Source organism: Lactuca saligna, chromosome 6 (genome assembly GCF_052625555.1).
Source record: "Lactuca saligna cultivar CGN05327 chromosome 6, ASM5262555v1, whole genome shotgun sequence".
Classification (NCBI taxonomy): Eukaryota; Viridiplantae; Streptophyta; class Magnoliopsida; order Asterales; family Asteraceae; genus Lactuca; species Lactuca saligna.
This window is the reverse complement of record NC_136422.1, coordinates 68561218-68633306: the sequence shown is the minus strand read 5'-3', so window position 1 is coordinate 68633306 and position 72089 is coordinate 68561218. Positions and strand designations below refer to the sequence as shown.

General features: G+C 35.7%; 4 protein-coding genes across 4 annotated transcripts; 1 reads left to right on the top strand and 3 right to left on the bottom strand.

Moving 5' to 3' along the window:
* Positions 1 to 35136: 35136 nt before the first annotated feature.
* LOC145003313 (putative receptor-like protein kinase At5g59700) lies at positions 35137 to 37730 on the bottom strand. Its single transcript, XM_078962444.1, has 2 exons — positions 36590 to 37730; positions 35137 to 36408 (listed from the first exon to the last, which is right to left on the bottom strand). The coding sequence occupies exons 1-2, from the start codon at positions 37520 to 37522 to the stop codon at positions 35542 to 35544; spliced, it is 1800 nt and encodes a 599-aa protein (XP_078818570.1). The 5' UTR covers positions 37523 to 37730; the 3' UTR covers positions 35137 to 35541.
* A 5787-nt stretch (positions 37731 to 43517) lies between these two features.
* On the bottom strand, positions 43518 to 44937 carry LOC145001918 (small ribosomal subunit protein eS8y). Its single transcript, XM_078961248.1, has 5 exons — positions 44826 to 44937; positions 44650 to 44722; positions 44083 to 44416; positions 43834 to 44003; positions 43518 to 43730 (listed from the first exon to the last, which is right to left on the bottom strand). The coding sequence occupies exons 1-5, from the start codon at positions 44827 to 44829 to the stop codon at positions 43646 to 43648; spliced, it is 666 nt and encodes a 221-aa protein (XP_078817374.1). The 5' UTR covers positions 44830 to 44937; the 3' UTR covers positions 43518 to 43645.
* A 3113-nt stretch (positions 44938 to 48050) lies between these two features.
* Positions 48051 to 49517, top strand: LOC145002697 (putative inactive poly [ADP-ribose] polymerase SRO2). Its single transcript, XM_078961916.1, has 3 exons — positions 48051 to 48394; positions 49222 to 49301; positions 49501 to 49517. The coding sequence occupies exons 1-3, from the start codon at positions 48051 to 48053 to the stop codon at positions 49515 to 49517; spliced, it is 441 nt and encodes a 146-aa protein (XP_078818042.1).
* A 6828-nt stretch (positions 49518 to 56345) lies between these two features.
* On the bottom strand, positions 56346 to 57380 carry LOC145002696 (uncharacterized). The gene is made up of 2 exons (XM_078961915.1): positions 56795 to 57380; positions 56346 to 56725 (listed from the first exon to the last, which is right to left on the bottom strand). Exons 1-2 carry the CDS (start codon positions 57378 to 57380, stop codon positions 56346 to 56348), a joined length of 966 nt encoding a protein of 321 aa, XP_078818041.1.
* Between the last annotated feature and the right edge of the window lie 14709 nt (positions 57381 to 72089).

The window sequence follows — 72089 nt, the reverse complement described above, 5'->3', positions numbered from 1 at the left end:
TTATACATATAAATATTATTAACTTATAATATTATAAAGTATAAGGGATGAATTTTAACTTTTAAAATTCTAAGGGCTAACTTGGAATTAAAGTATTCATAAGAGAAAACTTTACAAATTCCAAAACTTGAGGGCAAGTTTTGAAACTGTTCAAAACTAATTAATTCCATAACTCATGTATTTAAAGTAGTTTTAATCCAAAAACTCTTCAAGTTCCATAACTTGTGGACAAATTATGGAAGACTTTAAATTAATAAAGAATTAATCTTTTCTTTATTTTATAACTTATGGAATTAATTAAGGTTACATATTTTATTTATTTATTTTTTAATGAAGTGACTCTTGAACCTCCATAACTTAAGGACAAGACTCTTCATCTTTTTGTAACCTTTGCCAACTTTATGAGTTTTATGAGTCTTTAATGTGACTCTTCATGTAACTTAAGGATAAGTTACACAAACACATTTTATACTCAACTCTTAGATTAATTTGGATTGAAAACAACTTTTTCACTCAACTTTTCTATTAATCTAAGCAACTCATAAGAACAAGATAATTCAAATCAAATTTTTTCATGTAATTAGTCTAACCTTTAAACTAATACAAAACATGAATCTATTGACAATTATCTTGAAAATGGATTAGCATGAACATTACCACATTTAAAAACAAGTTTATAAGTTCAAAACACCTTAGGGTAATGTTCCTAGTCCATTTCTAGCCAAAAACCTCGAAGATATGCTGTCTGGGGTCCAACTCGTCGAGTGCATGAACTCAACTCGGTGAGTTGGATGCATTTTGCCTTGGACTCGTCGAGTCCCTTCATGGATTCGGCGAGTCAGCTGGGCTGACAACATCAAAACTCGATTTTTCAGCTTCTATTGCAGGTATAACAAGAAAACAAGCCTAGGCTCTGATACCACTGTTGGGTTATGAGCATTCTAACACTCCTAAGTGTACATGTAACCCTAAATACCTTGGATCTATGTTTTCTCTATTATACATGCAAATATGAACATCCAAGGTATTATCCTAATCTAGCATACAAAACTATCAATATAACAAGATAGAATACATACCTCTTTGATGTAGAATGTCTTCATGAAGCTTGAGTGCCTAGTGTCCCAAGTGTGACACCTCAAATGGTTCACACAACACCAAATACACTTGGAATAACTTGAGAGAAACTAGAACACTTCATGAAATCGGTTAGCCCTCTCTAGAATAATCTAGTGACCGATTTTGGGAAGAATAATATCTTTATATAGTGTTACAATTAGGGTAAACCCTAATTGTCATGACTTTCCATTTACTTGGATCCATGGGTTCAAATACACCATGGAGCATCCATGGAGCATCATATGGGTTTTGGCCCAACTAGATAATCCATGGAGCATTAGCCCACTATATAAGTATGGATGATTTACACAATCAACCCATATATTTAATTAGTCTTCTTTTGATCACTTAATTAATCCTAGATTAATTCTTGATCAATACTAATTAAATAATATTATTATTCTTATTATTAATATACTAGAACTTATAATATATTAATAACCATAAGTGTCTTATTTCTCTCATTATAGTCTATCCAAGTGCATGATGCCATGCAACCCAAATGGACCATGCCGGGTCGGGTCAAGTCTTACCAATTATAGTTATGGACTTAGACATTAATCCAACAATAATCCCTTCGGGATCTGGGTCATGAGGCTTAACGCAACTACTTTCGCACTTTGATCAAGTATTCTTGGCTGCGAAGGTTATCCTATGGTTCTCGGTATTCTAGTGTTCACTTCGGAGAATGTATTTCATCGTCTACAGGGCGACAACGATTTCTTCCATGCGAGAGGGTGGAGGATGATAGGCACTACTTGTCTATAACAGGATGGACGAAGTGCCTGAGTAGTGCGAGCTTCTACTGCCACTACTCTTCCGAAGGTTCTGAGTTTTCTCGGTCTAGGTCAAATCTAGTGAGTATAGGTTCCCATCACTCGGAACTTTAGTCTTTTCATCCACTCTTCTTAGAGTTTACTTTATCGCAACTCTCGGATTTCCGGGATATTCGCCGCGATGCTTAATTCGGGGGATTAAGCGTGAATGGATGGTCGTAGTCCATGTCCTTGTCTCTTATGACTCAGGTTTCTTTATCAACCGAGGGTGTTAGCTACTAGGTTGGCTCAAGCGGAATGACAACAACTTCGGATTTGTGGTCATTATAGTAGCTCAATCCGTAGGGTTCTCTTGACTCTAGCTCCCGTTCCATGGGATAGGATGAAGGGTCTTTCTAGGGAATCTACTAGGTATGCTTCGGGTGGTTATCGTCTTCTGGAATGCATGCAGTGCCTTTCGCTTTGGTTCTTATCTGTCTAAGGAGGGTTGGTTAACAGCGCGTGGTACCCCTCTCCTGGGTACTTCGGAAGGTTTGAGATAAGAGGGGCGACTGATGGATCGTATTAGTCTTTATTGTTTTTATTTTGTTTAGGTTCGGAAGAACCTTTATTTACCGAAAGGGCTACGGAGAAAGTTCTTTTTACACAGCACTAGGGATGAACACATGGTTGAACGAAGTCAAACCATGATCAAAGAGTCGTCGAAGTTGGCACACTCCGACATGATAGAAAGTGAGGGTCGATAGAGTCATGCGCCGAATAGGCACACAAGTTCTAGGCATCTCGGGTTTCGTCCTGTGTATCACTGCCGCGGATACTTGGACCGATAGAGTCGACGCGGAACTATAGAGAGTCCTAAGTGTTCTGAATAGAGTACCTTTTTCATGAATGGATTCTCACGACGCATTTTTATAATCGCCTAACATATCCTAGTCATGTATAATTAAGGTGGGGAGGACTGTTGACTGAGCGACTCCGCCCTAAATCCACAACCAAACGAGGAACAGGAAATGAGGCGGCCTTCACTCACTCTAGGTCTTTCCATCTTAACTATACGTGGTTGTAATGTATACGTTTAGCCATTATAGTTTTACCTAATGATCTTTAAATTTTATAACAGTGCTGCGACTTTCGCCTTAATGGGGAAGTATTTACATTGAATTAGCCTTTTATTGTTTTCAGTTTAGTTATCTAAGATCGAGAGACGTACCAAAATCTACTAGGTTCCTTGATGCTTCTCCCTAAGCATTAGAGTTAGACTCCTCCTGTGTCTTTGTCTTTCCCTTTGGTTGGGCAGTCCTTCTTGAAGTGTCCAATTTTACCACATAGACAACAAATTGGATTGACCGTCACATTGGTGGTTGATGTAATAAACTCAACCGGGGTTCTACAGACGCAAGCAGTACGCCCCAACATGTGGCACCTAGCACAATAAAGTTCCCGGTATATACCATGATGATGGTAGTTGCACTTGCTACAGTGGGGAAGGTTTCCTAGGTATGGTCTTTTGAAGTTAGGAGGGAAGGTTTGATAGGGGTATTGACTGTCTCAGCTCGTTTCCCTTCAGAAGGTCCTTGAGGTACCTCCCTCCTCGATTTTGGTCTTTCTCTTCAGTGGGTTGAGTGAGGTTCTTGGGTGGCTGGGTATGCAGAGGTTGGTTGTTGTTGTCCACTGCTAGAATCGGAAATCCCGATAGGGCCCTTGCTAACATTGGCGTTGTTAGCATTCAGGTGAGCCATGACAGCTGCTACGGCTACCGAGACTGCAACTTGGAACGTAGCTTCATCGAATAGAAGAGTAGGTTTCTTGCTTGTGGACTGGTTACGCTTCTTTGGAGGTGTGGTTTTTCCTACACGCAAAGGAACACAAGATAATGAGAGACGATGGCTAACCCCGGACATATCTATCCTGGCTGTATGAGGCATAAATTTTTCCCATGCCTCGGGTACTGGTTGTCTGAGTGTCGACCTACATCCCCATGATGTAGTCATGGTATGCAAGGTAGGAGTATGAGTATTAGAAAAGGCCATAAGATGCGAGTCGTTCCTACTACGTTACCTTTATACTGGGAAGGTTTCACTCTTCGTCCTGGAAAGATTTGAGAACAGTTTGGAACGAACACCGCGGAAAGAGAGGCTCATGAAGACTTATGGCTAAACAACCTCAACAAAGGTGTGGGGATCCGCTCTAATAGTGTGACTGGCAACGGGAAATGACGATTTACCTAACACATAGCGTGAGTAGTGCAACCACTAACTCACTAAATTGTATTATTTTAAGGGTGTATTAGCGTGATGAACACAAGGGTAAGATTCTTCTCGGGTTCCATGTACTGGCTCCCTCTGTCTGCCTCGTAGCTTTGACTGGAACCATCGTTGGTTTCCTTCGGGTAGTTACCTAGGGTTCTCTTCTCGTATGGACATATTGAATTTCTAATCCGTCTTACTTCCGAATCCGACTCTGGGTGTCATCACTTCATGATGGATGACTGGAAATCTCGGAAGTTTAGGCGAATCTCTCACCGATGTCCCTAAAAGATATAGGCACTCGGTGAATGCAATAGTCTCGACCTAGTTCATTCGTTTCCGAGCTGGAAATCTTCTAAATGAACTTCTTCGGGGTCGGAATCAACTCTTCTGCCGAGTACTGAAGTGGATAGGGTTTTCTACAGGGTTCGTGCGATAATGGAAATGTTTAAAGAATCCTAAGAGATTATTAACATGTCACTGGGTGATCCATATCGAGTCCTGCTATGGTTACATAGGGTATACAAATCATATACAACTTAGATCCGATAGGCCTTCGAATATGTGATACTACTCTAGATCCACATCCTAACGAGGAAAAGGAAATAGGGCGAAACCACACATTCTTAGCCTATGGGATCCTTATTATATATAAACTTGGGAGTATACTCTCTGTAGTTGTAGGTATATCAATAAGGATCTTTTTAATTCTTCACACAGGGTTATCTATGTATCCTAAAATACCCCTATGGTATTTTAATTTCTTGTTTGTTTTCTTATCTTCTGAATATGATTCTGGGATTTATGCGAGTCTTTTAGTGTTCCAAAATACTCCTATAGTATTTTAACTTTATGTTTGGCTCTAGCATTCCTAGTTGGTAAGTTTCAGACCTGTTGCAACAGCACTATCACTCCCAAGCACACGTTCATCTCATCTCGAATAAATGTAGTTGATCAGGTTACGTTTATTCCAGCGTAACGATTAGATAACTGCTCAGGTTTGACTGTAGTGCTCAACATCCGAAGACTTTTATTACTGTTCTTCTTGTGATACTTGTGTTCAAGTGTTTAGATTCTGGATGTTATTATACTTTGGTAAAATATGGTTATATTTTAAAGTAAAATTCTTGGTCGGAGTCTTTTATTCCTTTTGTATTTATAGGCTGCATATCTTTTATGAATTCATATACTTAGCTCACTATAAACAATGCTCTGATACCAATCTGTCACACCCCAAAACCGGAACGACGGAAACGTTCTGGGGTGGATGACGTCATGTCAAGTATCACAACACATACATTATAGTAATCAAAGTACAACAAACCATTGCATTAATAGTAATAGTTTTACATAGTTTACATAACAGGGTATCAAAGTAATACAGACAAATGTAATAAGAACAACATGGTACTAAGCTATCTTCATCAACAGCTCCGAGGATGTACCTTTCTAATGCTAACCTGAGAATACAAGTTATTTGAAAAGCGAGTATCAACATTTTTAAAAATGCTGGTGAGTTCATAAGTAATTAGTGACATTTTATTCAAATAACTTTATAATGTAGTAGTTTAAGAGTTTACAGTGTATTAGAATTCTTTCCAGAAAATCCTATATTTTCTTTAATAAAAGCAGCCTTCTACCAAGACTGGACGGAGTTATGTGGTAAAAAGTAGTTTTCCCTTAATCGCTATCATTATCAAAATACTGAATTTGATTATTAAAGGAAGCAAGAGAAGTCAGGGAAATAACATATGCCTCAGCAGTGAGGACTGCTGACTAAGGCAAAGGAATCATAGACTCCAGGAGAGTATCGAACGAACGACACGCCTGGTTCCGTCTAACAAATGGAGACACAGACCCCAAAAGGTACAAAATGAAAGGTACAGCTGGTAAGGTCTAAAACAGTGAATACAGACCGCAGACAGTATCAAATGAAAGATACATCTTGCAAGGTCAAAACAGAGAATACAGACCGCAGACAGTATCAAATGAAAGATACATCTTGCAAGGTCAAAACAGAGAATACAGACCGCAGACAGTATCAAATAAAAGATACATCTTGCAAGGTCAAAACAGTGTGACTCTTAAAATGAGTTACCAGCATACAGTGTAAATTGTCGGTGAAATACCGTTACCTTAAGGCCATGAATTATAAGGTAACTCGGGATACTCGTAACCATACTAACTAGAGTTCCAGACGCCCTACAAGCGTCTATAAATATGACATTTGTCACCCCTTGGCTTAGTGGACCGTGGACTGTAGCTAGCAGTCAGGGTGGGGGGTGTCAATCCCGTATAGATCTATACAAACAATGTCCGCTCTCCCTACAGGAGACTCTGGTTACCAACTAGACGACGGAGAAGGCCGTGTCCCGAAGATGCATCCCAAATAGTGGGTAGTGGGATTCTAGTGGGTAGTGGGTTTCTAATGTAAGTGTTGAACTAGAGGTAGAGACTCATAACTAAATTGACTAGAGCATACCTGTACGTTTATACTCATATACATAATATATAACTAATGAATCAAACGACCTTCGGACGGCCATCCGATCCCACCAGACCACATCTCAACGAAGAAAAGGAAATAAGGCGGACGAGCCTTCCTAAGTCCTTCAATCATTATTTATATGTACCTATACAAGCACATGCATACATCTAACTACGACTGAGTCTGTATCAAGTGGAAACGTATCATCATGGTGTGAAATCGTACAGTGTGGGATAACCGATTCATGGTGTGAAATCATACAGTGCGGGATAACCGAATCGTGGTGTGAAATCGTACAGTGTGGGATAACCGAATCGTGAAGTATAAGTGTACCAAGTATAAGTGTATCACGAAGTGGAAACGACAACTGATGAAGTAGAAGCGTCTAACAAGTATAAGTGACTACAAGTATAAGCGAAATAGAGGCAATAACAGGTATAAGCGTATCAGGAAGTGAAAGCGTTATCAAGTAGGAGCTTACAATAAGTGAAAGAGAAGCACCGGTAACTAACAAGTATAAGTATACGACGTGAAAGAGAAATTTGATGAAAACCTTGGAAAACCTTTATACTTAGGAAAATCACATTTTTGTATTCTTTGGTAAAATAAGTTTAAAAACCTGTAGAAATCTTTGGAACCTTTATAAACCAGTTTGAAATGATTTTAGATACAACAGTACAAGTAAGAGTTTTAAAACAATTGAAAACCTTTTTGAAAACCATTATAGTATCCTACTCGGTAAAACAATGTACAGTGTGGTAAAATCTCGTGCATGCAGGTTATCAATCACATGTGATTGATATGATAACTGGCATGTTTAACTTGTATTCCCCCCATATAAAACATGTAAAAGCATTTAAAAGGTTCATTCAGGGGTATGAACTCACCTGGTGTAAGTAGGTCCGACGGAGGTGCCGGTTGGGTGTTCGGTGTCACGTAAAGACTTGAACACACTCAATGACCTATTTAACATATGATAACATATGTTCACATACAATTAGTATATTTAATACTAATTAAACACGTATACGCACTCAAAGGAGCGGAAAACACTTTGGTTAAGTGTTTGGGGTGTCCCGGGTAGCGTCTAAAGGTGTGTATGGCTTAGGAATGGAGTTTACTCTCCGAGAGTAAACTCCCAAAGCTTAGTTTACGGCCCAGGGACATCTCACCATGAGTTTACGGCCGTAAACTCATGGTGAGGGGTTCTAGTGTGTTTTAAGGCATCTAACTTGTTCATGGAATTATTCTAGGTCCAAAACTATATAGTATGAATGAGTTTAGGGTCTTTAAGGGCACCATTAGGGAGTTTACGGCCCCTGAACCACCCCTAAGGGAGTTAACGGCCGTGAACTCTTATTCCTTGAGTTTATTGAAGTTTTAAGCCCTTAATACCCTCCTAGTAATTTATCATGGAGTGTGAGGCCCTTTGGGGGAATTAAAACCATTACTTTCGCATGTTTAGGGGTGTTTACGGCCTTGACATATGTCTGGGTTGTAAACTCCTTTTTATCCCTTAAATCCTTGTGTTTGAATGATCTAAACCCGAAATAGCAAGCCCCTAATTCATGTATTAAGCCTAAGGGTGGTTTGGGAGTGTGTTTGGGGCATTTTGACAAGGTTTAGAGGTGTTTACGGCCTAAGCATGTGCTTGGGCCGTAAACTCTCTTTTATGCCTCAAATTGATTGTTTTAAATTAGCAAACACTCCTAGGCTAAATCCTCAATTTATTTCCAAGCTTTTAGGGACAAGTTTGGGTCTTTTTGGCCTCAATTAAGGTGTTTACGGCATAAGGAGGATCTTAGGCCGTGAACTCCTTTTCAACAGCTTAAATGGTCGAATTTTAAGCTATAATCACGAGGTATAATGTTTAGAACAAGCTAGGGTAAGTGGACTTACGATTTGGAAGCGTTTGGTTGCGGATTCGGGTAAAAAACGAGTCTAGAGAAAGAGTATAGAGAGAGAGGGTGGAAAAGGCTCAAATGGAGTTTACTCCCCCTTATATATGGGTGGGAGTTGGAGCTCAGTGATATTCTACCCGATACTGTCGTTTAACGGGGCTTTTGGTTGCACCCGATTTGGTGGTCGTAATAATAAAAACTAACTTTTCCAACTAAATGGAAATGTGTATTATGAGTTTTTATTTCTCTTATCACGACTTAACGATATAAATAAATGAAATATTTATTTAATTGACGACCTCTAATTAACGGAACTTTTATACAGTGGAATATTCCGTTAACGGTAACGGGGTAATGTAACAGAATAACTTTGGGTTGTCACAGATTACTAGTGGGCTAGAAGGTGGTTTCGGCTCAATGGTTGGGTTGTGCATGGTAACTCACAAATTGAATTAGGGTTGCATGAAGGCTAGGGCACAAATTTTAAGGCTTCATAAGTGCTAAAACCGTTACTTTTTACTTCATAAAGCCTCCTAGTCGTTTTTATCAAGATTAGGGTTACACTTTAATGCTTCTGATGGCTCATTAATGCTTCTTATAGCTCCTTAATGAAGCATAAACGTTTTTTTCTTCATCCTCAAGTGTCTTGGACGTTTTTTTTGTGTTATTTCAAGAGTTTCCTTAATTTTCATTTACTGGATTTAATGAATAATTGGTTGGTTGGCTTGTAACCACCAAATTTGTAATAAAGGCTTCATATAAAGCCAAGTTTATGCATGGGAAAGATAATGCATGAATTTCAATCAAAGAACCCTTATTTTCACTTTGAATTATTGTCATAGTTCACAAATTATCATCTTTTGGACGTGATCCTTGAGTTGATCGAATTCAAACTAATATGTCTTAATTTGTCTTCAGATTTACAAGCTATAGGTCTAGTTTGTTTATCAAATCTATCCTTTTCATTCCATATATTTGTGGTTGTTATTCTAGCTTAATTTACCTAAACACTACCCTACTTACTAAATCAAGCCCATACACGCATCATAAGTGGTATCAGAGAGCGCAGAATGGATTTTGATGATCCGGAGTTCCTACAAAATCTTCGAGAAGCATTGAGAAACATCCAAGAAGGTGGAAATCGAAGGCAACCACGCCGTGGTGAACATAGGGTTGTGGAAGAATTCAAGGTGTGTGAATTGCCTGAATTTGTTGGTGGAACCGATCCTGAACGCTACTTGGAATGGGAAAGGAAGATTGAAAGAATGTTTGAGTTCAAGGAAGTGGATGACGAAAAAAGTTGCAAGTATGCCATTCTCACGCTAAGTGGTGGTGCTTCATTATGGTTTGAAGGGCTTAAGGCCAAGAGAACCCGTGAAGGCAAAGAAAAAATTTGTTCTTGGATTTCTCTAAAACGAAAGCTAAGAAAGAGATATGTTCCTTCTACTCATAGAATTGCCACTTACAAGAAGATTGATGATTTGAGGCAAGGAAAAATGAGTGTTGGAGAATACGTTGATGAATTTGAGAAGTTGTCCTTGATGTGGGATATTGAAGAAATTGAAGAACAAAAAATGACTCGTTTTCTAAAAGGGTTGAACTACAACATTGCCAATGTTGTGGAGTTGTATCCTTATGCTGATTTTGGAACTCTTTGTGGTTTGTGTTTGAAGTTGGAGGGGCAAGCCAATGCACGTTATGGTGGGAGTTCAAGTTCAAGTCTCGAAAGTCCCAAGTCAAAGTCATGGTCCAATCCTGAGTCTAGCAATAGACAAAATTATGTTTCTACTCCTTCTGGTTCTAGTAATGTTCCCGTTGCTACTAAACTTACTAGTGGTACCAAAGAAACTAGTTTGGCGAAAATTAGATGTTTCAAGTGTCAAGGTTTTGGTCATTACCAAAATGCTTGTCCAAACAAAAGGGTGGTGACTTTAAGGGAGGCCATTGAATGTCGTGAAGAGTTGGAGGAAGAAGAGAGGTTGGCGGGTATTTTTCATGATATACAGAAAGAAGAGGAAGAAGAGGAGGAGGTAGAGTATGAAGCACCGGTGTATGATACAGTATTGGTGATTAGAACCCTTAAAACTTAAGGGGTTTAAACTGTGGCTGATATGGATCAATGAGACCAATTGCTTCACACCAAATGTTTGGTTAGAGACAAGTGGTGTAGTTTGATTATTGATGGTGGAAGTTTTACTAATGTTGCTTCTAATGAAATGGTGACCAAATTGGGTTTGTCTACTACAAACCATCCAAAACCATATGTTCTTCATTGGTTAGATGATGGAAGCAAAATAAAGGTGACAAAACAGGTTAGAGTTGCTCTAACTATGGGGTCTTATGAAGACGAAGTGTTGTGTGATGTTATTCCTATGGATGCATGTCATATTTTGTTGGGGCATCCTTAGCAATTTGATAGGGACGTGTTACGTAGAGGGAGGAGCAATGAATATGAGTTGAAACACAACAATAAAAAATTGTGTTAAAACCCATGTCCCCAACGACGATAAGGTCCATGAATTCTAAACAAGTAAAAAAAACCTAATCTTTCTGTGTTTGCTAGTGAAAGGGAGGTGGAGCAAGTTCTTGACAAAGGTGATGTGATTTACATGCTTGTGCCCAAAGAGCATGCAAAGGTGGAGAAGATGATGCATGGAGAAAACGTTATTGCTGATTTGCTTTTAGAGTTTCAAGATGTGTTTCCAAGCGAATTACGACCGGGTTTGCCTCCAATCCGTGGTATCGAACACCAAATTGACCTTATTTCGGGTGCCCCTTTGCCTAATAAAGCTGCCTATAGATGTAATCCGGAGGTGACAAAGGAGTTGCAAAAACAAATTGATGAACTCATCAAAATGGGTTATGTTCGTGAAAGCCTAAGTCCTTGTGTTGTTCTAGTTTTGTTGGTTCCAAAAAAAGATGGTTCTTGGAGGATGTGTGTTGATAGTAGAGCTGTTAATAACATCACCATAAAATACCAATTTCCTATTCCTAGAGTTGATGATTTGTTAGACGAGTTGCATGGTTCTATTGTAATCTGAAAAATTGATTTGAGAAGTGGTAACCATCAAATTCGTATGTGTGAAGGGGATGAATGGAAAACAACCTTTAAAACTAAACATGTCTTGTATGAATGGACCGTGATGCCTTTTGGTCTAACTAATGCACCTAGCACTTTCATGCGACTAATGAATGAAGTGCTAAAATCTTTTTTGGGCAGGTTTGTGGTGGTGTACCTTGAGGATATCTTGGTATATAGCAAGACCTTGGAGGATCATTTAGTGCACTTAAAACTGGTTTTCGAGACGCTTAGAGCTCAAAAACTCTATGGGAAGCAAGAAAAATGTTCGTTTTTGGTGGAAAAAGTGAGATTTTTGGGTTTTGTGGTGTCAAGAAATGGCGTGTCCGTAGACCCATCCAAAACTGAAGCAATCAAGTCATGGCCTATTCCTACTAACATTTCTGAAGTTAGATCGTTTCATGGTCATGCTTCTTTCTATAGAAGATTTGTTCGTGATTTTAGTACCATTGCAAGTCCCATAACAGGTTATTTGAAGAAATGAGTCTTTGCATGGGGATAAGAAGCTCAAAAGGCGTTTGAGAAACTCAAGGCATTGTTATGTGATGCTCTTATTTTGGCTCTTCCAATTTTTTCTCAACCATTTGAAGTGGAGTGTGACGCAAGTGGAGTTGGTATTGGGGTTGTTATGATCCAATCCAAATGTCTTATTGCTTATTTTTCTGAAAAGTTGGGTGGTGCTCGTTTGAATTATTGCACTTATGATAAGGAGTTTTATGCTATTGTTCATGCTTTAGATCATTGGAGTCATTATTTGCGTGCAAATTATTTTATTTTGCATTCTGATCATAAATCCTTGAAGTACAGCAATGGGCAACAAAAGTTGAGCACAAGACATGCAAAGTGGGTGGAGTTCTTGCAATCCTTTCATTTTTCATGAAAAATACAAGGATGGCAAAAGCAATGTGGTGGCTGATGCACTCTCGCGGCGTTACTCATTATTGGTGACTTTGGATGTTCGTTTCTTGGGATTTGAAACTCTAAAGGACCATTATCAATATGATATGGACTTTGGAGATATGTTTTTGAAATGTGTAGGTGGTCCTAATGGTGAATTTGTGATTCAAGATGGCTTTCTATTCAAAGGCAATCGCCTTTGTGTCCCAAAACATGTAATACGGGAGTTGCTGATTCGTGAAGCTCATGACGGTGTTTGGCTGGTCATTTTGGCATTACCAAAACTTTGGAGGTGCTTAAAGAACATTTCTTTTGGCCAAAAATGTTAGGGGATGTAACCAACATAGTGGGCAAGTGTGTTACATGTCACATGGCGAAAACAACTTTCAAGCATGGTGTTTACACTCCTTTGCCGGTTCCTATTCGTCCTTGGGAAGATGTGTCCATGGATTTCATTATGGCTTTGCCTAGAACTCAAAGGGGGGAAGGATTCCATTATGGTGGTGGTGGATAGGTTTTCAAAAATGGATCACTTTGTGCCATGTCATAAAACCAATGATGCATCTAATGTGGCTGATTTGTACTTTAAAGAGGTGGTTCGTTTGCATGGTATTCCTAAAACAATTGTTTATGATAGGGATTTCAAGTTTCTAAGTTACTTTTGGAACACTTTATCGAGGAAAGTGAGAACTAAGTTACCTTTTAGTACATCCCATCATCCACAAACGGATGGGCAAACGGAGGTGACTATTAGAACTTTGGGTACTTTGTTGAGAGGGTTGGTTAGCAAAACTCAAAAAGATTGGGACATCAAACTTGCACATGCTGAATTTGCGTATAATCGTTCTCCTACTTATGCAACATGTCATTCTCCTTTTGAAGTAGTGTATGGTGTGAATCCTTACATGCCTTTGGATTTGATTCCATTGCCAAAGGATGAATTGGTTCACAAGGATGCTAATGACAAGTTGAAGGCCATGATGAAACTACACCAACAAGTTCGTGAGAAGATTGAAACTGTGAATGAGTTGTACAAACAGAAGTCAAACAAGCATAGGAAACCATGTGTCTTTCAAGATGGTGACTTGGTGTGGGTGCATATGAGGAAAGAACGTTTTCCTAACAAAAGGAAAAACAAGTTAATGCCAAGAGTCGAAGGTCCTTATAAAGTGGTGTCACGTGTCAATGATAATGCTTATAAGGTAGATTTAGAAGGAGACCATGGAGTGCATGCTACCTTTAATGTAGGAGATATTTCACCTTATCTTGATGATGATGGACTTGATGAATTGAGGTCAATTCCTTTCAAAGGGGGAGGGGATGATCCATGCATGGATCATGAAAGCCAAAAATGTAATGGAGTAGTGATTACTAGTGGGCTAGAAGGTGGTTTGGGCTCAATGGTTGGGTTGTGCATGGTAACTCACAAATTGAATTAGGGTTGCATGAAGGCTAGGACAAAAAATTTTAAGGCTTTATAAGTGCTAAAACCGTTACTTTTTACTTCATCAAGCCTCCTAGGCATTTTTATCACTCTTTGGTGGATTAGGGATACACTTTAATGCTTCTAATGGCTCATTAATGCTTCTTATGGCTCCTTAATGAAGCATAGACGTTTTTTTCTTCATCCTCAAGTGTATTGGACGTTTTTTTGTGTTATTTCAAGAGTTTCCTTAATTTTCATTTACTGGATTTAATGAATAATTGGTTGGTTGGCTTGTAACCACCAAATTTGTAATAAAGGCTTCATATAAAGCCAAGTTTATGCATGGGAAAGATAATGCACGAATTTTAGTCAAAGAACCCTTATTTTCACTTTGAATTATTGTCATAGTTCACAAATTATCATCTTTTGGACGTGATCCTTGAGTTGATCGAATTCAAACTAATATGTCTTAGTTTGTCTTCAGATTTACAAGCTATAGGTGTAGTTTGTTTATCAAATTTATCCTTTTCATTCCATATATTTGTGGTTGTTATTCTAGCTTAATTTACCTAAACACTACCCTACTTACTAAATCAAGCCCATACACGCATCATCAAAGGTTTGAAATTTTTGAATCAAAATGTACTTTTAAACCAAAAATTATGTTTTTCATTTGTAACACCCGATCCATGCAGGTAAAATTCTTCCTTTATTTTTAATGTTTAAGTGTTGGAGTTGGTCCTACACATGTCGTAGGGTAGTCTCCTACGTAACACGTATGAGGGATCATGGTCATGATATTTAAATGATCTACACAGGTTGTAGATCAAGGTACACAACGCGTAGCTGCGCATAACCAAAACCCTAATCTTGGGGTTTTGAGCCCTATAAAAAGGCTTTAACTCCCTTGAGGCCCTTCCATCCTCAGTCTCCATCTTTCCAAACGGCCTTCTTAGAGATCTTAAGCCCCATTTGTGAGATTTGAGCATTTGGAGTGTTTTGTGTTCCCCTTTGAAAGAAGAAGAGCATTATGGAACTACTTGGGAGCTCAAATCAGTATAAATTCGGGATTTTCATCTACTCATCCATCTCCAAAAGGTATAAAATTCCAACCTTGATGTTGTTTTATGTTAGATATAGTTTTGGTTTATGATTTCATGCTTTTGTCCCCATATCCCTGGTATATATAAGTAAGAGCTACTCCATACCATTGGAGTACCATTTCTTGATGTTTTTAGGATTGTTAAAGTCATACAAATGAGAGCTTAGTCACTCCCATCCATCCATGCATGGGATTTTGAGCAATAGAAGGCTTTTTGGACCTAGGGTTTGGATTAATGCTCTTGTTATGTATGCTCAAGAACATATTAAAGTGATATTGCTAAATAATAGATAATAATAATGGGTCACAGTAACAACAACTTGATATAATTGATTATTTATAAGAAATTGGTTTTAATATATATTCACTAAACTCTTATAATTAAATTGGAAATTATTTAATTTCTAGGAACTAATAAGTTTCATTAGCAAGTAACATATTAGTTCATATGGTATGAATTAATAAGTCATGCACAACCTTTTAGACTAGTTGAATATTTTTGTCTTTTACCAAAAGACAAAGTTTATATTTTAATAATGTTAAGTTTATAAAATTTAAACACACCTTTTTTTTAGGCATGGACCGAAAATAGAGTTAGAGAAAGGAGTAATGGTCTTTTGCATTCTTTAAACAAAATAAATGGGTATGGGTGAAAGCATGGGGGACAAGCTTGTCTAAAGGTCTTAATGGTTAAGGACCTTTAGATTAAATGTATGCTTTAAATGGCTACTTGCTTGCCCCCCATGCGTTGGAATGTTATGACGTTTGTCACCCCAGAACTGCCGGTCTAACTGTAGCTAAAAGTTTAGGTGCGGGATTGTCAATCCCATATAGATCTATACACAAGTATCACACTCTCCCTACAAGAGATTATGGTATATAATACATGACTTTAACGACATACTTGAAAGTACGTGAAGTTTAATTTCTCACAAAACTTAGTATCAAATAGATTTCCATATGAAAAGTCCACTTGTTCTTGTATTTGAAAGTATTTCCTTGATATAATACTTATTGTATGTAAAATCTCATGATTTCCTTGTAAACTATACCTATTATAGTTTTTCTAAAAGTGTGTTTCGCTTGTATGGTAAACCCTAGTGTAGTGTCGACTTTGTATGTAAAGTATAACATTTGTAATAACATCATTGAACACTTATACTCAAAATATAAATAAAGTGTTTGATATTTATATAACAACATGTTTCATTTCAAAATGGACAAAGTGTTATCGTGATAGGTTGCATGAGAACCTTTTCGTAAGATAGTTATAAATCACATATGATTGATTATAACAAAAAGTATAGCAAAAGATTTATGTTATTCACACGAGGATAATCGTGTGTTTACTTGTATTCCCCCCCCCCCCCTTAAAAGTGTATAAAAGTATTTACAAAACATTTGAAAACGTAGTTATAGGGGTATGAACTTACTTGATAGATTGAAGAAGGTGAGATTAAATCCGAGCAGAACTTCGACAGGAGAAAACGGATTTATCGGGAATCTCAGGAGGGTTAAAACGCAGAGCTTTCGCACGAGAAAGAAGAGAAATGAGCACCTAAATCCGAAACCCTCGGTTTCTATTTATAGGGGTGAAATCTGAGGGTTCACGTCGTGAGCATGGGTGGCTCACATCGTGAGCTCGACCTGTCTCCTCCTGTAGACTTGACAACTCGTTGATAGGCTATGGATCCCATCAGTCACAGGTTCACATCATGAACTTCTGGCTCACGTCGTGAGCTGCCTAACAGCCTCTAGTTTTGTGTCTCGAACTTGTAAAATCCATAACTTTCCCGTATGAGCTCCGTTTTCAACGCTCTTTATATCCACACATAGGTGAGATTATACTCTACAACTCTCGTTTAGACTCCATCGGCAAATTTTGACTTTATTTTTAACAGGCCGGGATAGGAAAAGTCCGTTAAAAATCCATAACTTCTTCATCAGGTGTCCGTTTTCGTCAGACATTTTACTATTGCGCTACTATTGTTGAGATCTTTGATTCCCATTTAGTTTGTTTCGGTCAAAAATCTCTCGATCTCTATTTCGAGTTTTTAGTTGTCTACCGCTATCCCGAAATTTAGAAAAATCATAACTTCCTCATACGAAGTTGTATTGTGACGTTCTTTTTATGCATGTTCACGGTTTAGTATAATCTATGACTTTCATTTAGATACCTAAGGCTAAAAAGTATTTTATTGAAATTTCTCTTTTTACGTTTTTCAGTGTTTTACCATTTTTTGGCATGAATTTTTTATTGGTCATAACTTCTTCGTTATAACTCAGATTTTAGTGTTCTTTATATTTCTGAAAACTTTGACACGATAACTATAATTTTAGGCAACCCAATAGAGACTTTTGGAAATTCTATTTTTGACGCTAATTTCATTATATCAAAAGTGTAACAACCCGAAATTTCCGTATCATCTCTTGTAACTCTTTCGTAATACAATTCACGCAACCAATAGTCGTTTTCAAATTCGATTTCCGATCTTCCGTTTAATTAATTCATTAACTTGTATGTATTTAAAATGACTTAATGGGGGTCTTAATACATTTAGAAATCATTTTAACACCCCACTTTAGTGATCGGAATATTTCTAAAATTTATCATATCGGGTTACAGCAAACTAATCGGGTACGACCAAAAGCCTCGTCTAACGCCGGTATCGGGTAGAATTCCACCGTGTCCAAAACTTAGACACTATATAATGTGTCTTAAGCCTCCATTTGAAGCCTTTGGCCATTTTCTCATAAAACTCTCCCAACCTCTCTCCTCATCCATAATCAAAGGTCCAAAACAAAGATTTAAGGCTTCCAATCAAAGAGGTAACACCCCTAACTTGTTATTCAACCTCTTTAGCCTTCAAATTTATGTTTAAACTTAGTTTTGGGACCAAGAACATGAGTTTACGGCCAAGGATCAAGCTTGGGCCGTAAACTCCTCAAAATGGGGTTTTTGAGCCAAATTTACCCTTCCAAATCATAGTTGGGACTTAGATATGACCTTAAGGCTTGCCAATCTGGACTTAGAACACATTAAACATGAATTATATGGGACAAAAGAGAGTTTATGGCCAAGGCACCTTCTTGGGCTGTAAACTCCTCTAAAATGGGGATTTAGTGCCTTTAAACATGTCCAAATGCCTTGAAACTCAACCAATGGCTTTGTGGTAAATCCTAGATCCTTCTAAAAATAGTTTGGGGGTTTATAACACTTCAAAAGTACCACATATAGGAGTTTACGGCCTAGGAATATACCCTTGGCCGTAAACTCATAAAGTCATGCCAAAAATGCCCTTAAACCACCCCAAAGGCTTGGATAAATTCCTAAAATCACATGTGATTGTTTTAAGCATCAAAAACTATTTTTTCTTACTCATATTAGAGTTTGCGGCCAGAGAGTATGTATCTGGGCTGTAAACTCATATAAAGGTGTTATATGAAGCCACAAATTGATACCAAGCCTTAGAAAATTAGTTAGAATCACATGTGATTGCTTCTTGTGCCTTAAACAAATTTTCTTGGCCATGGGTGAGTTTACGGCCGTAAAATCCAAGGTTGTGGCCGTAAACTCCCTTCCAAGTGGTATAAACTCATGTAATCCATTCCAAGGCATTTTAGAAATCCATTCCAACAATCCCCATGTCCATTTAAGCCATTAAACACTCAAAATCACACCAACATGAGTTTACGGCCGTAAACTCATCTGTGGGTGTGTTATGTGGCCGTAAACTCCTTGAAATGATTATTATTGGGGAGTAAACTCAAGTCCCAAGTCCCTAGTGCCATTACACGTCCAAAGATGTCACATGGGTCACTCCAAACGCTCGTTTTGAGGTGTTTAACCTCGTCGGAGTGTAATGTTCCATATAATTAATGAATGTATCCCTAATTGAATATATATGGATATTATTTCATTTTACATAGGGACATCGCGAGTAATCAAACCCCAAACCAACGTCTAGTATCCAAAACCAACGCATTTCCGAGTCTGGTGAGTTCATACCCCTACCCTTTTTCATTGTTTTCACTGTTTTCAGGGGGGGGGAACACAAGCAAAGTACAAGGGAATTCTTGTACTCAAAACATGTTTTTCAAATGTGTGTTTCATATTCCATATGCTTTTATTACTGATTACTACAACTGATAACCATTTGAATATGCAGATCACGTAACATATATTTGTGAAATAGGTCTTTAAACTGTTATGTTTTACATATATTTCACAAATGGCTTTCCATATTTTATCACTTCAAAGCATGACATTAAACATTTGAATATAATAACTGTACACTGTTTTGTCCTCGGTAACACTCCACACATATACGCAAGTAGAGGACTATCATATTATTACTAGTAAATTTGTTAATCATGTATGATTGGAGACACGTCCTCGGCGAACACTCCACAGAGATACGCGAGTGGAGGACTACACACGTAACCAGAACCTCTGGTATTTAGAGAGCGTGACTTGAGTGTATAGATCTATACGGGGCTGACTACCCCACGCCTGGCTGCTAGCTACATCCGAACCGAAATGGTTCAAGGGTAACGAAAGTCATAAGTATGTGGACTACTTATTGCCACATGTGGACTACTTATTGCCACAGGTTTAGTCTATCGTATGGTTATGGAACTCGCAATTAGGATAACAGAGATTTACTTATAGTAATAATAAACCACTTTTTACATCTTTTACATCTTTCACGTACGGTAACTAACATTCAGGAAAGTATGGGACTTTCCTGGGGAAAACATGGAACCTAACCACGTTTACATCTTTTACATCTTTTACATCATTCACATTGGAAACCAACATGCAGGAAAGCATGGGGCTTTTCCTGGGTAACACTTACATAACTAGAAAGAGTAACAAACTAGATAACATTACATCTTTTACAATTGGTAATATACAATAAGGAAAGTATGGGACTTTCCTAGGAATACATGATAGGTAAATAGAATAGTTTAACAAGTCGGATAACCAAAATATACATTTTTACATGAGTAGACATGTTTTCAGTGTACAAACTTACTAAACCTTACATTTGTGAAACAACAATCAACTTTAAGAAAATATGGGATTTTCTTGGTATACATAACATTTCAGAAACAAAAAGGAAACTTGAAACATTTTCACCAACAAAAACCGCTTATGAACTCACAAGCGTTATGCTGATTTTCAAACTGCTTGTGTTCTCAGGTCAGCGTTAGAACAGGTACCCGAAGATTCCTTTTTGCTAGAAGATGGAGTACATGAAGACCTGTTTCGTTTTGTTCATATATATACTATGTATCACAACTGTATAAACTTTACTTTTGAAACAACTGTAAAACTTTTCTTATGTAATGTAATGGTTGTTTTACTTTACTTACTATGTGCATTGGATTTGATACTCAACGTGGAGTCAACCCCAGAAATGTTTCCGCCTTCGGTTTTCGGGGTGTGACAAAAAGAGATTACAATTCTTGACTTTTTAAGTCATTACATTGATTCGAAATATCGGGTTGTCACATCATCCCCTGTTAGAGGGAATTTCATCCCGAAATTAGAGTTTAAGTAGAATTGATAACTATGGTACAGATAGAAGTTTCACTTGATCCTCGCATTCCCAAGTGAATTTAGGTCCTCGCATGGCATTCCAGTGAACCTTTCACTATCGGGATACGACTTTGCTTCGTTCATTGAATTCGCTGGTATGATAACTCATTGTTGAATGTGTGTAAGTGTTTTTGTGGTCTGTGAACATAGTAATCTTTGCACTACACAGGTAAAGTCTCCGGATCTTCAGAGCAAATACCACTTCTCTTAACTCAAGATCGTGTGTTGTGTAGTTGACTTTGTGTGTCTTAAGCTGACGGGAGGCATAGGCAATGACCTTTCCTTTTTGCATAAGGACACAACCAAGCCCTTGGTTGAATGCATCGCAATACACCACGAAATTCTTCTATCCCTTTGGGGAGGGATAGTATCGGTGCGGTGCACAAGGCTTGTTTCAGTGTTTGGAATGCCTTCTCTTGTTTCTCTTCCCAGTCAAAGGCCACGCCTTTCTGGGTCAATGTTGTAAGCGGCTCCGTGATTCTTGAGACGTCTTGAATAACCTATTAGTATTTAGCGAGGCCTAAGAATTTGATGAGTTTTGGTAGATGTTGACTATGCTCCTCCTTACTACGAGAGTAGATAAGTATGTCATCGATGAAGACAATGACAAACTGTTCTAAGTGAAAATGGCACACCATATTCATTAGATCCATGAATACTGCTGGTGCGTTGGTCAATCCGAACGGCATCACTACAAACTCATAGTGTCCATAACGAGTTCGGAAGGCTGTCTTGGGGACATCCTCCTCTAGCACTCATAACTGGGGATACTCGGATCTTAGAGCTATTTACGAGAAGTAGTTCACTCCTTGAAGTTGATCAAATTGGTCGTCAATGCGGGGTAGAGGATAACGCTTCTTGACGGTAAGTTTATTCAGCTCTTTGTAGTCGATGCACATACGAAACGATTCGTTTTTCTTCTTCACAAACAAGAGCGGTGCTTCCACTGGTGAGAATCTTGGTCTAATAAATCCCTTTTTGAGAAATTCGTTAAGCTGACTGGAAAGTTCCTGCATCTTAGCTGGTGCTAAACAATAAGGCGAATTGGCTGCTAGGGTAGCCCCTAGAACTAAGTCGATTATGAACTGGACTTGACGTTGCGGTGGTAATCCTGATAGTTCTTTTGGAAAAATGTCTGGAAAGTTGCGTACTTCTGGGATGTTCTTAATGTCTTTCACTTCTTGGCTCGTATCGACGATGTGTGCAAGGAATGCATGATATTCCTTTCGTAAGCACTTTTGTTCCATCTGCACCTCTTGTCCTGATCGGTAGGAAGGGCATTAGTTTGGCTTTCAAGTTTATTTGTGCAGCGGCAAGATCACTCGTAGCCTTGAGCAGTCTCCATCCTGAAGTTCATAGTAGAGCTCATACCTGGTTCATCAATCACAGTCTCAAGTATACGAGTCGTATATAATTAAGATTGAAAAGGTCGTCGAATAAATGATTCTTCTCTAAGATCACATCCAAACAAGGAAAAGAAGTTAAAGCGGAATCATCAATGCTAAACCTGCAGAACCTTCATTATGTACCAACCTTGAGTATAAATTTCTCAGTGATAGATTAACCGTATGGGTCTTCGGATTGAACTTGACGTACTGTACGAGTAGTATTCTAGGGAGGTTTGCTGAGGTTACTTCGGGAAGGAGACGAAACATGAGGCAATCTACGCACGAGTACCTCGGAGTTCTGGAACGATGGCTTCGCTAGGAGGTTGATTACGGGGAAAGAAATTTTCACACTAACTGGCAATGTGAGGATCGAATTGACTTCAGTCAAATGATAATGTCGGACTACTCGGAATAATTGGCGTTAGACTAGTTCAGAACAGTGTACAAGAACACAACTGTGCAACTTATGAAAGAGTTTTAGTACTTTAATTTTACCTATGATAATATTGATGCGAACAAGGTATACTGCAAAAAGGCTTGTTTTTGCATACTGCGAACAAGGTATACTGCGAACAAGGTATACTGCAAGAATTTTACTTTTCCTTTTTGCATAAGGACACAACCAAGCCCTTGGTTGAATGCATCGCAATACACCACGAAATTCTTCTATCCCTTCGGGGAGGGATAGTATTGGTGCGGTGCACAAGGCTTGTTTCAGTGTTTGGAATGCCTTCTCTTGTTTCTCTTCCCAGTCAAAGGCCACGCCTTTCTGGGTCAATGTTGTAAGCGGCTCCGTGATTCTTGAGACGTCTTGAATAACCTATTAGTATTTAGCGAGGCCTAAGAATTTGATGAGTTTTGGTAGATGTTGACTATGCTCCTCCTTACTACGAGAGTAGATAAGTATGTCATCGATGAAGACAATGACAAACTGTTCTAAGTGAAAATGGCACACCATATTCATTAGATCCATGAATACTGCTGGTGCGTTGGTCAATCCGAACGGCATCACTACAAACTCATAGTGTCCATAACGAGTTCGGAAGGCTGTCTTGGGGACATCCTCCTCTAGCACTCATAACTGGGGATACTCGGATCTTAGAGCTATTTACGAGAAGTAGTTCACTCCTTGAAGTTGATCAAATTGGTCGTCAATGCGGGGTAGAGGATAACGCTTCTTGACGGTAAGTTTATTCAGCTCTTTGTAGTCGATGCACATACGAAACGATTCGTTTTTCTTCTTCACAAACAAGAGCGGTGCTTCCACTGGTGAGAATCTTGGTCTAATAAATCCCTTTTTGAGAAATTCGTTAAGCTGACTGGAAAGTTCCTGCATCTTAGCTGGTGCTAAACAATAAGGCGAATTGGCTGCTAGGGTAGCCCCTAGAACTAAGTCGATTATGAACTGGACTTGACGTTGCGGTGGTAATCCTGATAGTTCTTTTGGAAAAATGTCTGGAAAGTTGCGTACTTCTGGGATGTTCTTAATGTCTTTCACTTCTTGGCTCGTATCGACGATGTGTGCAAGGAATGCATGATATTCCTTTCGTAGGCACTTTTGCTCCATCTGCACCTCTTGTCCTGATCGGTAGGAAGGGCATTAGTTTGGCTTTCAAGTTTATTCGTGCGGCGGCAAGATCACTCGTAGCCTTGAGCAGTCTCCGTCCTGAAGTTCATAGTATAGCTCATACCTGGTTCATCAATCACAGTCTCAAGTATACGAGTCATATATAATTAAGATTGAAAAGGTCATCGAATAAATGATTCTTCTCTAAGATCATATCCAAACAAGGAAAAGAAGTTAAAGCGGAATCATCAATGCTAAACCTGTAGAACCTTCATTATGTACCAACCTTGAGTATAAATTTCTCAGTGATAGATTAACTGTATGGGTCTTCGGATTGAGCTTGACGTACTGTACGAGTAGTATTCTAGGGAGGTTTGCTGAGGTTACTTCGGGAAGGAGACGAAACATGAGGCACTCTACGCACAAGTACCTCGGAGTTCTGGAACGATGGCTTCGCTAGGAGGTTGATTACGGGGAAAGAAATTTCCGCACTAACTGGCAATGTGAGGATCGAATTGACTTCAATCAAATGATAATGTCGGACTACTCGGAATAATTGGCGTTAGACTAGTTCAGAATAGTGTTACAAGAACACAATTGTGCAACTTATGAAAGAGTTTTAGTACTTTAATTTTACCTATGATAATATTGCTAGGAACAAGGTATACTGCAAAAAGCAAGTATAAGCAGCACGAGAGTCCCTAGAACTGACGGGATCCCGCAGAATGATATGACTCAAGTTGTACTAGTAGTTTTTAAAAGTTTATAAGTCTAACTTTATCACTGCGGAATGTACCAGTATTTCAACGTGGGCCCGAAGTAGTCTCTCCTGCGGCGGTGATCCTTAGTATCTTCCCGTATGTGCCATATTTCTTTGTTATTGGACAATCCTTCTTGAAATGTCCTATCTCACTGCATATAAGACATATATGGATTGCACCAGCATCGGTGGTGGAAGTGATTTGCAGGGTCGCAGTTATGTGGACACGAGCGCTTTCGTTGTTCCTCCTTTTTGTACAATTCCTTTTATAGTGTCTAGTTTCACCGCAACCATAGCATGCCAGGCTGACTCCGATGTCGGGGATTTGGGAGGTGATTCGTGCCGGCATTCTACAGACACGAGCAGCATACCCCATTGTGTTGCAATCGTTGCATTGAAATTCACGGCAAACTCCGTTATGATGATAGTTACACTTGTTACACTTCGGGAGTGTTCCCTCATATCTTTTGATCGGTACTGAAGTTGCAGGGTTCGCCATTTGTTGATGTTGCATGGCAAGTCTTTGAAATCGCTTGTGCTCCTTTTGGGCTTCACGCTTTCGTTTCTTATACTTGGATTTGTGGCTTTGGGAGTTTGTGACTGTTATCATTTATTGATCTCCTAGATTGTGACAACGATTTGAATTGTCGATTCCATTTCCATCTTTGTTTGCGTTACTAGCGGTGAATTGTGTTAGGGCAGTTGTCACAGCAGCTGTTACTGCGACTTGGAAAGTGGCGGCATCTATGTGCAAAATTGGGGTTTCCTTGGTTGAACGGTTATTTCCATGCGAAGACATGGTTCTGATGCATAAAAGGAAAACGAATTTGTAACTAATTACTGAAATTGATAGATATGATGACTCTTAGTGAAACTCTGTGACCCAATGTTTACAAATTGTAATTATAAAGACTTTAAGCCTATCACATAGTGTGAGTAGTATAATTACCAACTCACTAGGTAATAACAATTATTATTTATTCGTTTGACGCATTAGGTTCTCTACCACCTTGCATGCTTCACGAGTGGTCTCCTCTATTCTCTGTGCTATTTTCAGTGGTAATGATTTGTTACCTCTTGGTAGTTACCTAGGGTATACTTGCTTTTTATCAAGTATGTTGAATCTCCGTCATTGTGTTGATTTCCTTTGTTGAAGTTATAGAGATTTGCCATCATACAATGCCTGTCCCTTTCTCTAAAGGGGGTAGGTGATAGAGGTATTGGACTTATCGGGGGATTACGTCAGTCTGATTTGCGAGGCGATATTTTTCAGCTATAAGGTTAAAGAATGAAGCGGTGGTAAAACTTCGACAAGGTATCTAAGTTTAATAACATAGATTAGGTCTATCAAGAATTGTTTGGTGAGTTGTTAAAACGATTTATGACACGAAATGTTTACACATGTCAAAGTATGGATTTATAATGATGATCTTTAAAGGAAACAATAATCTATCATATTAGTTGGTATAGAAGTTACATAGAATTTGGAAAAAATTGACCTTGGAGTAGGTCTACAACATACCACACATGGAAAATTTGATAGCATAGAGGTTTAGTGAAATAGGAATTGCTAGACGGAAATATTTATACGAAAAGAGTAATACTTTGAGTACATATGAAGGTTATTCCACAAACCAAAAGAAGGAGTGAGTAGAGTATCCTCTACTTGCAACGGTAACTGTTCTATTGAGCCTTTTTATTCGCCAACTGCTGTTCCATCTCGAGCAAACACATTTCATACCTTGCCTGGCGTGCTCTAAGTTCTCTGACTTCAGTTTGAGTTTCAGTTAGCTCTATCAGCAAGGTTTCATTTTGATTTATGGTTCTTCCACGAGTTGACTCTAACTGTCAGATGCGAACTGGTATTGACTTCGATGTTCAAATCATTTTCCTCGGATCGATGGATAGTTGCCCTTCCTTATTCGTCAATGCGAGCTATTCGGCGAACCAATATAGGAAGGAATCTGTCTGCCGAGCCTCCCTCACTCAGATTGTAGAAGCTTCGGTCACCATTGTACGGAAGGGGTTGGCCCTGTTCGCGACTCCACCTATATATATTTGTTGCCCACAGAGACGTCGGGCCTTGAAATTCCGTTTGAGGAATAGGATTTTGAATTGGAGCCACTAAGGGTAGGTTATTATTTTCGAAATCTGTGTCGAAGTCTTCGTGTTTTTCTTCCTTGTATTCCTCTTCCTGATCACTCTCTATCTCGTCTTCACTATTTTGGTTTGGGTAGTAGGGGTTCCCTGTAGATGGGATCTGGTCATTGTGTCTGTACGAGAATAGGGATATAAGAATTGTCTAAAAATTAAAACATGTAGATCTAAACATGTAGGTTAAACCATTGTATCTACAAAATACTCCTATAGTATTTAAATTTGTACGTTTGATACTAGTGTTATTTTGGTAAGTTTTGACTTGTTGCTCACTACGACCATTCCCCGACATACATTAGTCCAATCTCGGATAAATATAGTTGATCAGACTATATTCGTCCCAAGTCTGATTACATATTTTGAGGCCTAGTCATAGTGTCCAACTTGTCTTAATACTTTTTGTATAGTTCTAGCTATGAAAATAAATTGTTGTATGCATGTATTTATGCTTTCACGACCCTAACAATTTAAGTTATATGAAATGCAGTTTAGGTGTAAAAACGTTTTGTCAAAGAGTGTTAGTCCCTATGCATTTATAGTTTGTATATCTTATGTGGTTCGATATACTTAGTTCACTATAAACAATGCTTTGATACCAATCTGTCACACCCCCAAACCAGAATGGCGGAATCGTTCGAGGGCGGATTACTTCATGTAGTATCGTAACAGTTGAATACATAGTAAAGAAGGTAAAACAACCATCATATATATAATTTAAAAGTTACATTGTTGAATGACACTTGTTTCAAAACAAATTACAATATGATGACAAAAATGAGTTTTAAACCGACGCCTTAGCGTCACTTCTCCAAAAGCTGAAGTTTACTTGTATTACTGAATCCTTGAGAACTACAAGTAGATTTGAAAGAGTAGATCAGCATTTAAACTGGTGAGTTCATAAGTATTTAATGTCAATGTTTGTATAAATTTTAATGAAATTGTTTGTAGATGTTTGAAAGCTCCTAGAAAATATCATATTTCTTACTATTATAAAAGAAGTCTTCTACCAAGACCCGACTGTTTTGAATGGTTGCTTCTAGAAATCCAATATTTTTCCATAAGTGTATGGTAGTTTAAAAGTTCCAAAACTGTAATGCAATAGTGTTTTTCATGCCTAGAATAATAGATTTATGTTTGTATAAAATCACTAAGGCATTTGATAACCCCGTAAATCCACGTGTTTTTTATACTCCATGTGAGTTTTATAACCATGCTATTGACCTAGGCTGCCTGTAACAACGTTCTTTAGGCGTTGGAATGGTATGACGTTTGTCACCCCAGACCTGCCAGTCTAACTGTAGCTAACAATTTAGGTGCGGGATTGTCAATCCCATATAGATCTATACACAAGTATCACACTCTCCCTACAAGAGATTATGGTGTATAATACAGGACTTTAACAGCATACTTGAAAGTACGTGAAGTTGAATGTCTCATAAAACTTAGTATCAAATAGATTTACGTATGAAAAGTCCACTTTTTCTTGTATATGAAAGTATTTCCTTGATATAGTACTTATAGTATGTAAAATCTCATGATTTCCTTGTAAAAAATACCTATTAGAGTTTTTCCAAAAGTGTGTTTCGCTTGTATGGTAAACTCTAGTGTTAACCTTGAGGCCGGGGCTTGGATGTGAAGACTGGGGCCTTGGGATGGCTTGTATGGTCGTGCCAAAGCTCTGCGTTTTAATCCCATGCATGGATGGATGAGAGTGACTAAGCTCTCATTTGTATGACTTTAACAATCCTAAAAACGTCAAGAAATGGTACTCCAATGGTATGGAGTAGCTCTTACTTATATATACCATGGATATGGGGACAAAAGCATGAAATCATAAAGCAAAACTATATCTAACATAAAACAACATCAAGGTTGGAATTTTATACCTTTGGGAGATGGATGAGTAGATGAAAATCCCGAATCTATACTGATTTGAGCTCCCAAGTAGTTCCATAATGCTCTTCTTCTTTCAAAGGGGAACACAAAACACTCCAAATGCTCAAATCTCACAAATGGGGCTTAAGATTTCTAAGAAGGCCGTTTGGAAAGATGGAGGCTGAGGATGGAAGGGCCTCAAGGGAGTTAAAGCCTTTTTATAGGGCTCAAAACCCCAAGATTAGGGTTTTCGTTCTAGGCAGCTACGCGTTGTGTATTATACACCAAAAGTGTGTAAAACCTTCCTTCGGGACTTGGATGTGAAGACCGGGGCTTCGGGATGGCTTTGGGGGTTAAAACGTAGAGCTTTCGCACGAGAAAGAAGAGAAATGAGCACCTAAACCCGAAACCCTCGGTTTCTATTTATAGGGGTGAAATCTGAGGGTTCACGTCGTGAGCATGGGTGGCTCACATCGTGAGCTTGATCTGTCTCCTCCCGTAGACTTGACAACTCGTTGATAAGCTATGGAACCCATTAGTCACAGGTTCACGAACTTCTGGCTCACGTCGTGAGCTGCCTGACAGCCTCGATTTTGTGTCTCGAACTTGTAAAATCCGTAACTTTCGCGTATGAGCTCCGTTTTCAATGCTCTTTATATCCACACATAGGTGAGATTATGTTCTACAACTCTCGTTTAGACTCCGTCGGCAAATTTTGACTTTATTTTTAATATTATATTTTTAACAGGTCGGGACAGGAAAAGTTCGTTAAAAAATCCATAACTTCTTCATCCGGTGTTCGTTTTCGTCAGACTTTTTACTGTTGCGCTACTATTGTTGAGATCTTTGATTCTCATTTAGTTTGTTTCGGTCAAAAATCCCTCGATCTCTATTTTGAGTTTTTAGTTGTCTACCGCTATCCCGAAATTTAGAAAAATCATAACTTCCTCATACGAAGTTGTATTTTGATGTTCTTTTTATGCACGTTCACGGTTTAGTATAATCTACGACTTTCATTTAGATACCTAAGGCTAAAAAGTATTTTATTAAAATTTCTCTTTTTACGTTTTTTAGTGTTTTACCAGTTTTGGCATGAATTTTTTATTGTTCATAACTTCTTCGTTATAACTCAGATTTTAGTGTTCTTTATATTTCTGGAAACTTTGACACAATAACTATAATTTTAGGCAACCCAATAGAGACTTTTAAACATTCTATATTTGACGCTAATTTCATTATATCAAAAGAGATTACAATTCTTGACTTTTTAGGTCATTACATTGATTCAAAATATCGGGTTGTCACATTTTTGGGGATGATGATGGAGTAAAGTCATTTTAGGGGTTGTTCCTTCAGATCTGAGTTGGTTTTGGTACCCTTGAGCTTAAAGGTGAAAATTTTATGAGGATTTTGGTTTTATGCATGCATTAAGTCAATTATTAAGTCCATTCCAAGTTTAAGAGCTTCATTTAGACATGCATGAACATAAAGTTGGCAACTTTACATGGTTTTCCAACTCAAGGAAGTCCAATCTATGTTTTAGAGTCATGTCCTCATGGATTAAGTGATTAATGTGTTTAGAGGTGGGTTTCTGGCGAACTCGGCGAGTTGGTTCGGTTTTCCCTGACATTTTCAGATTGATAGAGGAACTCGTTAAGTTGGTGGGTTGGCTCAACGAGTTGACTTGGTTTGTCCCGATCTGTGCAGATTGATGGAGAAATTCGACGAGTTAAAGTACAACTCAACGAGTTGGGTCAACTTAGACCGTTGACTTTGACTTTCGGATTTATGTCTTTGACCATGTTTTTCCCAAGGGGTGCTTTAAGTAATCTGAATTTTAATAAGGAAAATTATGGGCTTAGGATAAGGCCCATATTGGGTTGGTCCTAATTTGTAAAATTGGTCTATTAGTAGGCCTTTGTGGATCTTTTGGTTTTGGGCCTCCGTTTTAGTTCATGTTGGGTCAGGGGTAAAATGGTCATTTTACCCCAGGTATGGATTATGGATTATAGCATGGAACCCAATTGCTAATTGGGTGTGTTGTTGGTATTGATAACTCGTGGAACCGACAGGGAAGCAACTAATGATTTTATTTCGGGGAGCTTTTGCATTCGATGGAAGTTTTCCTCATGGTACTTTCGGGTTGAAGGCACCAAGGCCGACCCATTGGTTTGATATCATGCTATTTGCTTATATGTCGAGTATGGAATAGATATAAATGAGCATGATAGTTCTTGATATGATAGTCTGGTAGATATGTAGGACTACCTATGATTCTGTCTGCATGATTATCTGTGCATGTGGTTATCTGTCAGTATATTGGGTTGGGTTGAGGTTGTACTGCTTCGTGTTGTAGCAAACAAACCCCAGGGCATTCTAGATATGAGCTGAGGGCCAGGTAGGGCATGCCAGACTCATACTGAGGGCTCAATAGCATTCCAGATATGAGATGAGGACCCGATTGGTATGCCAGACTCGTACTGAGGGCTTGAGGGTATTTGAGCAATCTAGATATGAGCTGAGGGTCGGGTAGGGAATGCCAGACTCATACTTAGGGCTCAATAGGATTCTAGATATTAGCTGAGGACCCGGTTGGTATGCCAGACTCGTACTAAGGGCTGAATATTGACATTTCAGTTTGATGACTAATCGGTACAGGGAACAAGCCAAACATAAGTTGTAGGCCCTGAGGGTAAGCCATACTTATGTTGTGGGATCAGGAGCAAGCCAGACTCATATTGTGGGCTCAGGGGTAATCCAGTCTTTTAGATGTGGACCCATTGCATGCTGTTATTTTTTTAAGTTATCTGTTTGGGTGTTGGTATTTTGGGGGAAACTCACTAAGCTTCGTGCTTACAGTTTTGGTTTATGGTTTCAGGTACTTCAGTGGATCGTGGCTAGGTAAAGGTGTGACCCATAATATCCTCGTGTTTTGGACTTATGATTTCTAGGAAACTCTGATAATATGAATGTTTTGAAAACTATTTTGAAAGAGATTCTGATTTTTAAATAATGTTTTGGGAACAACGATTTTGTAAACATTTCTATAGAAAAAGGGTTGTTTTGAAAAGTTTAAATTTTTTATGAAATTTTATGGATGTTACAAGTTGGTATTAGAGCCTTGGTTTGAGTGAATTGGAGGAACACTCGTGTGAATCCAGTCTCAAACTAAGGAAATAGATTTTCAAAATGATTTTCAAAATACTTAAGGATGATGCGATGTGTACGATCAGCCAGAGCCAATAAGTAGAACCCAAAATACCATACTGTTATTTGATATTGTGATATGTTAGAATATCATGCTAGTGATAGGCTAGGGATCTTCAGGAATTGCATGATAGAATTACATGATTGTATGATACCTGATAGCTTAGGATTTTTCTTTATACGAAATTGACATCATTACTGTAGTTGCTTAGTGTATGAATCATAGTTGTATATAACTAAGATTATATAGCCTAAGAATATTTGGTTTTTCCTTATTTCCTATCCTTTTTTGATGAAAGGATTAGGGTAGGATCAGGTATTCGATTGTCTATAGGATCCAGCGTTATGTATGGCTAGCATACACGAGTGCAGCAAGGTTGGTGGAAGTTTCATGAGTGGGTGCAGTGTTTAGCAGGTCAACACAAGGAATAATTAGCCACTCTGGGAGAGTGGGAGCAAGGTGAATGTGTACCTGTGGTGCAGGGAGTTGAAGATCGAGGATTTTGTATGAGGATCTGTCAAATTTTATTACATTTTAGTTTCAGTCGGCTCCTCTGCACGAATGTTGCTTGCTTTGTGCTTTGTGGAACTCATGAGTAATGTAAGTTAGCTATTAGGTGAATATGTCAAGTTACATGTGAAAAAGGTTGGATAATCTCAGAGTGACGGATTTGACTCTACTGTGCAGTTCTCATTTGAGTCCAACCATTGCAGGGATGAGTCTGTTACTCGAAGGATTATCTGAGCTTTGTTTCATGTGATTATACTCATGGAATAGCTAATTGACATTGTGAGGAGTTCATAAGCAGCTGATGACAGAGAAGTGTAGAACCATAGGATAGCCTAGGGAGTCCTTTAGTGTGGTTGTTTCGCTGTTGAGCAAGTTTCAGGAATATTTTGTGACTAGGTTGTAGAGGACCCGAAATAATTATTGAGGAAAGTATGGATAGGTGTGGAATGTAGTATTGGGACCATACTACTGAAAGCACAAGATCCATACTCGATTCAAGGAATATTCCGGGGAATCTATGGGTTGGTCAGGGAAGATAGCATGGTTGTATACCATGGTTCGAGGCAGTGGTTCCGTATATGTCGATCTTTTGGCTTGCGTTGCTCAGGTGAGGATGGTTTTTGTGTTTGTTCAGGCCCTGTGGCAAAATTGATGTGGGTTGAGTGGTTCAGACCCAGATGAGTATGTTGATTGGAAGTCTCGAAGGTTTGTTAGAGGTCGTGCCTCGAGCCTCGAGACACGAGGAGGAAGCGGTTGATATGATCGGCTTGGAAATCGCATCTGGGAATTAAGTGGTGGATTGGGTTGTTGTTATATGTGGCAAGGATCTTTCTCTTTTGTTCTTTTTCGAGTTAGAAGGAGTGGGTAGGCGTGTGATCTCCCAAGTTAGGTTGGATTCTCAGCTTGGGGTCTGTTAGTCGCGGTAGTTGGCGAAAGTGCATCAGCACCGATGTGTGCTGATGGATTGATGTGACATGAATACCTTAGCGATGTGAGCAAGGGTCGTATCCTTGGGAGATGGGAAAACCATGTTTCGGATTGTCGTGTGGGTTGCAAGCAAGGGGTGTATGTTTGATTTGTAAATTGGTAGTTTCCTATGCTTTGTAAGTGGTCATTATGGGAAATTCATAGGTTTTTAGCTGAAATTTAGGTTTTTTGGGGGTTCGTTTGATTTGTATCTGGAGGACCATTTTGAGGATGATATCCATTTCATGATCAAGTATGGTTGTACCTAGTTGGGCTGTTTGGGTTATGTTTTGGTTTCACCACCAATGGGCGGTGGTTCGAGTTGTAAGTGGGGGAGAATTGGGATTCTCAGGTTGAGAATCAGTCATTAAGGGTTCTGTCAGTTCGCTGTTTGGTTTGCTGCTTTCAGATTTGTTGGGCAATAGATTCCAATATAATGGTTCCGAAATTCAAACTACGCTTAGATCTTTGTAGCTTCTTTCATGTCCAAATTTTTTTTGTTATGTAGGTTGTAATTAGAAGAGAAAGGTTGATACTTGATAGTTAGCAACAATGATGGATTATCACTTTGTGTACAAAGATGTTGAAGGAGCATCAACACAATGGGATGATATTCAAAGAAAGCTTGGAAATCTCCAAAACCCCTTGTCTTCAAACCCGATCCTTTTACTCCTGCAGAAGATGAAGATTCAAAAGGACCGAGTTTGAAGACAGGGGGTTTTGGAGATAAATTTCCAGGCTTTCTTTGAATATCATCCCATTGTGTTGCTGCTCCTTCAACATCTTTATACACAAAGTGATAATCCGCCATTGTTGCTAACTATCAATTATCAACCTTTCTCTTCTAATTACAACCTACATAACAACAAATTTTTGGACATGAAAGAAGCTACAAAGTTCTAAGCATAGTTTGAATTCCGAAACCATTATATTGGAATCTAAAAAAATCGAGAATGGAATTCCATCAAAACATGAAAGCAATTAGAGGGGTAAAAATGTTTTTACCGAGCAGTTTCACCACTTACCCTCATTAGGGTTTAGATTTTTCTGAACTCGTGAAGACTTAACGTGATACTTGCATTACGATGGTGTGTTGTACAATAGTAGACACGATGTAAACCCTAATATATAAGGGTTAAATGAGTTGACTGGTTTGACTTGTTGACTTTATTTGACTTTGACTTGACCGGAAATTGACGGTTGTCACAGATCACAAGCACATCCATGAAGTAGAGCATCAAATAAAGTTAGAAGTTTAAGTATATGAAGAGTTGGCAATGAAGCCAAACACCAAAGAGCAATTGTAGAGAGCAAAGCTCATCACTTGAGCTTCGTCTCCGGTGTACATCATGCTTCATCGTTTAGTTATTAGAAGCAATCTCAAATTCCTAACTTGTATTACTTGGGGACCAAGTCATCTTATATCAGTAATGTCGTAACCTAGGACCTTGTCCAAAAGAAATTAGGCAAAATGCTTATTATAAATATATCTCTAAGTGTGATTGTAGCCTTAATGCAAAAAGTGTGTATTCAAGATTATCAATAAAATTTTGTTATTTTGTTTGTGGATATAACTTGATTACTCTGCTCTAATGAACCAGCGTTAAATCCTTGTGTTCTTTATTGTTCTTCTTATCTTTATGATTGTGTTTGTGTTTCTCGAAGTTCTTAATCCTAGTAGGGATCAACATTGTTTTTCTTCTTTGCATGTTGTCCAAATCTATTCTTCTATAAACACAAATGCCTCCGAAGGTTTAACCATCAGAATCCCAAAACTCTGTATCCGTCCTCTATTTTCGAATAATTATCATCAACTCTCCAAACATATAAAAACAAGATTTTTGTTACAATAATCCTCATATTTTAATCATCTTTACAACAAAATACCCATATGCCCTTTTATAAGTGTTTTCGTACTTCACCTTCTAGTTAAACACAATGCTTTCATTTTATATTTAAGTTCTGTAAGACCTGGTATTTACTATCACCCATTTTGTCGCCTATATGTCCCTAAATTTGATTAAAAAAAACACTACAAATATTTACAGATGGATCGACAAAAACTATTAACGAAAACACGAGACCCATTTGAATAAAAACTACCATCGAATGAACAAAAATAAAATATAAGTATAAACTAAACAGAGCTCTTGGAAGTGGTACGGTGGTAGTGGGTGCTCTACATGTCTTTCCCCATTTCTATATTAACAGATGAAAAAACTCACCCCTAAAACATATGAAAAACATTTCAAAAGAGGAAGTTAAAGAGAAAGACTCATCAGCTTCTGTTGCTCTATAAACGACCATATGTTGATCGGGAGTTATGACAGTTAGAATTTGGTAGTTAATAACAGTTAGAATTTCTCTAAGGGTTGCAATGGTACTTGAAGCATTGTGCTAGTTTTGTACTTTTGTTAAGTATGTGTGCATATATGTGATATAGCAATAAATCACGCCTTGCTCTTCTTATCTTATCGGGCCATCTTTTCCAGCAACTGGCCAGCTCTTCTCTTCCCTCTCTCCGTACCATGATACATCAAATCCTCCAATTTCTCCACAACTCCAAGTTCTTGAGCCTCCACCAAATACTTTTGATCTCCAAAACAAAGTTCCCCCAAAACTGTAGCTGCATTCTCTTTATTCACCGGTGACCCACTCCCAATAACCTCAACCAAAACAGGCACCACCTTTTCTTTACCTATAGCTAATATCCCTTCTGCATGGCTTGAGAGTAAACCTAAAACGGCTAACAATTCGTCCTTCAACACACCCTGTGGGTCCCTCAGAAGATCAATCACCACCGGGACTACACCGGCCCTCACTGCCCTTATTTTGTTACCCTGATATACGCATAAATTAAATAACGCACACGTTGCATCCCTCTTCCCTTTCTGGGTACCTTCACGCAACAGTAACACAAGAGGTGGGATCCCTTCTGCAGAACCGATTATTACCTTGTTTGCATCAATTAAAGAGAGGCCGAAAAGGGTAGCAGCTGCGTTTTCACGTGCTACCATGTTGCCTTCTCGCAGCACATGAATGATCCCGGGAACAGCCCCCGAAGACACGATGATGAATTTGTTGTTGTCATGAATCGAGAGGATAAGAAGAGTCGTCACTGCCTGTTCTTGTGAATCCGGTGATTTGAGGAGGTTTTTGAGCAGAGGGATTACACCGGCGTAGGCAATGGCGACACGGTTGTCGTTGTTTCTTTTTGCAAGGAGGTTCATTTCATAAGCGCCCATTCTCTGCTCGTAGGAACTGGAGGAGTTTAGTTTATGGATGGCACTTTCTATCCAAGAACGTACTTCCGGGGTGCAGGCGGAGCGTTTGTTGGTCTACAGAAATATGAAAAGGTAACAAAATTAATTAAAGTTTAGATAGTTGGACATGACAAATGCAATTGACGAAAATAATTTTTATTTGTTGGTGAGTATTTGACATCAGAAAACGATTAGGGCAATTTATCATGTTGCATCCTCCAAAAGTCTACAATAGTTTTTAAATGAAGTGACTTACTTGAATAGTTAGTGCTTCTTCAATCCTCTCAACGACCTTTTCCATTGTAGGGCGTTCTGTGGAATTGAAACTAATGCATTGATATGCAATTTCTTTGAATGCATCAAAAGCACCACTATCGATTTGTTCCATTATATGGGGATCAATTACCTTGTGGGGTTCCTTTTTATAGTATCGTCGGACCGAAGTCATGAGAAATTGTTGGCCATCACCTCCGAATCTCTTTTCATGATAGACAAGCATCCCGCATAGGATTTCAAATAGTACCACGCCAAACGAATATACATCTGATTCTTTTCGGAGGATTCGGCTTTCATGGTAAGTAGGATCCATGTAAAACTGGGTACCCGCAACCCGTGTATAGAGTTGGGTGTCTGGCTGATTTCTTGGACCGTTTTTTGACAAGCCAAAATCACAAACTTTTGCGACCAAATTGTTATCTAACAATATGTTTGCACTCTTGACGTCTCTATGTATTACTCTATTGTGCTCTCCAAGACCCGAGTGGAGGTAACTTAGTCCTTTTGCGGCCCCTATGCAAATCATTAGGCGTTGTGTCCATGTTATGCAACGAATCTTATGTGGGTCTTGGAGATGATGATCAAGGCTTCCATTAATTGCATACTTATAAACTATAATCATCTCATTGCCTTCGTCACAATAACCAATGAATGATATGATGTTTTCATGGTGAAATTTTGAGATCATCTCTAACTCGTTTCGGAATTCGCGTTCTCCTTGGTGGCTATCCTGACCTAGCCGTTTGATAGCAGCTATGCGGTTTTGCCAGCGTTCAGAGAGTTGTCCTTTGTAGACTGCACCAAATCCACCGCCTCCGATACATCTCTGTTGACTGAAGTTTTCGGTGGCACGTTTGATCTCCTCCAATGGAATTAGATAATTTTCAAGGTTTACCCCTGAAGAAGAAGCCATGGCTTTTGATATTGGTGATGATGTATGGATATGGTGGCAACCGGAGGAGATGGGGTAGGCGGTTTCTCGATTTAGAAAAGGTTTAAGGGGACAGACAGGGTCACGGCAGTAGCAATATATGGGAGGAGTAGAAGATGGTGGTTTCAGCAGGTGGTGGCCGAGCTAAATGTGGAAGAAGGTAAAGCTTGTAGATATACATCAAACCATCATATAACTTGGTAATTGGGTGTTGTTATTTGAAAATGCCATGAGAAATTGACTTTTAATTATTATTATATGTTGTTTTCACACTACCATTTCAAATTCATTTGGTATTTCTGTTTAGATATTATTCCATCGTTCACATGGACCTACCTACTCTGCTTTCTGCTTAACTTAATGAACAAGATAAAGCAGGGGATTTCTTAATGTTTGTTGATGTCGATAAACCGCGACTTGCGTAGTACAAAATTCAACCCCCGCAAGCCCAATTAATCAACAAAGTTCAGATTATTCTAATCGTTTCAAACCATTTATCAAAAGGATAATGAATTAGCTCCTCGTCATAATGGGTTATAATTATACACGTTTATTGTTCTTCCATGCAGTAATAATGAAGCTAGCTATAAAGATGTCAAATTTTTATAATTTTTAGATATGTACTAAAAAGTGTGAATGGGCTTTGCCATTGATGTGTTCGTAATATAGTTGCAAACTAATCTACGTGTAGTTTTCTAGCAAAATGATTTTTGAAAATACATAAATAAAATGCTTTCTTTATTATAATTTTATGTTATTTGAAGTATTTAACAAAGACAGTAATAGATATTATCAATAAAAACTGTTGAACCCACTAAAGATATTAAACGAACTAATCTACTAAATTAAATTATATGAATAGTGTGTGGAAAGTGGAAAACGTATATCAAGGATATCACCACATTAATTTTAAATTCTATATGCAAGTTGTTATTTAAAATTATCTTAAAGGAACGCAGCATTGACTTTAGGTACCAGTAGCTTATACGATCACGTTAAGATCTATTTTACTTTGTAAGTCTACTCCGTATACTTGGTATGAGCAACGCTATAAGGCGTTATGCTGATTTGGCAGTTCTTATAACGGTGCCATAACATCGGAATACCTCTATCCTCTCATGTTATTTGGTGTTATGTTAAAAAATGTTACCATGGCCACAGAAAGTAACGTAAGAATCAATCAATCAGAAGTTATTATCTCACACTCTCTCTAACTCTCTTTGTATCTCTTAACATGTTATAGCATGTTATAACATTTGCATATTATTTCCTACATAAATCAAATGGTGTTAAAGATGATATTTCATATGAGTTGATAAATTTTGGGTATGATAAAATATCTTAACATGTTGCCCACACCCACCAACCTAATCTTTCCTAATAACTAAGAATCTTATCTACTCTAATAAACGAATGTTTTTTTTTTTTTTTTTTTTGCATATGTCAGACTCTCATTCAATTTGCTAAATGTTATTTTATCGTTATTTTGAATTAATTTCTTTTCCACATGTCATTTTATGAGTTTTTCTATTTTATTAAATTCAACATAATATTTTAATTTAATAATTACAATAAATGTAGTAATAAATTAATATTAATTTCATTAACGAACTTACCTTTTAATTTCAAAATTCCCAAATTAATGCTCATTAGTTTTTTTTTTGTTTATTTATTTAAATTATTTGTTTAAATTTAAAAGATAAAAAACATTTTAATTATAATAATTCATTATTTTTTTTTCTTATAAATTCAGAGTTCTCAAACATTTTGACCTTTATATTCATTATTTTTTAAAATTAACACATGTATTACATGGGTCTCAGAACTAGTTTTTATCATTTTCTTCTTCAATTTGATAAATGTCAATTTGTAGTAATATAGAAATATTTATTTTCCTTTAGTTTATAACTCGTGAGAACCACGGTTATATATTAAATTAAACTTTCATATTAAAAAATTAAAATTATTAATCAATTATTTTAAATAAATTATTACTTAAGAGAAATTTTTTGTAGTTATATAAAGTTATAATCGTTGATTAAAATAAATATGTGAAGTTATATCACCTTAAAATATGTATTAATTTTATTTTATTTTTTAATATAATGTTAATTTAATATAATTAAAGTGAAAAAATTAAAATTTAATGTAATTATGATGAGAAATTTAAAATTTGAAATTTGAAATTGAGAATTAATATGTTGACAAGTGGCATGATTGGTGAAATATAATATTAACGAGATCTATTAATATATTGACACTTGTCAATGGAAGAATAAACATATTTATATATTAGAATAGGATAAGGGATAATTTGTCATTACTTCATTTTTCATTTTTCAATATATCATTAATTTAGTTTCCATAAATTAAGTATACCATAATCACTATATTAATTTAAAATATCAAATTCTAATAAATTATAGTTTAAACCTTCATATTTAACACTAGTTTATAACCCGTGGGAACCACAGATATAAAATTAATCAAACTTTTATAGTAAAAATTTAAAGTTATTAATCAGTTATTTTAAATAAATTATTAATTTAAAAGATATTTTTATTAGTTATATGAAATTATAACCGTTGATTCAAATAAATATGTAAAATTGGTTTTTAATATATATTAGATATTTTTTATTTGTGAATTAATGAAACAATAATATAAATTTTAAATTTTAAAATTTAAAATAGAGAATAAATACATTGACAAATAATATCACATTAATGAGGAGGTCTAATAAATTTAAAATGGAGAACTAATAAATTAACAAGTGACACATTAATTAAAAGGTCTAATATGGTGACACATGGCAAAAGAACTACTCTTTTATTAGTATAAGGATTTTGTTATAATTAACCCGTTTATTACACAGGTCTGACAACTAAACATTTAATTTTAATTTATTTATTTTTCACATGTTTATTTTTTTATTTTTTAATTTTTTCTCATAATTTTCACTTATTTCAAATTTCAAATACAAATAAACTTCCGTTTAGTCATTCGTATTTAATATTTTATTTTAATCAACCCGTATAACATATGGGTTCACAGTTAGTTTGTATAATATATATTTAATTTATTTTGATAACAATGTCATTGCGTATATTAAGAAAATTTTATCTACCTATTTATCTATCTATTTCTTATCTATCCTAATAAACAAAACCTAAAAATGTCAAATGTCTATTTTCTATCATGCTTCTAAGATATAGATCCGGTATGAATTTTTTTTTGGTATGAAGGTAAGAAGTTTTTTCTGCATATTTTTTTAACGAACAAAACAAATGAATCACTAGATCAATAAAAAATAACATGATTTACCAAAAAAAAAAATTTTTAAAAAATCTTAATGATTCATTTATACAATGATTTTGTTGTTATTCACTAAAATTGTAATAAAAGTGAATTTTTTCTTAATTTACTTAAAAATGATTCATGAAGATGTTTTTTTGAAATTTTTTTTTATTGTGAATCATCTTACTTTTGAATCATCAAATAATTCATTTTGTTTGTTCGCTAAGAAAATATGTAGAAAAAAACTTCTTACCTTCCTACTAAAATTTTCCTTCTTATTTGATCTTGATTCCATGCTTCTAAGCTTCTTTTGGCACGTACACTTTTCTAAGAAATCTACGATTCCCCGTTTATTTTGGTAGCAAATCAACTTCAATTCAAATTTAAAAATAAAAAGTTATCTTAATAACAATTCTGAATTATATGGTATCTATCAATTCAAATTCGTATTAAATCTCTCATGTTTTAAATATATTCAAATGTTGTGTACAAACAAATATTTCAAAATCTATGTTAAAGTATTTTGTTTATTTTACTAAACACCTTTATTCAGGATTACTTATAATCAACAATACATTGCATTTTTATTAACATCTAATAAAAAAATTGTCTATATAATATTTTAAGCATACCAAACATGGTTTCTACGGTTTATAACCTAATGTGTGTGTGTGTGTATATATATATATATATATATATATATATATATTATAATGTGGATGATAAATATTGTATGGATGTAGGAATGAATGTGAACTAATAATTTAATTTGTTTTAAGAAAGTCATTTTCATATTTAATTAATATAAAGAAAATTGATAAAAGCATTATGATTAAATGAAATGGTGACTTAAGGGTATTTTTGTCCATTAAACTTTATTTATAATAGGAAATTTTGGATTTAAAGGTAAACTTAATTCTTATAATTTTAAAATATGCTTTTTAAAAGATAATAGTTCTTTAAAGTCGGTCATTCTGTAAGAATGCATATTCTGATAAAATATAAGTTCTAAGAGAATATATATTATGACCGAATTAGATGAACCTATTGAAGAATAACAAATTTTTGACCCATGTGTTGAAGAATATTATTAAAGAATAAACATTTGTTAACATTATTCAATAATGTAAGGCCAAAAAAAAATCAAATTTACACAATGTCATTCTTCGAATCTCTATCACATTCTATAAGAGTATAATGTTTTATAGTAAATCATTTTTGAAATAATCTTCATTCTATAAGAATGCAATATCATTTTTGAAACAATCTTCATTCTATTTCTTGTTTTCTATTTTAGTAACTTGTACCTCTTGTTAGAATTTGACATGTTGGTGTAGTGAATCTCAATTGTCATAAAATTGTCTCTTAACGATATACGGCAAAATAAACTGTCAACGTAATTCAAAGACAATCAATCGGTAAAACAATATAAATAAAACACAAATCAAGAAATTCTTTTCAATAATTGGCTTTTAAATTAGAACAATGCAAACATAATTATAATTCATGTGGTAATTAAAAACCAAGTAAATCATTATACGTAATAGACAAAAAAAACAATTTCATGTTTAATTATATGTTTCAAGAACAAACATATGATGGAGTAATCCTAAATGAAGCTATCCTTCAAGTTTTGCCACTATTCACCACAATAGGTATTTTTCTTTATGGATTGTTTTAATATTTACACATAAAAGATTTTGAATTTATTTTTAATACTACAACTGTTTTAAGAAGCCAACACCCAACTCTCTTTCTCTCTTTCTTGCTCGTTATCAATTCTCTTTCTTCAGGTTAATTCTTTTTCTACTTTTTCTATGCATTTCCATTCTCTACTGCAATTCTATTTCTCTACCAAACACCCCCTTACTGTTTTACAATCACACACACCATAAAACCTCTCTTTTTCTAATTTTATGTTTGTATAATGGAGACGTTTAATGTTGGTGAATTTTGAGATATTAATATCAGCATCTTTTCATAGGTTTCAGGGGATTATAGGGTCATGGCCTACATATAGTTTTCAATTTCTATCGAGGAAAGACGCCTACTACAACCTTACTGAACAATTTCACAAATTATTTCTCATTTTGTATTTTTCGTTTAACTGTTATTGAGATAGGCTTTGATGCCCATGCCAAAAGCATCCAAAAACGTTACACACAGGATTGAGAACATGAGTTATTTCATGTTGGAAGAAGGCTATGAGATGAGCTTTCTACTCCATTTGATAGAAGTAAAGTCACTTTGTTGCTTTAACAACAAAAAAAATTGGTGTTTGCAAAAAGGAATTTTTAAAATACTGCATTTAAGTTGAACAAATAAAAGTAAGATGCTATAATAATAATAATAATAATAATAATAATAACAATAATAAAAAGTAAAACCGATCTATTGTTTTTACATTAGTCAACATGACAAATGACAAACAGACGGATAAAAAACTAGTTGTTATTTATCAAATCAATGGTGAAAAGTTATATATATAATCTAAACCGATCGAGACATGGTCCGAAAAAAATCAACTCGATATTTTTATACCAAATCATCACATCATCAAAAACTTCAAAAAACAAAATTTTCTTGAAAATAAAATCAAAAAACATCCAATTAAGATGACAAGATTAGTATCATTGCAAAACAACAAACATATCCATCTAGCAATCAATAACGAGACAAGTGCACAAATCAAAATCTTATAAACTTTATGAAATCATCACACATAACATGCAACTAAAACGATTAACATTTAACTAAGTAAATGAAACAACCAAAAGGATTCCAACATACCAAAAGGACTCAAGACTCTTAAAAAGCAGCACCAGCACTTTTTCCCTTCTTTCTTTGAAGCTTCTTCACATAGAACTCAAGCTCCTTTCCTTCCAAAATGTATCTGTTTTTCCCAAAAGGTAAAAAATTATATAAATTTTACAATACCCAAAATACATCCAAATAGAGAATAAAAAACAAAAAGTTATAGATGAACAAATACTCACCCATCGGCTCTACCACATTGACCTGGTCGAGAAGAAATGCAAGCATACAACCTTCCAGAACTAAACTGTTCTTCAACATGAGGATCAAGCTTACGTTCTTCTTGACGCTTCTCAATCTTTCTCTGAACATGGTTGCTCTTCTTTGCTTCCTCTGTAGCCCCTTCTCCTTCCTGTAACAAAAATCATAAACCATTAGCATCCATGGTGTGAATTTACAGGATAACAGTTTTCGTAGTTCTTAGTTCTTACCTCTGTGTCCTTCTTTGTGGTAGCAGCAGTTTTCTTCTTCCTACCAATGTCGACTCCGTAGTGTTGAAGGTACCATTGCTTGAATGGAGCTGCATCAACTTGAACAATGGCACTTTTGACGAGAGTTTGTGTTCTCACAAGCTCGTTGTTTGATGCGTTGTAGACCACATCGAGAATACGAGTTTTGCGAGTAACTGCTTCGCTTCCCCATGAGTAATTTCCAGTGTCGAGTCTAAGAGCTCTCCACTTCACGTTGCCACCTCTCACTCGAACTCTCCTTACAGTCTTGTTGCTTGAGATCTTCGTGTTAGCAGGCTGACGACCAAGCTCGTACCTACACGAACATGGTGAACAATCAGAGTTGCAGACTGCTGGTTTTCAAATCCGAGATTAATCATGTTTCGTTTCAAATTAACGATATTGATCGATTCGATGTTGAACATGAAATTCGATTCAAACTGAATCTGTTTTGGGATAATGATGAATGTGTTTCCTCGATTTCTCTGAGTTTACAAGCAATTGAAACGATGTGCGATAATATGACATAGAGGGTGATTGGTTTCTTACTTTCGCTTCTTCCTCCATGTCTTCTGCTTCCCTCCGGTGGCGCGCCTCTTGTGCATCGAGTCTCGTGAGATACCTGCAGTTAAATGCACCACAATGAGAGGCCATTTTCAAACTGAATACAAATCGATAGATCGATGTGTTGGATTAGCGTAAAGAGAAGAATGAAGATAATATACCCATGTTGGCGGAGGTTGAAGATAACCGGCGGCTGACCTCTGCTCCCTCAGGCGGCTCCTCCCGTTGGTCTTTTGTGTGAAGAAGGTAGCCCTAATGTACACTGCAGAGATGGATAAGTTTAGTTGAGGTGATACTTTATCTCCTTGTGGTTATAGTCGAGTGCCATTTTAGTCCTTCACAAAAATAGAAAAGCATAATGAGTTAAAAAGATAATATATTTTAGTTTTATACATATAATCAAAGGTTAATATCATTTTAGTCCTAAAAAATTTTCATGTTTGTTTTAAAACGTCCTTAATGTTTTTTTTTTTGGTAATTTAAGGGCTTAAACTTGATATTTATGGTTTAAAAAACGTCTTTATTGAAAAGGTGAAAGGGCTGTACCGGTTACCCTTTTACTATAAGAGCCCTATTATTGAATTTATTTGCTAATCCTTTACCCTTTAGCCTTGATATTTTTTACCTATTCTGAGAGGATTGTGGAGGATGAAGGTGAATCAATGATTTTGTGATAAAGAACCATAATCAAAAGGCATAGTGAGTCACAATTCAAACCTTTACCCTTTAGTCTCTTGATTCACAAATTGGAGGATGCATAGGAATGATTATCGGAGATGTCGTCGTGATCCTCCTCTCACCTTGAATTCGTGCTGGAATACGAAACCCAAAAAAACCCACCTAAATCGGAGGTGAATCCAGACAAGGAAGACCGAACAACAGTTGTAGAAAAGGCGTTGACGAAGATGGTTGCAAATAGACCTAGCAACGGAGTAGGTTTTGACCCAGGTCCACTACAAACCCGTGCAAAGTTAATGGGTTTAGATCATATTTTATTATCCGTTTACATGTTAATGACTCGTACCTATTAACCCTTTTATTCAAAGGGTCAGGTATGGATCACTATCGATCTGATCCGTTTATGATCTGCCTCTTCTAAAATTTTAAAATATAAAATTATTATTTTTAAAGTGTACATTTATCACCCATACATGTTCTGTACATAACTCGAAGAGTTCGATCTTTCCACTATCACTTCCCAATTCCTAATGGTTGAATTCAAATCGACTCCTAATAAAAAAAATTAAATATGTGAAATTGTAGAAGTGTTGGTAACTACACAAAATTCGTTACACTTAAGGAAACAATATATATATATATATATATATATATATATATATATATATATATATATTGCATTAAGCCACTTAAATTTTTAGTTGAAATAATTTAATAGATATTTATATGTGTTTACTTTTTTTTTCTAGGTGAGATGTGAGTGAGTGGTGGATTGGACTTTAGGTTTTATGAAGATGCACATTGATGTCTATATTTTCTCATGTATGTTTGCAATAGTAGATATTTGTTTTGTTTTGGAAACATTATTTATTAAGCTATAATTAAATTTTGCTTTGCAATAAATGTTGCTTGGTTTTAGCGATTCATGTTATATGTGTTGTAATGCATAATAATAGTCTAATCTTAATATTGTAAATGAGTTAGGTAAAATGGTTGAAAATCCGTTGATTCCGTGGATATGAGTATGGGGTTAACTATTAAAAACCATACGGATTATGGGTATGGTTTGGATCAACATTTGAAAATTGCATAATGGGTTTGGGTCAATATCAATCCGCTAGAAACTCACTCCATTGCTAGGTCTAGCTACAAACTAAAGACATATCTGGCGGAAACAGTGTATTCATCTCCAACACCACCACACACCACCATTAGAATGATTGAAGAGAAAACCTCATATCGTCACTTCGATTACTGGTTTTTGAAAGCAAATCAGACGGAGGAAAGATTTGATGAAATTCCATATCTGGAGAAGTATTATTTCTTGGATTTGATGAAGCACCCATTAGGAAAAAATGACTTGATTGTATCGGACATAGAATCATAATCACGAGATGGAAGTAAGAAGCTTATGTTTTGTGAATTACCTATTTGATTATGATTTCAGTTTTTTTGATCTGGTGTTTTGATTAAATATGCAATTAAGGTTGAATTTGGGTTGTGTTGCCATGGTGGTAGTGGGGTTCCATGTCGGAAGTGATTTATGTGCAACATCGAAGCAAAATCAAGCATTTGAATCAAAAAATGAAGGTAGAATAGAAATTGTTTATTCAAAATGTTAAGTGAACATAAACTGGTCGCATCTCTGTGATATTTGTGGTGGTCATTTTCGCATATTACCCCTGATTTTAGTGAAAACAATGAAGGTGGATAAATGGTAAGGGTGATTCACGGTGGTGAAGGGTTGGTTGTAATTGAGAGATAAATGTGGTAGTGGGTAGTGTTTTATGGGATCTTAAAACTTGTTATAGCGGTCAAATGGCCTTAGTAACAGGTGAAAACATACTTCATTCCCTAAAAATACAAAAAAGACAATTAAATGATCTTTAAACCAGATGTAAAAAGTTTGTAGGGTTAAATTGGCATTAACCCTTTAATCATGTAGGTTTATTTCAATACACATTTGATTATTTTATATATATATATATATATATATATATATATATATATATATATATATATATATATAGGTTTATTTCAATACACATTTGATTATTTTATCTCCCGTTAGCTACAGTATAGTTCCTAAGAGATTGGCAAATTTGATCCTCTTATTATATATGTGTGTTTAAATGTTTCTATTTATTGAATTTTTGAAGACGTGTTGTATGTTAGTCCATCACCGCACCCTCGACCAATCTTTTTCTTACAAATATCATTAATTTTGCACGTGACTCATGGCTCTTCTGCTACGTGTTCTTCTCCGCCTCTTCGAGAACACCACCACCACCTCTACTTCTATCTCCACCTATTAGCCTCTTGATTGAATCCTTCATCGTCTCTCTCTTTCGACTTCTTCTACCATTCTTCCAAAGGATCCCGCTTCCAACGACGCCCTTTACTACGTGTTCTTCGTCGGGTTACCGTAACTCTACTTTGGTCACCGCCTCCGGATCCTTCCCCACGGCCGGCTCTGCCGCTTCTGACCATTACTGATGAAGTTATCGATTGGTGCCCTGCCCCTCTAATCAGATAAGTTGCTATTATAGGTTCTTCTTCAATTTCGATTCTGATAAAAAAGCATCCTCTTGATTGTCTCTGATTTTGAACTTTACACACTCTACCAGTGTGTATTCCATTAATCAAATACCAAAGTAGCTGTTCCCAGTTACTGGCAATCTGGAATTTTCAGAAACAACAACCAATTGATGTTGCATAGAGTTGAGAAAGGAACCAGTGAATACGTGAATGTCGCGAGGAGTTTTATCAATGGGATGAGAAATTTCGAGAACCATGTTGACGTCGTTGCGATTCACCGGAAGAATTATAAATGGAGTGTGATGGATGAGGCTCGCGTGGAGGCATTTAGGCGTTTTGCGACGGCGGTTGCCAATAGAAACGACGGAGATCCGAACATCAGATTTGGTTGGTATGGCCGTTTTCGTGAAGAGATTCGTGACATTTTGTGTTATGGATTTCGTCGATTGGAAAATAATTCGCCATCTTATTGCCACGGTGTTTACTTCTCTCCGGTGAATAATTCAAATGCGAGGTCAGTAACAGTTCCTATCGATTCATTCATATCTCTATTCTTTTTATCAATTTGTTACAATTAAGTTCATTTTGTGCTTCAATTTGAATGCAATTTTGTTTAAATACGTTCTTGGTGTTCATATCAACTTTCTTCTTCTTCCAGTCAAAAATCGATAATAGCTTATTTAGATGGCGTGATCCATGTCTTACTATGTCACTTGATTTTAGGGAAAGTCGAACCAATTCCTTTTGGTTCACAAATCGATCAACCGACATCGACATAATTCAATTCGGGTGTCGATGATCTTTCATCACTCAAGAGATACATCATTTGGGAACCTTACATGAACACCTTCGTTCTTCCCCTTTTTATCGTCACTTTCAAAGCAAATTCATTAATAGGTGAAAATTCTTAATCTCTATGACCCAATTTGTTACACAGAGTTCGTTTCAAGATTGATAATCTCATTTTCGTAGGAGTAAGAAAGGAAAGGTGGCATGCTATGATGAAAATTCTGATGAAGAGCTCCCCGAAGTATATGAGTTCTTCAAAGATGGCTTTTATTAAAAAGCAACATGATGATCGATTGCTTCTGTCACTGTTGGGGATGAAGACTGCCAACCACCATCACCACAACGATCTAATACACAAATCCTAAATTTCAATGAGGTAAACTTTCAAAGATGAATTCAAAAGTTCTGAATTGCCTATGTTTTTTGCTCATTTGAAATATGGATTCATGTTGCACGACGCCCACTACCCCTTCTCTGTATTCACTTTGTTTTAATTTCGTTATATTTCGACTTTTAATGAGGGCTTACTGAATATTTGCTTGCTAATCGCAGGGAGCTGATGGCGATTCACTGTGACACTGGTGAAGAACAAGGCGCATCATCGGATAAAGATCCAAAGTTCAGCAAGGTTGGTAATTCAAGTTACTAATTTTGACTTTGACTTTTTTTTACCAAATTGTGAAGCCATATTAATATCATCATTCACAGGTTAAAAGATGATTTTTTCTCTTACCTCAAGCTTGAATTAGACAACTTCAATTTTTTGTATTAGAAACTGAGGTATGATTTTTTCTTACCCTATTCTTACTGACTTTACTATTACTATTGCAGATTCTGAATATGATTAAAAAATAACCTTATGAAAATCATAAATATTATATGTGAACATAAGAGATTATCATTTCCATCTATTGCTCTGCTTATGTTTATGGTTTCCATTCCTGAAAGTTCTTCTTAGGTTTCGTGATTGGCTGAATTCAAGAAATTAGAGAGACTCGGCCCTACCTTTACCAATTTGTCGTCTCTTGAGGTAAAGCTATACTCATCTATTTTGACCTACATTCCAACACCTTGGATTTTTGAAATCCTAAAATTAATTTTGAATTTTTTTATGTTTCCTAATGAAACTTAAATTCATCTACATTAAAACGCACAATGAGTCCTACAATTTGTTGAAATTGTGGCGCCTGATAACATTATAATGATTTTTGTTATCAATCATGAACATGAAAGATACCAGTTCAATCTCAGAATGCATATTTGTTTATATTTTTATTTTTATATTGCCTTTTTTTTATAAGAATGATAAACATCACATAATGTGGGTTTCATGTGATTGATAAACCACGGACTGAAACAATGTGTGAACCTGAAGTGGTTATCAGTTAAGCGGAACAAGATTTGAAGCTTAAAAGGGATAGAAGGGTGTGTTTGTCTTACGGTGAGTTGCATTTGTTTCAATTTTCTATCATGAAGATTATGATTCACAAAGAAAAAAGTACCCATTGACATACTATTGTGCTATGGTACCCTATGGTCTTGCACAACTCATATAACTCATCCCTATATATATATATATATATATATATATATATATATATATATATATATATATATATATATATACTATCTTATAAAACAAATCCCATTATTTCTAAAAATAGATTGAATAAAATAATAATATTTTTTAGAGAAAATGACAAAAATAGCCATTTACACTAATGAAATTACAAAAATAGCCAGAAAATATCCAAATTACAAAAATAGCCAACGATTTCGCAGATGGAAATGCCCCATCTGCGAAATCACGTTGCCATCTGCGAAAGTACAAGCAGGTAAAGCACAACTGTGCTTTAGCTGCTTGTACTTTCGCAGGTGGTATTTTTTTAAAAAATTTTTTTTTGTGTATATATAGGGGTAATTTCGCAGATGGAGAAGGTCCATCTGCGAAATCCTCTCATCCTATCTGCGAAATACTGATGTTTTTTGTATTTTATTTTTTTATTTTTTTAGTTTGACTATGAAATGAATTGGTTTGACTACGAAATCATGTTGCTATATAAAAAGTTTTGTAGAAAAATATCATTTTGGTTTTTATTTGTTTAGGAACTTTCTCTACAATTTGCTCAAAAAATGATTGAATATTTGGTTTGTCTTGTAACCGGTGGGAGATGGCAAGTTAATGGAACTAATCTGGAATACATATGTCCACAGGGAGGTATTTCTGAACTTGCTTTGATATTTTCTGAGTATATTACTTATAGTGATTTTGTATCTTTGATAAGAAGCAAAATTGGTTTGTTAGACAAATATAGAATTAGTCTTCGTTTCCACCATCCCGAATTAAATTATTATATAGCTATAGTTGAAGACATGGATGTTAGAATGTTGATAAACGTAATCAAATGTAGTGGAGGAAGGGCTGTGAAAGTGTTTGTGGTGGTTGATGAAGATGAGGAGGTTAATGGGGGTGGTGAAATTGGAAACCAGCTTGTTGGTAATTTATGCAGTTATAAAGGGAGCAACGATCCGATAGGTACTTTCAATACTCCTAGTGTACCTCAGTTTCACAATGTTGCTGAAAATGTTAATGTTAGTTATTCACCTATTCACTATGTGGATCCTGAGAATTACAAGCATGTTGGTGATGATGATGTTGGTACTTATCTTGATGATGTGGGTGGTCGTTGTGATGATGTTGCCAAACAAGAAGTTAAAGTTATAAGTAGGCGTGTGGTAGATAAAACTAAAAAGAAAAAAAATTCAAGTCAAAAAAATGAAAAAAATCATGTTTACGGGCATTATGTTGATGTTGGTGATGTATGTTTAGATATAACCGAGCTACAAAGCAATTCCGATAGAGATGAGTTGGGTGATGAAGTTAAAGCTAAGTTTCCCGATAACCTTTTTCACGGTATGCCCCCTATACCAGCATGGCCAGTTGATATTAATGAAGATATCCCAACACAGATTGTCGACATCAATCTTCAAAAGATTCAATGTGAGAGTATATTTAAGAACAAAGAACTTTTAAAGCGATGTATTGGTAAAAATGTCTTCGAGAAGGTTTCCAGACGAGGACAAGTAGATCCACCAAATCAAGGTATGAAGCTGTGTGTGTTTCGAAAAATTGTTCTTGGTTACTAAGAGCAAAAGCAATAAAAAATTCTGATGGACTTTTCCAAGTGAATAAATTTGTTGATGTACACACATGTTCTTCAACATTGTTGCAACCTAATCATCGACAAGCAAACAAATATGTTTTGGGTGAATATGTTGCTGATGTTTTGGCTGAAGACTATAGTAGAGTTTATCGGGGAAAAGAAATTGTTAATGATATGAATGCTCAATTGAATATCAATATCTCATACCATCAGGCATGGCGTGCGAAGCAATATGTATTGTTGTCGTTAAGGGGTACGAAAGAGGATTCTTTTACCAAACTTCCGGCGTATTGTCACAACTTGGCCAAACATAATCCCGGTACCGTCACACATATTAAAACAGATGCTGATGATCGCTTTGAGTTTTTGTACGTCGCACTCGGTTGCTCGGTTAATATTATCATATTATATTAATTTTTTAATATTTGTTTTGGTGTATTTGAATAGATATACAATGTATTGTAGGTACATGCTTTTGTCAATTTTTGTAAGCCGACCCTAGTAGTAGATGGAGCTCACCTAAAGGGAGAGTTCAAAGGTACCATGTTACTTGCAGTTACTAAGGACGGACAAAACCAAATATTACCGGTTGCATATGGTATATGCAAAAATGAGTGTACCGATTCTTGGACATGGTTTTTTCAAAAACTACGTGAGTGCATAGGAAATATGCAGGAGCTTACAATTATATTTGATAGGTCTCCATCTATAGCAACATCCGTTGCCAACATTTTTTCTCACGCTCATCATGGAATATGTGGTGTCCATTTGTATTTCAACATAGTATCTACATTCGGCAAGAGTAAGACGGTTAAAGGAATTTTTTGGGAGGCGTGTAGGGCGTACACAATTGATGATTTTGATGCTGCCATGAATGTTATGAAAAAGACAAAAGAACCAGTATGGGAGTACTTAAAAAGTATAAATCCAAAAACTTGGTCAAGAGCACATTTTAAAGGGAACCGATACAATCTTATGTCGTCCAACAGTGCGGAGTCTATAAATGCATTATCTAGACACGCACGTAAGGTGCCAATACTTATGTTGATCGATTTTTTTCGTGCTACAATGCAACAATGGTGGTTTCAAAGACGTAACTTTGCAGGTATTAAGTAAATTTTTAATATTAATGTTTTATTAATTTTGATGTTATTGATCTTAGCTTCTTCATTTCGTCTATTTTTTTAGCGGAAGCAACAACAACACTTACCCCTTGGGCGGATGAAATTGTAAAAGAAAATAAGAAAACTTTTATCAAATGGGATGTTCGCATGATCTCAAATACGAAATGCGAGGTCAAAAAGGGGGCACAAAATGTGATTGTTGATTTCAAACATATGACATGTACATGTAGGCATTGGCAACTTGATGGGATCCCTTGTGGTCATGTCATAAGATGTTTAACAGTGAACAATTACCAAGACTGCTTGAGGTATGCATTAAATGCTTACTTCACCGAAACACTGAGGAAAACATATGAGGAATCAATAAACCCTCTGCCAAAGTCATCCGAATGGGAGATCCCCGATGATTTGATGATTGTTAAGCCACCAATAATGGATAAACGTCAGCCAGGCAGGCCAAGAAACACAGACCGCATTCCATCCCAAGGCGAGGGTCCAATTATAAAAGAGTGTTCTACATGTGGTCAAATAGGACACACGAGAAATAATTGTATTGGAAGGGCGTCCGGTAGCGGAGCACGTCACATAATTTCTACTGCAGAAATGGCATTTAATATTGGTGGTTCAGCGAGTTGCTCACAAACCTTTAACGCTGATTTTGATTTAAAACAACCTTGAAATGAAGACTAATGACGAGTTGTTAACTTATCATGTATTGTAATATTTTTATTAAATCTTACAACACATTGCTATGCTTTCATATTTTTGTTTAGTTTGATGATTATAAAAATTAATGAAGCCTTTATTTTATAAAATATAGTTTGCAGAACTTTTTTACCAATTACAACTTGTTATTTAAAAAAAAACAACAAACGATCATTTTGCAACCTAATCTGTATCATGATAATATAACAACAATTTTGTATCTAGTTTTTATTAAACTTGATCTATAAGCGGTATTTATACATACTAGACAGTAATGACAAGTCCAACTTTGAAATGAGTAGACAGTAATGTCAAGTTACTGTAGTAACCTGCAAATCGTAGTGGAACCCTTAAGTGACATGACATAAAAGACAGTTTGACATGATAAATCACTGCATAAAGCTGAAAATCATAGTCCAAATGTAACCATTGCATAGTCAAAGTTTTAATTCGTAGTCTATTTATTTATATAAATAGATGTTTAAGTTCTAAAAACCAAACACCCAAATCACCAAAACGCAACGAACTCCCTTTATTAGAAATGTCGTTGAATGCAGCAAGTTCTTCGAATGAACTACCTGATTCCAATTCTGAAAGGCCATGGACGACAAACGAGGTTTTAGTTCTAACACGTTGCTGGCTAAGTGTTAAGGATGGTTTATCGTTACTTGCTCCCCCACATCGCCTAATTGGTGATGAATGGACTCGCATAACATATTTGTTTAACCATGAGATGGGAAAAGGACAAAAAAGAGAAAAATCAGATGTTGTTACTAAGTGGCTGGATGTAAAGGAAGAAGTGACATGGTTTAATCGAGCATGTAATTATGCGAAACGTAACAATGGTCGTTATCGGGATGAAGAAGAGTTCTTGGAAGTTGTTACAGATTTTTACATCTGTGAGCATGACGGCAGAGACTTCAAATATGAGGAAGTTTGGAAGGTTGTTAAAAATAAACAGTATTTCATGTAGACCTCTCTAATTTCTGTTAAGAATAACCCATGGACTTGTGTTTTACGTTAATGGTTTGTTCGTATTATGTTGTTGTTTTTCATGTAATTGTTGTAATGTTTGTAATGGTTCATGGAATCCTTGTTAATGTATTGTGAAAACTAATGCAATGGGAATTTATTAATTCAAATTAATCATACGAGTTGCTCACATAATAAACTAATTTAGATTTTAAACAAACGAAATACATACGAAATACATGAAAATAACCTAGTACATGAAAATAACCTACTACTCACATAATAAACTATAATAGATTTTAAACAAACGGGATATATTTCAAAATATTCCAAGGGGCTTCAAACTGGAATTCCAACCCGTTACTTAATGACTTGTACTCCTCCTTAGCAACTTCCAAGATAATCTCCTCAGTAGCATTTAAACGGGTGTCGTCAATTTTGGTATAAAGATCGTTGAATAATAGAACTTTGGTTTTCATTTCATACCATCTTGCTAAGATGTCTACTTCGTCACGATCGTTTCTTGTAGCCCTTTGATTTTCAGCATTGAAAATATTGGTTAAACGGCTCCAAAACATTGGATCGTTCAACTTGCTTGTCTCGTACACATGAATATAAGCATGTGTAAGAACCAAGAACTCTTCATTGCTCCATGATATAGAACTCATTTTGATTGAAACTAAGAGAGTGGAATATAAAAAACAATATTTGAACAGCTGTATTGGTTTATTTAATAAAGTATTTATGTAACATAAGGTCAATTTATAGTAGTTTCTACACAAAATCGCAGTCCAATCTTCTAATATGTCTGCATTTCGTAGTCAAAATTAACTGACGAATGCAGTGTACTATACTTATAACATAACAGAGCACTGTTCGAGTTGACAAGTCATCCCCGGTCGAATGACAACACAATACATTGCTGCTTGAATTGACAAGCCATTGCAACAGGAAAGTAAGGAGTCGTTATAAATAGATTTTAATATCCGTTGTAGTTGTTTCGTATTACTTCCCTCCATGCAATTATGGACTCATCACATACATGGAGGAACGCAGAGGAGGTCGCTTTGGTTCAAGCTTGGATTATAACTGTAGAGGAGGATTTTCCACCGGGTCCCCCACAAGTTCGTGCTGGATCATTTTGGTCTCGTGTCTGTCATTTGTTTCACCATTTAATGAGGCGTACTCAATATCGAAGAAGAAAAGATGTCAAAGCCAAGTTTCTGGATTTGAAAATGAAGGTGAAAGAATTTCAACGTATTTACAACGAGTTGGATAATGAACATGTAAATACGGATGAAGACATTCTACGACAGGTGGCTTTGGAACTATACCGTTTTGAATATGATGGTAGCGAGTTTACCCACTTAGATGCATGGAATCTTTTAAAGAATGCCTCTTATTTTTAATATGCATGTTGGTTAAGGTAATGGATTTTCGTTATTTAAGTTGCTTGTTGTTGTATGTGTGTAGGCGTCACTATTTAATAAAAGTCCATTTCTTTTAATGTATGTTGTTTCCTCAATAGCCAATACATAATACGACATAAATTAAATAACTAATACATAATAAGTCATAAAATATGAATGAGGTACATAAATAACTAATACATAATACGACATAAAATGTAAACAGGTTTCACGGATAACTAATACATAACACGACACTAATACATAATACTACATAAAATATAAAGGTGCTACATGAATAACTACTGCATTGAGGGAGGTAACAGGACCACCGTTTCATTTGGTATTTCCCAATGCACATGTGATGGTATAGTATTCACCAACTCAGATCCATATGCAAGTCGATACACATAACTAGTGAACTTGTAATCAACCAATCTGTTTATGGATTCAGATGTACGGGTTCTTAGACATGCTATAGTGTGGGCACATGGTATACTGCTTTTTTGCCATTTACCACAACTACATACCCTTCGTTCAAGTTGTACGTTGGTGGTGGCAAAATTGTCATCGACTTGATATGTATCCCCATACAAACGTCTTGCATTCCAATTGTAAGACTTGTTGACACATTTTTGAACCTTACTCTCAACGTAAGGGGTCAACCCACCAGAAAACCTCCCTGTAAAATTTGATATTTTAATAAAAATAATAACACATTAAAAAACCTAAATAAAACAATCTCCCTTACCCGCCACGTCGGCCCGTTCAGCATACTTTGATTGTATCGACGTGGTGATTAACTCAATTATCGTTGTTATAGGAAACTCACGTCTGGATATAATTTGCAAAATTTCAGGGACGTCAATCGATTTAACATTGTAGCGTATTTTTGGGAAAAATGCTCGTGTCCATTTTGAAATCGGTATATCGTCAAGCCAGTAAATTGGACTCCTAAGCAAGGAAAAGAAAGGTGATTTCCTACATGCAGTTTGCAACCTTTCCAAACACAAGTAAAAATCATCAACGCTATATGCATTGCATGACTTCCAAAACAACGATTCAACTTCTGTACTGTTATGTCCCACAGAGTCACGTATCTTTCGAGCTATATCTTTAGGACAATATCCATGATAGGAATCCGGGTAGGCACTCTGAACACCAAATTCTATTTTATCACACAGGTTGCTTATGAAACCAACCTCTATGTCGTCACCTAAACAATCTTTTAACCTCATCATGAACCATCTCCATGATTCTTCACACTCTAAGGTTCCCAAACCAATTGCTAAGAGTAGTGATTCATGATTTCCATCTAAAGCCACTGCGAAGTACATTGTTGTCAGATAGCTCCCAATAAGGGGTAAATAACCCACATATATCAGCGGTATCATGCACCTAAGGAAGGTACGAATCTACATAAAAACGAATACATATTAGTGATGAGTAAAAACTAATCGAGATACATTACCATGAAATATTATATAACTCAATAAAAGTAGTATGTTATACCACGCAACCTAAAGCCACAAAACAGAATTAAAAGTGGTTGGTATCGGTTTTCTTGATGGCTGTGAAGGTATTAGGATTTGTTCTTTGAAGGTTATGCAAGAAAATTGGTAGTTGAGAAAAGCTTCTTCCGATGTTAGTACTCATTTTCAAAACCGATGAAAGTGCTCTACAATCATCACACAAATGCAATATCAATAAAATGGGATTATAAATAGAAAATATTGTATCTCTAATGTTCACAATTCATAGTTTAACCTTTTAAATTCGTAGTCAAACCAGTTCATTTCATAGTCAAATTTCACTAACCGACATGACAATACTACAGAACGTACTTGTCTGGATTTCGTAGTTCAACTTTTTGAATTCATAGTCAAACTAGTTCATTTCATAGTCAAATTTCACTGACCGACAAGACAATACTACAGAATGTACTTGTCTGGATTTCGTAGTTCAACTTTTTGAATTCATAGTCAAACCAGTTCATTTCATAGTCAAATTTCACTGACCGATAAGACAATACTACAGAATGTACTTGTCTGGATTTCGTAGTTCAACTTTTTGAATTCAAAGTCAAACCAGTTCAGTTCATAGTCAAATTTCACTGACCGACAAGACAATACTACAGAATGTACTTGTCTGGATTTCGTAGTTCAACTTTTTGAATTCATAGTCAAACCAGTTCACTTCATAGTCAAAAATAATTGTCTGTAACATGATTTCTTCTATAAAAGGGTGTCACTCAGTATGAAAACTGTATCTGTCAAAGCAACTCCTATTTATAAGAAAAACAAGGCTAATGGCATATTGCAATTGCGGAGGAGAACGTATCGTTAGGATTTCGGGAACATCTAAAAACCCAGGAAGATTGTTTTATGCTTGCCCATATTTGGTATCATGTTGTTAACGTCATTCAAATTTAAACCCTCGTGTCTACATGACAAACAATTAATTTCTTTTCTTACTGTCAATGTTAAATTTAACAGGGACCAAAATGCGGGTTTATCAGTTGGGTTTATGAAGAGAAGGACCAATCATCTATGGTAATAGCGAAAGTAGCTAAGTCTAATAAGCTCTTTCAATCAGAAAATAAGAAGTTGAAGATAGCGTTGATTGGTAGTTGGGTGTTGTTCTTGGTAGTTCTTGTTTATAAGTTGTAAGCTTTTTAATATTGTTTTATGGTTTTGAAGTTGTTAGGTCAATAAATTGTTGTATTTGTACTTACGTTTACAACAGTCTGCTTGTAACGTTAAAACAAATGTTGTAGTCGTTCTTATGTATGTTGTATGTATTCATAAGTTATTAGTAGGTCATTAATTTGTTGTAATTGTCGTAACGTTATATTTTTTGTCATCCGTTCACGAAACTGAAAAAATAAACTAATAATTATATCCAACATTAATTTAGATATACAATTATATAATCCTACTACATAGGACCAAGACTAGACCCCCAAAAAAAATTTGCCATCCGTTGACGGAACTCTAAAGCTGCAGTCTTTGGGTCAATAAGAACACGTATTGGTTGACCTGAAACGAATTGCTCCATAAACATACAAAGAAAAACACCGCAATCTCCCAAATGACTACTTTGTTGGGGAACATTTTCTTCATAAATGAATTGCATATTCAATGGAATCCTTGGGGTGTTCCTCCGGGCCCAATACTTAATCTTGTCCAAATAATTTGCCACCCGACGTTCAAATTTGGAAACGATTCCTTCAGAGTAGAATTTTTCATAAGCCGATCTTCCAAGACTGTCATAAATATGGACTTCCATTGATGCTAATCGTAGTTCCCCAAATAGCCAATGATTAGGGGATGAATGAATCGGCAATAAGACTTGTATAAGGATCATAAAATAAAATTATGTTTTTTTACATCACAATACAAAAACTTAACAAAAATAACGATATTATTTTCTATATTAACAATTAAGTTTACCGTATCAACATACCACCAAGCAACCATGAACTCGGGGTATGTAGCTATACCAGACATAAACGCCCTCCAGTCCTGTCCTTCTTCCAAAGCATGAGAAACAAAAAAATTTGGAGGCATTATTGTATGCCGGTCGCTCTCAAACCGTCTCTCCATTAATAGTCGGTACCAAATGGTTATATGTTGCACACATGATGCTTTTGTTATTGACTAAAAAACAATTAACTTTTAAAATAATAAATTAACAATTAATTTACCGATGACTCCAACCATCCGTCGTGTGTATGCCCAAACAATGAGCTCCAAAAATCTCTATCTAACACGAAATTTAACAAACGATGTTGGACATCATATGAATGAAATAAATAATTTTGGATGACAACCTCACCGCCTGCTACGTAAGGTTGCAGGCGCAACATGGAGAAGTCATGAGCAACACCAAAAACTGGAGGAGGAACGGGGCTTGTTGATTTCATATCAACCTTCTTTTTTGTTCTTCTTTTGGGCTTCGGTGTCGTGTGCAACTAAAATCAATATTCAAATGTTTAAATCTATATCTTTCAAATAATTCACATAAATATAAAATCATGAGTTTATAAATAAAACAAATACCTCGGTGTAAGGAGTGCACAAATATTGTGATGGTTTTCGAGTCCTCATTTTATCGTGTGGAACTTCTTTGCCATCATACTCATCAAAATAATCTACAACTGCCGTAATTCTTATTGCATCTTTGTTCGGCACCTAATTTAATAACCAATAATATCTAATTATAAATAAGTTTCAATATACTAAAAAAAAATATAATTTAATGTAAGTATACGAACATCTTTAGCTTCACTATAATCATTTACGTCAAACACCTCATCATCAAATTTGTTCCACGTATTGTCATTCCTCTCCTTCGACTCCTACATTAAAAATAAAACTTTATACTTAATAACGAAAAACACATAATTTAATAAGCAATAATATCTAATTAAATAAATGATTTAATCTACTAAAAACAAAATATAAATTAATGTAACTATAAGAACCTCTTTAAATTCAGTATAATCATTTACATCAAACACATCATCATCAAATTTGTTCCCCGCATACTCATTCCTCTCCTCCGACACCTACATTAAAAATATAACTTTTTACTTAATAACGAAAGACACATTATTAAAAAGTAATTATTAAAATCGTAAAGGTAATATCTATAACAACCTTGTTGTCTTGAATATCACCAAATGTATTTTCAGTTGTATTGTTTTTATTCAACACTTCATCTTGCACAATCTATATTTTCAAATATAAAATATGAATACAGATATTCATATTTGTTAATAAAATTTAAAAAATAATGTAGCGTGTAACTAACATGTTCATCATAATTTCTTTGTGACACTATCGGATCATCATAAAAAATGCCGTTCCAAAATTGTTCAGTATTCACTTGTTCACCAAAAAACTCTGTAGGTTGTCGGTTCATAAACACATGCTGCTCCAGTGCATGTAGCCGTTTCAACACCTCGTCTAACTTGTGTTTTCCACTGCCCCTACCTGTACCATGAGAGCGACCACTGGACGACATACTAGACGAAGATTCGTCTTGTCTCCTAAAATGGTCCCGTACTGGGGATGGAACTGCTTTCCCTTCACCATATACATACTCTTGAAATGATATATAATAAGAAGATGTCATCTCACCATCACCCGGTAACATGTTTTGTCTTGGTGGTAGACCGTCCTAAAAAATTAAACATATTAAAAATGCATATAAAAGTATAATAATCAAATTTATTAATAATAAACGAAATATTTATAAACCTGCATCTTTGACCAAATCTTGTTCACGTCAACCCATTTTAATTTTTTAGTTCCACTCCATCGTTTCATCCGAGGCAAGTCTTTATTTTTTTTCAACACAAATCCACATGTGCGAACAGCCGGAATCATCTCATATATCCATATCTACAAATTTTTACAATTACAGTAATAAAAGTTAAAATTAAAATAAAAAACTTAACAATAAAACAATTTAAATATTAGAATATTTTTATACCCTAATTGGAGTCGTAAATCCTGATACAGAGTACTTTAAAGTTTGACCACGCTCAGAAAGTGATAAATAATGATGTATTTTGTTCCATGTATCCTCAAGGTCAACATAAGTAAAATCCCAAAGATAGCTACCCCAAGCGAAACTAACAAAAAAAAAACAATATTAGTTTTTATATAAATTATAACTTTAATAAAATATAACTTTTAACGTAAACAAAATATACCTGTTCCAGAGATCCAAATTCTCAGCCAAAAAAACCCAATCTTGTGGCACCCGATCATTAACTTCTTTACCCAAAAAACCTTCATACAGAATGTATATCAAACATACTCTAACTACATCAACGTCGTCAAGTGCTACGAATGTTCGATTTAAAATTAAACGTTTAAGGTCGCCGATTTTCATCGAACTATTGGTATGGTTCGGAAATAGCCGTTCACGTAATAAACATCTTTTTTTACTGCTTAATAATTTTTCCGACCCTTTTTTCCCAATGTTTTTTGGATACTCCCCAAAATTGAAGCCGGTTATCAAACAAAACTCTTCCGGCCCATAAACCATTTTCGTATTGCCTACTCGAAAATATAATCGTTTTATTCCATCTGGAGATAAAACAGGGTCCGGCCGGATCTGATGAAGGAACATTTTATGGAACAACAATGCATCCCCTTGTAAACGAGGGACGTCAATAAAGTAACCAAATACGGTATTTCTGAAAATGGCACGTCTGACATCATCAAAAAACTTCAAATACTTCCCATATGTTACCGCCAGAACCTTTTAAGTTCGCAAACACTTTCACATTGATAAAACTAAAATCATGCTGCAAAAAAAACACAAAAACAAATTAGATAACTAAAAAATGTTTTGTTTTTAAAATATATGATTACGAACTGCAATACATAAACAATTGGTAATGCAAATACTACTTCTTAATTAATAATTATTTTTATATTTCCGATAAAAAACAATAACATACACATATATAAACAATTTTCCAAGTTATACAACAAATATATTTATGCTAAAAATCAATATCGTACATAATTATATAAACATTTTATTAAACATATTTTCGACTTAAACGGCAAATATATAAACGACAATTTTTCAACTTAAACAAATTTTCAACTTAAACGACAAATACATAAACAATTTTTATATTTCTAATTATATAAACTAACATTTTATAATCATATAAACAAACAATTTTTCAAATAAAACGGCAACCAAATTAACAATTTTGCAAGTTATACGACAACAATTGTTCAACTTATATGACAAACACAACCAATTTCTAATAATATATATACGACAAATTTTCAACTTATACAAATGCTATACTTATAAAACAAATATATATACAAACGACTATTTTACACATACTATAATTTAACTATTTTTCACTTTATATAAACAATTATACGATAACAATATACAAGTTTTCAGTTTATACAACAACTAAACAAACAACAAAAATAACAAATTCTAAACATTATCTACGCAGTCTCTACTTGTACATTCAAACAAACACTAACAAAATACCATTTAAGCTTCAAGTATAATAAAGAAATATTAAAACTATCAAAATACAACAAAATTACCCTTTTTTAACACTAAATAATACAATAAATGATAACAAAAAAAAAAAAACTTCAACATTTAAAGAGTTAAAATCTAACCATATTTGCTGGATTGTTGACATAATCCTCCATTTTCTTCAAAAAGTAGCCAAAATCGCGAAAATACTCCAAAGATAGAGAGAGTTAGAGAGAGTTTTTGTGTAGAGAAGGGGGAAAATGGAGAAAAAAAAACGCTTATATACCGAAACAAAGAGGATTTCGCAGATGGGTTTACAATTTCGCAGATGGCCTAAGCCATCTGCGAAAGTACAAGCAGCTAAAGCACAGCTGTGGTTTAGCTGCTTGTATTTTCGCAGATGGCAACGTGATTTCGCAAATGGGGCATTTCCATCTGCGAAATCGTTGGCTATTTTTGTAATTTGGATATTTTTTTGGCTATTTTTGTAATGTCATTAGTGTAAATGACTATTTTTGTCATTTTCTCATTTTTTAAAACGTCCAAATCATTAAGCTAATTGTACAACTAATTATTAATAAAATAATATTAAAATTTAAACAAACTCCTATAGATTTTCTCTTCCAAGGTTTTGACCAGATCTTTTTTCATCCAAATAAATACTCAACACCCTATAATTGGTCATTTCATGAATTTTCTTTATTTTTAATATGACATATTTCCTAAAACAAACTAATGATTGAATTGAAAATAATCATTCTCTATCGAAAAGAAATTAATTGTCGAAACAAACTATTTGTTGCCTGCCGCTTTGCGCGGGTAAACGGCTAGTATGTATGTGTGTATATATATATATATATATATATATATATATATATATATATATATATATATATATATATATAGTCAAGATCAAATAAGAAGGAAATTTTTGGTAGGAAGGTAAGAAGTTTTTTTTTTCTACATATTTTTTTCGCGAACAAACAAAATGAATTATTAGATTATTCACAAGAAAAAATTCTCAAAAAAACATCTCGAAGATTCATTTATACAATGATTTTGTTGTTATTCACTAAAATTATCATAAAAATGAATTTTTTTTTCTTAATTTACTTAAAAATGAATCATAAAAATGTTTTTTTTGGGAATTTTTTCTTGTGAATCATCTTACAAATGAATCATCAAGTGATTCATTTATTTTGTTCGTCAAAAAATATGTAGAAAAAAAACTTCTTACCTTCCTAACAAAAAAAATTTCTTACCGGATCTCTCTCTCTCTCTCTCTCTCTCTCTCTATATATATATATATATATATATATATATATATAGATATATATATATATATATATAATTACAAGCTTGCTTCAATTGAATGGAAATGAAATTTGAGATTCCATTCCATGACATGTTTGGTTGCCGAATGGACAAAATATAATTTTATTGTCATTTTTCAAATTCCATGCTTGGTGGATTTCACCCTTCCCTGAGACTTGAGAGGATGGAAGGGAATTCATTTCCATTCTTGGATTGTTATTTAAAGACCAAAACAACCTCATTATCAATATTGGAATAAATAAATAAATAAATAGATAAAAAAATCAATTATACAAGTAATACCTTGATAGGTGAACATACATAATTGCAGTGGTGGAGCCAGAAATTTTGATATGGGGTACAAACATTGTTAATATATTATATGTAGTTATCCAATATCGAACATTAAAAAACATGTTATAATCTCTTTAGCTGCGGATACAATAACATGAAACATGTTTACAAATAATATTTTTTATATATAAAAAAACAATTTTTTGGGGTTACTGTAGTACCACCAACGTCCCATCTAGCTCCACCACTTCATAATTGTAATATACCAATCCCAGGTGCCTACACTACCATAATCCATTTTATAAACTATTTTTTGAAGTAGGTCTTTCATACTGACAACAACATGCTCCAATCAATGGAGGAGGTCAACAGTCTTGTGAGGCTACATGCACTAATCTTGTGTAACGATCCGTCTATGGTATGTTGTTTTTTATATTATTTATTTATTTTAGAAGTTTGCAGAGGGACTCGGCGAGTCTATGGCCCGACTCGTCGAGTAGAGTCGTGATCTTGAGCAGCGTATAGATCGGCGACTCGGCGAGTCCATATTCGGGACTCGACGAGTCGGCCTGCCAGGTAGAAACCCTAAATCCTCGGGTTTGCACCCTATTTAAACCATCTTATGAGCCCCCAAACTCGTCGCCTTCACCCTCAAAGCATCATTCAGCAAACCCTAACCATTCCATTGAGTATTTGAGCATTTCTTGTGTAAATCTTGAAGTTTTGAAGAGAAGAAGGAGGCTAGATCCAAAGGAGAAGAAGAAGAACCAAGGTCTTGCACCCATTTCAGATTTTATTGAGGTAATAATCGGATTCCTCCTGTTTCTATGATTGATTCTCCTTTATAAGCATATTTAGCCCATTTTATCCATTCCTTAGCTTGTTCATAGTAGAGAAATCATATTAGATTGCTTAGCCTTCAGATCTAGCCATGTTTCAGTTCCAAAAACGTAGATCTATCACCTTTATGGAGCCTTTTTGCATGATAACCCTAGATCTATTCTTCAAAGTGCCTTTTTAGCCTTTATATCCTTTTTCATGCATTCGTACACGTAAAGTTGGAAACTTTACGTGGTAAACCGGCCTTAGGAACTCAGATCTATAATTTGTATGCAGTGGTTTTGAGCAGAATCGAGTTTTTAGTAACTGCATGCATGTGACTCGGCGAGTCGAGTCGCGAGTCCCCGACCTTTCCCCTTTGAGTGATTCCGAGTGGGGACTAGTGAGTAGTAGCAGGGACTCAGTGATTCGGAGGTTAGACTCAGTAATGGAGGGACTCGACGAGTTGTTCATACAACTCGGCGAGTCTAAGACAATCTTCTTAGATTCAAGAGCAACTCGTCGAGTTGTTCATACAACTCGGCGAGTCGGATGCAGATAGCCTGAGTTTTAGAATCGAATGGGAACTCATCGAGTTTATGCCATACTCGACGAGTAGCAGCGAGCAGGGTTGAGAAATGAGAGTAGGGACTCGGCGAGTTGGCGGTCCAACTCGGCGAGTCAGGTCAACTGTAAGTTGACTTTGACCAGGAGAGTTGACTTTAGTCAGGGGTAAAAGAGTTATTTTACCCCAATGCAGTTATTAGTATTTGATTGAGTGTAATTATGGAATTGTAGCCGGGGAGATACCGGAGCAGCAACAGATAGCTTCCAGAGCCATACACTCAGCAGCCAGATCACGAGGTGAGTTTCCTTTCAGTAGGAACAGGTCTAAGGCCACAATGCCGGCCCATATAGTTAGTAGTAGTTTCAGGACTTCGGTCCGATGCAGATTTTAGTATGTTTGATGCCTTCGTGGCTCAGACAGGATTTATGTGTTATGTATTCCGGGTTACAGCCCGATGCAGTATGCAGTTTATGTGTTCATGCTAGTTGATATGTTTATGCTATACTATGTTCAGTAGTTACGGACTTCTGTCCAATACAGTCAGTTCCGAACTTCGGTCCGATGCAGTTAGTTCCAGACTTCGGTCTGATGCAGTTATTTCCGGATTTCGGTCCGATGCAGGGGGCAAGGCCTCAGTAGTTCCGGACTTCGGTCCGATACAGAGGGCAATGCCCTGGTTAGTTCCGGACTTCGGTCTGATGCAGTGGGCGAGGCGCAATATGTGTTTATATGTATTGTATGGTATGTGGTAGCTTGGGGGAGCTCACTAAGCTTCGTGCTTACAGTTTCAGTTTTGGTTTCAGGTTCTTCCGCAAGCAAAGGGAAGAGCTCGGGTTGATGGCATCGCATACACCACAGTTTTCAGTTGTCCTGGGAGATGTTTTAGTTTTTCATAAATGTGATTTGATACAGTTTTGACACAGTCTACATAACACTTTGCTACTGTTTTGAGATATTGACGTATGAGTATTATTTTATGATATTATCTTAGTATTTTTAGTAATTGTTAAACAAAAATTTTTGGGTCTTATTTTGGGATGTTTCATCTTGAATGGTAATACAACCTTAATTTTTTTTTTTTCATGTTGTTTCTATCTATCTCTAATGTAGGTATGATATTAGAACTTAATAAAGATTGTAATTGTAGCATATCAATAAGATCCCAGTTAGTTTTCCACATTAAAATAGTAACTAATGACTTTCTGATTTAATTTTATGTGGACATGATCCTATTTTAAAATCTACCTGATTTCTGCTTCTTTGCCCTGCCTGCAGTCCTTTGAAGGAATCCAATTTCTAAAATTGGTGAAAGTCTAGGCAAGGCTAACTCGATCACAAAGCATCTGGAAACATGTATGTGGCAATGTTTGGTTTTATGGTTTAAAGTTGAAAAGTAATTTCCATTAATTTTTTTAGAGTGGATCCTGCAATTATAGCCATATGTATTGCTGTTACAATTTCAATTGCAGTAAAATCAACAGATGTAGAGATATTTTTGTACGTTCATTAGCCGACATCCAAAAATGTGAAGCTTCCACAAGATGATCATTTATTGTGAAAATAATTAACATTGTTTTTACTAAAGGGTAATAATGTCAATATGTCATCTATCGTAGAGTATAAGCAACTTTCTTTTATTTACTTAATTAATGACCCTAACCAAAACACACATTGACAGTTATATTTATCAATTTGAATCTATCCTGATGGAAAACTACTTTGGGCGTTGATAGAATGCCTAAAGCCAATAATTTGCTACACAATACACATCTAACGACATGCATTTTTAGGTTATTATAACATGATACGATTATCTTTCTGCTTATATTTTGATATCCATGTTCATGTTTTGATGCCTTCTGGTACATGTGGGAATCTAATGTTGGGTGATTGGCTGTATGCTCAAGTTGTGTCCAGACAACAAAAAAGGAGGACATTTGATTGTTGGTGTTGTTGTATGACTTATAGCTCCTGGATTTCCTGTTGGGAGAGAGGTATATGCCATCATTTAAGTTCATTTCGTTGGTTTCTCTACATTTTGTTGGCTAATGATTAGGTTACATTCTATTCACAGTTTGACCAACAACACTATGGATTTTCTTCAAATTTTAAGGTAACTTACATTGTAGTTCATGTTATCTGTATTTCTCTAACTTTTTTTTCTATTTACTAATTGATTGGTTAATCTAGGAGCAAGTTTGTTAGTGTACCAAATAAATCTTACATAGTTTAAATATCCACCAATTATGACATCCTACTTTCACATGACTTCTTTCTTTTTTGCTTATGGTCAGGTTATCAAGTCCACTGCCCCATAAATACATGTAAACTTGATGCACCAATAAAGTTTAAAAATCCGAATTTGAGGAGAAAATTAACAGGTCGTCTTCACCATAATGCACCATGTTCATCTCCAAGAAGCAACAATAATTCAACAAATGAGGTGCTGATTCAAGTTCTAAAAAAATGGTCTGAACCACAGGGGAACTCCCTTAATTTGGTGCTAACCCCTGCAACGCGGGGGAATCTTTTCTAGTTTATATTAAGTCATTCGTACTTTTTATTTTATATCTACATATAACCATTAAGTTTAATGGTAAAAAATGAAATATATATAAATAATTAAATGTATATAAAAAATATATATAATTAAATATATATAAAAATAAATATAAATAATTAAATATATATAAAAACTAAAATATGCTACCATATTTAAAACATTAAACCAATTTAAAAAAAAAGTAAAGTCTTTGTTATATTGATGCCATGTTGCTAACGATGACTATTTCGTGTGTGGACTGATATTTGTTATGTTTAAGAGTATGATATTTGTTTTTACATATACTTTCGTTTAAAATGGTCTCATTTGCATAACGGATCTAGAAAGAAAAGTCGAAGGTTGTACAAAACGTTTTAGGTATTGCACTGTTAAAAGAAAAAAACTCATTTCTGACGATCGTTTTCGTCACAAAATCATCATTAAACCGACAAATTTACACTAAATTCACACTTATCAGACTTTGTGATGGATTCGTGACGGATTGCCGACAGATTTGATGAATTTTCACTAAATTTATATTTTAACGGGAAAATTTGAGGAGTAGCACGTGTTATCTCGTGCTACATACCATATTTGCCTCTAATATCTTTCTCAATTTTCACATTATGTAAAGGTAGTTAACTTTTTATTCATTAATGTTTAGAAAATCATTTTTAGTAGAATCAATTTGATGATTGATTTCTAGTTCGACCATGTGTTAAATCCGTTTTTCATAACGTTTATATATTTTCAATATTTCAATATGGATGAATTATAATTGTTCAATAGTTAAACAAAAGATGCAATTCTAAAATAGTCCATGACATGGACTGTTTTGGAGCCTTATGGCGTGTGTGTATGTGTATATATATATATATATATATATACACACACACACACACACACACACACACACACACACGCCATAAGGCTCCACAACAGTCCATGTCATGGACTATTTTAGAATTGCATCTTTTGTTTAACTATTGAACAATTACAATTCATCCATTGCACCTTTAATTAATTACAATTAATATCAAATTAAATCCATATTAATTCTGATTCATAATTAATCAATTATCATATATTTCTAATTAATTTATTATTCATACAATAAATTAACAAATCATTAATTAATAATTTCTAATTAATATATTATTCACTTAATATATTAACAAATCATTTATCTCTCTCTCTCTCCTTTTATCAATCCAATTCATTTTCTGGTTATGAGGGCAATCCCAAAAGGATTTTACTTTTATTTATCAACATTATACTAATGTAGTTAGGATCTTAGACACTTAATCTCACAGTCTCTCATTCGGATAAGTCGCTAACTATAATTGCAAATACAACTATGAATAACCAATAAAGAGTGTTTTCCAAAGATACTGCTAAACTCTGATTAGATGTTGGCCCTAAGATAAGTGATCAATTATTCCTTCATTCTACAAGATATAGTATGGACACGAGACATGGATTAGAGTTAATCTCATTGTCCGAGATTTTGTTTCTCGATTTCCCTATTTATGATGACTTAATTCAGACTACTAACTGAACACATCAATTTAGTTCGGGCTCGGCCAAGCACTTCAGATGTTGGGAAAAAAATCATTGAGGGGCCTAAAGACATCGTTTTTTTGTTAAGGCAAAAGGAATGAATAAAATTTAACTATATAATAATCCATTTCACTCACCAAAATCATGCATGGAATTGTGACATCCTCTAACTTTCAGAACCAATTAAAACTTTTTCTTTACGCTTTCAATCTTGTTTTTTCGTTTTTGCAAAAGATCCCAGTATATTTGAAACATTTTGAGTACGAATGATTGTCTCAATTTGATAATGATGGCATAATCAATGTAGATACATAAGTTACTATGTAAATACCTAATAGTCTCGAACCCTATTGTAGTATGTCTCTTAATCACTCAACATCTTAATCAAGTTCTAGTATCTTAATATTGATACATGTGATTCATTCAGACTAAGTGGGCCAAGTTTGGGGAAAGCAGGTGAGATACATAAGGATTTCAACCCCATAATATTTTTATGAGAATATTCCTTAATTATTATGCCCGCAAAAACAGTTATTACCAAACAATATAGATATAACTCAAAATTATATAACTATAGGACCTTTTATCCAAACATACCCCTACCCATTCGATCCTCACAGATCCTAGTCCATGATTGTTAGAGAGAGTTATATCCTCGATGAACCATTTAAGGTAAGGGTTTGACTACACAGGTAGGGGTTTAGACACCTAATCCAACGGTTTCCTTGGCCGATATAAATCATAAGGCATTGGAACGCCAGAGCAATTTTATGAACAGGGTATTACCTTTCATATACGTTTGTAGGTTATAAGCCTGCACTTGCAATGAAATTTACAAGACCACCTAAAATGGTCAAGTGTTGTCATTCTACTATGAGAGATTACCATACATACCATTACAGTTGTCTGATTTGGACCCATCATTCATGGTCATTCAAGAGGAATACTAAGATGTACTCTGGTACCGAGCTACCAGACATCGACACCTAATAGTGTCATAGGACAGAGGTCTACTCTCTTTTCCTAACAAACATACTCTTAGCCTGATGTTACCCACTGTTGTAAATCAAGCTAATAAACACGCAAGGAAACCGTCAAATAATATTGAGAATTATATGTTGATTAGTTGCGAATAATAGATCCAATTATTATTATTATATTTACCAAGTTTCGTCCAAAACCAGATTAATCCTTCTTGATTAGATCTGATTATAAGAAAGGTAGAAAAAGACTGTCCTATTGTTGTACGAAATAAAACTCAAGACAGACTGTCCTATTGATGGTTGATCTTGAACTTCTGATAACTGCACGGATCAGAGTCCTGTCCTTAAAGGTTTTTACTTTGCTTCTATTGGCTGTAAGCAACAGAGTAAAACCCCAGGATTTAATGCAGATCTATCGATCTTCCAACAACACTGGAAATCGATAAACACAAAGCGAATACTCGGAAACATAAGAAAAAAACACAGAGAGTGGGAGAGAGCTCTAAATTTCGTAGGAGGCTCAAATAGCTCCTAGGGAGTAGTATTTATAGGTATTGAAACCCTAGAAGGCATGAAACGGCCCCCCATAGGCTGGCCCCAGAAAACCCTAGGGTGATGACTTGCTCTCCAAGCAAGCCGTTTTCTGAGCCTTCTAGAATATTCCATCACCTTATCCACGAAGTCAACCATTTGAACGGGTCGGTCAAACCGATTTGACCCGAACTCGCCAAAAATGAAAGCTCCTCAACGTCATGTGAAGTGCCAAGGGCGCCTAAATCGTGCACTCGCGGCATTGGCTAGTGCTAGGCTAGGCTAGGCTAGCGCGTGGGCTTGGTCCATTCCTTGACCCACTAAAGCCTTTGAAGGCCTATCAAGGGAATAAGATTATAAGCCCACAACAGTTTCTTCCCCCCACCAATGTGGGATA

What these genes read in the sequence shown, in the direction of transcription:
- LOC145003313 (XM_078962444.1), bottom strand. Translation starts at nt 37,522, where the DNA reads ATGGCTTCTTCTTCAGGGGTAAACCTTGAAAATTATCTAATTCCATTG. An exon ending in AAGAAGCACTAACTATTCAA is followed by an intron (nt 36,409 to 36,589) that starts GTAAGTCACTTC and finishes ATATTTCTGTAG; the next exon opens with ACCAACAAACGCTCCGCCTG.
- LOC145001918 (XM_078961248.1), bottom strand. An exon ending in ACATGGAGGAAGAAGCGAAA is followed by an intron (nt 44,417 to 44,649) that starts GTAAGAAACCAA and finishes ATGTTCGTGTAG; the next exon opens with GTACGAGCTTGGTCGTCAGC. An exon ending in CAATGTGGTAGAGCCGATGG is followed by an intron (nt 43,731 to 43,833) that starts GTGAGTATTTGT and finishes TGGGAAAAACAG; the next exon opens with ATACATTTTGGAAGGAAAGG.
- LOC145002697 (XM_078961916.1), top strand. Translation starts at nt 48,051, where the DNA reads ATGTTGCATAGAGTTGAGAAAGGAACCAGTGAATACGTGAATGTCGCG. An exon ending in GTGAATAATTCAAATGCGAG is followed by an intron (nt 48,395 to 49,221) that starts GTCAGTAACAGT and finishes TGCTAATCGCAG; the next exon opens with GGAGCTGATGGCGATTCACT.
- LOC145002696 (XM_078961915.1), bottom strand. Translation starts at nt 57,380, where the DNA reads ATGTACTTCGCAGTGGCTTTAGATGGAAATCATGAATCACTACTCTTA. An exon ending in TGAACGGGCCGACGTGGCGG is followed by an intron (nt 56,726 to 56,794) that starts GTAAGGGAGATT and finishes CAAATTTTACAG; the next exon opens with GGAGGTTTTCTGGTGGGTTG.